Here is a 72,089-nt window from a genome sequence, read left to right as displayed (position 1 = left end):
AACAGTTTTTAATGGTGTTTTTTTTACTTCATCGCAAGTATATTGAACAGATATTGAATCTTGTGTTGAATTTTTATCTAAAGAAATGCTAGACATTAAAATAAACGACAATTGTCTCTTTGAAGACATTAGAAGACTGAATGTATATTTAAATTCTGAAAAATTAATACAATGGGAAAATCAACATGTTGAAATTGATAAAAGATGGGTGGATATTTCCAGCCATTTCAAAAATGAACATATTCCATGTGAACATTTATTTATACTTGTTCAATTTACGTTGTGCTGCCCTGGAACTAATGCAGCAGTTGAAAGAGTTTTTTTTCAATTGCCAATGATTTTTCGACAAGTGAGAAATCGAGATTGAATGTTGATACTCTAGCTGCAGCACTTGCCATAAAATTCAATATGAAGGATATTTCTTGTTCAGATATTTCTAATATATTGTTAGAAGATGATACATTGACAAAAATATTAATTCAATGGAAAAGTACTCATTTAAATAATAATTAACAGGCATGTAAGCATAATTACAATATAAAATGTTGCAAATGTTTTTATTATGCATATATCATATTTTAGTGTATTATTGTTGCAATGAATAAAATATTTCTTTTATTTACGATATATTTTTTCCAATTTATTTGTCCTCCTTTTCATTGTAAAAAAGTTGGTCACCTTATGCTATCCAAACTGAATTTATTAATAACTCTAACTTTAAAATGTATTTTTACTGAATATTGATATCAACCAGTGATGTGCAGTGAGGTTTATGGCTGGTGAGGCACTGACACAGTGGTGGGTTTCAAAAAAATTTAGACTTGTGGACTTCAACTCCCAGAATTCAACCGCCAGGAATGCTCAGTTCCAATTTAAAGCAACAGCATTTGTTTTTCTCCTTTGCACCCTCTACTATGAGGCAGGAGAACTGCGTGTCTCACCTACGTCAGGAATTTTTAGGCTTTTAACCCTTGCTTAACTCTGCTCGAGTGAGCATAAAACGCCTAAAGTCAGACTAGATGAGGCAGCAAGTTCTCCTGCCTCATAGTAGAGGGCGCTTTTTTAGAGGCTTTTTTAAACAGTTAAGCAGAGTCATCCATGGCGAGGCAGCAACTACCTCAGCCTGACCTCAGCTCTCACCTTTTTCCTTTTCCTTTTCTTTTCAAGATGACAGTGGTGAGGCTGTGCCTCCCCTGCCTCACCTGACTGCACGTCACTGATATCAACTGAAGTATTATTCATCTTAAACCCACTTTTGATAAAGTGATGAAACAGACCTCAGCATGGTAGACCAAGTTCTAGTTCAGTGTTGGGCATAAAGTCAGGTGAGTGACTTTGGACAAATCATTCAGTCTTGCCCTAAGAAAAAGATAATTGCAAAATACTATTGAAATGTTGCCTGGACTTGTACAGGTGATCTCCAGGATCACCTGGATAAGTCTTAAAATAGGAAGGATGACAAAAGCATCTCAGAAGAAAATCTTCCCAGTTTTGGGAAGAGTAAAAGTAAAAGAAGGAAAGAGTTATTTTAGTGTTGCAAGATTGATATTAGCCTTACAAGGTAGTCCAGACAAAAAGCACAAATAGGTGTACTATCTCTAACTCTATTGTAAGGTTATATTAACAGAGCCTTGAATGTCTGAATCAACTATCTACCACTTTGATATCTTCATTGTTGATTTTAAGGCTGGATATTCTACTGGTTGTCATTGGTTTGTATTCTTTATATTTAATTTTAATCCAGTTTTTCCCCTGTGCTCTATGCTTTTTGTACTAGGACTTATAGATCTTTTGAATTTTTCAATTACCACAGCAGTGTTATCACCATAGTGTAACCAAAAGTTATTTTGGTTTCTTTCTCTAATTTTAAAATTATGTTCACCTTCTTCCAATCCAGTTTCCCTTAATAAATAGTCAGCATTTTGGGAGAATATGCAGCCATGTCACGTTCCTTCGCCAACCTGGATCGAGTCTGTTTCACCATGGTCTGTCAATACTGTGGTTTCTTGACCTATATATAATTTTCTCATGAGGACAATAAGAGATTCTGGGATTCATTTTCTCCACTTGACATGATCAATACAATCAAAGGCCTTTGTACAATCACTGCAACACATAATGACTTTTTTCTCCTATCCCTGAGATGGCTCTACTATAGAGCTAATGTTTTAATTTGTCACCTGGATTAAAGATATTAATAAATCTTGATGCTATCCAAATGGACTGGAATACAATTTCAGTATTCCCAGCCACCATGGCCAACCACATTTGGTTAGAACAGTTTTATTAATTTACAATTAATATAACATTTTTCTAGTTTTTTTCTAATATATCAATAGTTTCTGGAAGCATAGGAATAAATCATATGAAGAAGTGAAAAGATGAAAAGGAAATCAAAGATTTTTCAAGTTTAATCCTATCCTGTAAACGAAACAGGAATTTAAACTGGAGTGTTCTTATTTGTGATAAAGTATCTATGTCAACTCAAAGAGCACAGGAGTAAAAAAAAATACTGACTAAAAGATCCAATACTTGCCCCAAGGCTAGTACATAACAGCTTATTTAAACAATTCTAAATTTAACTAGCTCACTATAAAGGAAAAACCCAAAGCATAGCATGTCAAACATTTGTCACAAACATTAATTTAAACTACACTAAGGAGTGAACTGTATAAATAGCCTTGCTGACCTACTTTTATATTTCAATACTTGGGGTATATAAAAGTAAACACTAGCTTACAAAATATAGGCCTATTATCTTTTGAGAACCATGTTTTATAAAAGTCTTTTCTGGCTAAGAGTTCATTTTAGAAATGTTTTTCCACTTATATAGTCACTGATGGATCTGCAAAATAAGGCATATATATATATAACTCTTTTAATGCACTGTTTGCCAAAGATAATAATTTTGGAACAATTTTGCTTACAGGCAAAATTACCTTAGGGAACAGTGTTTTTCTTGATCTTGTTTCCCAATTGACAGAATAGACCATCCATTGTTTCTTGAGTACAAGAACAGATGATATTGTCTTCCATACAATTCCTTCCTAACCGAGATGGCATTCTATCTTCTTCACTACTGGTTTGGTAGCAGGAGCGCACACACAGGAGCGCACTCCATGCATGCACACACGCATCCACTGCATGAACCCCGCTCCCTGAACATGTGTGGCAGACACCTGAAGAGCAGCTGACCAACAGGAGACACGCACTCATGCCTAATGGAGCTGGGCTGGAGTGACGGCTGGCATGCCCCCAGAGAGGGCTCTGTGTGCCACTTGTGGCATGCGTGTCACAGTTCTAGTTCATCCAACATCAGGTTATAGAGAACCTGGAGTCCAGAAAACTACATTGTTTTTCCTAGTCTTCTGCCAGTATACTGTGGAAGGCAAGCCTTGCAGTGGCCAACAGAAGGTCTTCTGTCCCTTTTTTTTTCTCCTCTGGGATTTTAAGGAAGCCTGTAGAGTGTTGTGCCGCACATGGTTCCTAATTATAAAAAGAAAATGCTGAATAGCAGAATGTGGATGTGTACATTGTTTTGACAGATTTATGTTTTGCAGGAGAGTAAAAGGAAAGTATTTGCAGCTGAGAGAGTGGGCTTCATAAAATCAGCAGCACAAAGGAGAAGCAGGACCCAGCAGCTTTATCACTCTAGCAGCAATGCTGAGAAGCTACAACCAGTCAGCAGCTGGTAAAGCTCCTTCCTTTTCTCATCTCACCACAGATTGAAAACCTGCCAAGGCAATGCTTAGCAGCAGTTTAGAACAGCAGTTGACAGCAACAGAAACCCACTTCTGGTATAGAGAAACACACATAAGTCCATGGATAGATGTTATTATAGACATAAGATAGCATAGATCTACCAATAGGGGTAATAGGAAATAAGTGACTTTTTTATTGTAATGAAAGTCTTTAGAAAACACAAGGATGCTAAGACCAGTCTTCCCCACTCTGTCTCCACCTCCTTCTTGGACAGGTAATCAACTCACCTATACTGCGCAGTCTGCAGCTGCAGATGGATACTACCAGCCTGCACTCGCTAACCGCCTTATGTGCTGGACATGTCCACCCCCCTTCATTAGGACTTATTGTTTGGGTAGAGTTTATATTGGATGCATGATTAAAAATCAGGCTAGGACTTATTTTCAGGGTAAGTCTTATTTATGGGAAACAGGGTAATTCCTTCATTTTACCTAATGACAAGACCTAGTTTTTTTTCTGCAATAATAATGCCTTTCAATATCAGTAAATGAAAAAGACTGTATTGACACAATAGCTCTGGTGAACAGGTAGATATGTCTGTGTCCTGCTGATGCTTTTGAATTTTAGCTGCCAGCAGCCTAACCAACTGTGAGTTTTCATTCAAAACTTTCCCAATTTGGCTGCCTTTCAAATGTGGAAAACTGCAGGACTTTTCAGCTAGCATGACCTTTAATAATGTTAGCTAGGTAACTCTGTTCACATATCTAGAGAGTGGCCAAGTTGATCATATAAGAGAGTGGCCTTTGCAAGTAGGCAAAGGCTGACGGTTTGGTTATAACGAAGAGCCTATTTCTACTGCAGTATACCAAAGATAAATACCACAGATACTTATCTAGAATCAACTATTGTGAGCAATGGCTATATGAATGATATATGTACTTTGCAATCTGCTAGATTCAAGAGAGACTGCAATCATTAGGAAGTATTCCTGCACCACTGATGTGCTTAATTTTCTATATAATTTATTTCTATTACATTATTGTGTTTCATTGTTCTTCCTTTTATTGCGCAAATTATATTCTCATCAACACATACACAGATATATATATGCTTTTATGTTCTATCTGTAGACATACGGCCTATTATTTATTTAGCCAATCCACACATGCTCCCATTTTTGATGAATGCAGTACTACTATTAAATTCATTTATCAGTCATATGCACTAAAAAGGAGATAGAATAATAGCAATATGGTCTATCAAACCATTCCCCCAAATTACTAAATGCACTGTGCTTTTATTTCATATGAAAGATGATGGGGAAAGGAGGGAGAATCTGGCTGCTTGTTAGACAGCCTGTATCTCTATCTTTTGTCTACTGCTAAATTTTCTAACTTTCAGTATATAATTATTTGTAATGGTTTGTCACAATACATACTGTGATCATCTGCCTAGGAATGCACAGCAGTAGTTTTAGAAACATACCTTTCATGCAGTTAGAAATAATTAAGCTTCCGCACTTTATTTTAAGACATGATTTCAAAGACAGGATCTAATTACACTGTTTTAATTTTATCAAAATTATAGCTAAAATTTACTGTTCTCACTTCTTGTGTTAAATTAGGATGCTCTTTATTCACTGAGGATTATATAATTATCAAATGAATACAAACAAATGTCCAGAATATTATTTACATAACCAACTGTGCTTCTTTTTAAAAATTATAGACAAACAACAATCTCTGTAATAAAGCTGATTGTTTCATTGATTTGTAAAAAAAAAAACATTTGCATATCCCTTCCCATTAAAAAATCCTGGACTAGGTTAGAGTTTTTTTATGTATTCTCTCCAAATAGATATCTTCCTATATCAAGAAATGTAATAGTTGTGACAAATTTATGATTCTTTTGCTTTTGGTTAGTTACAGAACATGCTATAGAACAGCTGGACGTAGCAGAAATCAACTCCCATCTAAGGATTCATTATCCTCCAGTCATTCTCCAACAAAAACTATTGTTTCAATATGGAAACATAGTTTAAAAAATGCAGCTCATGCTTCTTCTTTTTTTGCATTCATTGGGGGTGCTCAGAACTGCCCAAATCTGATTATATTTCTTAATCCACTTAAACCTGGTTTTTCTATCAAGCTTTTTTAAGCCTAATATTGTATTTTAGTTAGATATAGTTGCTCTTATTTTCATTATATGTATACTATTGCTTTGTAACTTGTTTTGACTCCTCTGGAAATAGACAGTATTTTAACTGTGCACCAAATAAATAAATATTAAACGAGCCTAAATCCAGATTTCTATAATTAATTTTTCCAAAACCTCTGAAAATATCTGTTATGGGAGCTTTTAGGTATGTTCAAGTCAATACTTAGGCAGTTTATGAGCTCCAACTGTATCTGGTCCTTTGGCTATCCCTGCCCAGTCCATGTGAGATGAATTTGAAATTAGAAATCAAATATAAAGAAGCAAATTGCAGGGAGTGGGAGAAGAAGCTGAGTCAGGTCCAGTTCTGTGCAGTCACCATGTTCTCCTTCAGTCAGTTGTCAGCCATAAGAGGGCAAGGAGAGAAAACCTTTGAGAAGGGAGTGACCATGTGAAAGCCTTGCAGGTGAGTGGGCAATGAAGCTATTGTTCAGTCCCCCCTAAAAGGTCAGTTTTTCATGAGGCTCCTTGCGAAAATTAATTGCTCACTCCTGCCCAAGTCAGGATGCAAGTGAACTAATATAATAACATCCCTAGGCAACACACATACCCTTCTTTCCCCCCAAATAAGACCAGGTCTTATTTTCTTTTGGGCCCCAAAAGAAAAGGACTTATTTTAGGGGATATTTTTGCCATGTATGGGAAGCCCACTTCTTCTGCTTGCTTGTGGTGGGGCAGGAGGCCACATGGTGCACCAGTGCCACCACCATGAGGTGGGGGAGGTGGAGGTGCCCCATGCCCCATGCCCCGGCTTACCTCAGGGCCCTGAAGCCAGGCCACCAATGTCCCAATACTGCCTCACCTCTCGATGGTGGCTCCAGCAGCACCATCCAGCAAGACCCCACTAGTCTACTTCTGCTTGTTCATGGCCATAATGGAGCAGAGGGCCGAGCAATGTACCAGTGCCATGGCCACGGGCTGAGGCAGGTGTTGGGTGTGGGTGGCCTAGTTATTGGGGCCCTGAGATAACTCAGTGCAGGATGGGGCATCTCTACTCTCCTGCCTCATCCCATGGCTGGGGAACTGCAAGCAACCAGATGGTATGGCCAGGGTCTGGCTGCACAGGCTCTTAAATAGGGCTTATTTTGGAGGTAGGGCTTATATTAGGTAAATATGTAAAAAAAACATGCTAGAGCTTATTTTTGGGATAGGTCTCATTTTTGGGGAAACAGCATACAAGCATTCAGCTCACCCTAACTCTATTCCTCCTCCCTGCTGCTCTACCTCCAAGCTACTGCTCTTCCAACTATTACTCCTTGTGGTCCTACTACTGGAGGAAAGTATCTTTTTCTAGCTACGTTAGGCTGTTTCTAGCTATTTTATTTCTGCACACAAACACACACCTTCTTCCCTATCTTCCACAGGCCAACTCCAATATCCACAGCTGTGTCTCAGCTCTACTTCTGTAACCAATATTGCTCTGCTGGCTGGGAGAAGGCTAAAAGAGGCAGCAAAACAGCAGCACAGTACTTGTTGTTTTCTAGGTAGCCTGCCCTCTCATGTATTAAAACAGCTATTACAATAACATTTTGAAAAACAAGTTGAAGCATAGAAAGTTTATAACTTAGAATATTTTTTATGTTCCACAGTATTGCTTCTTTCAGCTCTTCTGTCTCAGTGCTGACTTTTCATGATCTTGTTCTGCAAAGCCAGCCAACCATTGGGGAAAGTGAAGTACTGGCCTTAGACAATAGATTCTAGTAGATAGTGTTACTAATTATTAATATAGCATGTGCATTTTAATGTTAGAAAAAAAGATAGATATTGTGTTTATGCGATGCTGGTTTGCTCTCTTCAGGAGTAATGAAAAGCAAAGTTCCATGATTGAAGACATGTTCAACTAGCAATCTAGTTCTGTGCACCAATATAACCTGCATTCTGCATCCAGCAATAAAAAGTATTGTGAATTTCCTACTTCAATTACTTAATTACTTAATTAAGATTGGAAGTGTAATTCCTTTTTTGCAGAATCAATGTGAACTTTTGCAATCATCTTTGAGCTGTAATGAGTTTGTTAAAAGTTATACAGGCAATATTATATGTTTTTTCTATTTATTCCAAAGTTAACATCCATTGCAAAACTCCCACTACAACAGTGCCTGGCAAAGGAAGAAAGCAAAACTGGATGTCTTTTTGATCTGAGACTAAGACAATTGTGAAGATCAGGTGAATAAAAGTGGCCTCTTTTGTAAACTGCACTTTAAACATTTTTTACTGGATCATTCTTTAGATGCCATTTCCCAGTGAATCATTCTGAAGAGGAACTGGCAGGATTTTTTACTGAACACAACAAAAAGAGCAATATTATGTGCTCCACTGGGAGCTTAAATACCAATCCATCTGCTGAACACAGAGCCTCATTGAACTAAAGTGCCAAGAGATGAAAGCACTCCAACTGAATCCCTGATAAATCTCTGCCACTTTTTCCTTTCTGAACCTATTGAACTACCCAGATGAGTATCTTAGAGGAATATTTCAAAAACAGATTGTTGTTGTTGTTTACTTTAAAAGCTGACTTTGCTGGAAGGTAAAATTACACATCCTTTGCCATTTTTAAATGTATTGTTAATGCTCTCTAAATGCCATTTGAAGAGGAATTTCAAAGAAGCATAATATATTTAAAACTTCTAACTAAGCAAATATGGTATAATTAAAAGAGCCTATGATTCCAACAACTGAATGCATTGTATGTGAAGAAAAATATAATGATAGCCCATTTTATGATGGCAACTGAAGTATCCTGGCTCAGGTTATTGCTGGAGCTACACCACTGGAAAAAAATCAGTATCAATATATTTTAGATACATAGTTTTCAAGTAGAGAAGATGCCGCACATTCATTTTGAATTATGGTTGGAGGATTAAAGGAAATGGCTGCTGGGATGTCAATGACTTGATAATTTTGCAACAAAGAGGATAGTTTAAATTGGTGAGAATCCAGCTCTGCATTGTTTAAATTGTACAGTATATCGGGCCTGCAATTCAGCTCAGATATCTAGTTCTGATAACACCATCACTGTAATATAAAATCAGCTACTCAGAATCAGTTTAGAAAATACAGTAAAATATGAGATTTTCTAAAACAGATCAAAAGTTTCCCTTATAAGATTTTGACAAAGAATATATCATCAAGACAAAAGGAAGAATTGCCAGAAGCCTTGGAAATTCAAGTCACGAATAAGGTTAAATATTTGGGGATATATTTAACCGCAAGATGCAGTACACTCAAAGAGAACAACTACCATAAACTTAAACAGCAGTTTGCAATTGATCTGATGAAATGGGAAAATCTACGACTATCGATGATAGGAAGAATATCTACAATCAAAATGAATATCTTACCCAGAATCTTATATTTGTTCCAGACAATTCCAATTAGATTAGGAAAAGACTACTTTGACGATTTAAATAAAATAGTGCTGAAATACATCCGGCGGGGGGGGGGGGGAGCAAGAATAAAATTGAAATTGTTACAAGATGCTGTAATAAGAGGAGGATTGGGCCTGCCTAACTGGGAATTATATTATCAGGCAATAAGCTTGATGTGGGTTAATGAGTGGATAACATTAAGGAATTCAAGATTACTGACTGTAGAAGGACATGATTTATTGTTGTAATGGCATGCTTTTTTATGTATAAGGGAACTAAAACGCAGGGGTATTTTAGAAGACACTACTTACGGGAGGCTTTCTATTCAATTGGGAGAAGATCAAAAGGCAACATTACTTAAAAATTCCAGTCTGGCTATCAACTATTGAAGCTTTTTCATATCCAATAATATACAAAAAGGAACAAACAGTTAGATATGGCAAAATACTGAATGCAGAGGATGAACTTAAATCTATGCAAGAATTGGAACAATAAGGAATAAGGATGAATTGGTTTTTGTATGTGCAAATGCAATCTAGATATGACAAAGATCGTAAAATGGAAGGTTTCTATGATAAAATGACTGAGTTAGATAAAACTCTGACAGGTGCTGATGAAAAAATAATTAAAACATTATATGGACACTTACTGGAGGTTAAGATAGAGGAAGAACAAGTTAAAGAACCTATGATAGCTTGGGGGGAAAATTTGGACATGGGATTGAACTAGAGAAGTGGCAGAAATTGTGGTCTCAAAATTATAAAATGACAATGTCAACAGCATACAAGGAAAATTTGTATAAAATGTTTTACAGGTGGCATTTACCCCCAACGAGAATAGCAAGAATGTTCAAGAACAAATCGGAAAAGTATTGGAAATGTTATCAGACACAGGTTCATACTGCCATATGTAGTGAACTTGCACAGAAGCTAAAAGATATTGGACTAAAATTTACATGTGATTGGAGAAAATGATACAAAAACACATAGACTTTAAACCAGATATTTTTTATTGGGAATTATACTGGAAATATATAACAGAGATCTGAAATATTTTATTGTAAATGTCTTAATGGCAGCTAGAATTGTATTTGCAAAAAATTGGAAAAATAAGAAAGCACCAGCGCAGGAGGAAGTCATTCGAAAAATAATGGAATGTGCTGAAATGAGTAAATTGACATTTGAAATTAGAGAACAAGAAGATGAACAATTTTATAAGGTATAGGATTTGTTCTATCAGTGGTTAGATTAAAAAAAACATGGAAATGAAAAATGTTGGATAATTTTTTATACTGTAAGACTAATAGAATGATATAGGTGACAACATAAAGGCATATTATTATTAAATAGACTAAGAATGATGCAATGGAATGTTGGTATATATATGAATCCAATACCTAGAATATTTTGTTTAAAATGAAGGAATGACAATTATAGCTGAACAAATGATGTATAATGATAATGTACCTATGTATATTTGATGGATAATCTGTGACTTTATATACAACTGAAAGTGGTGATGCACAAAAACCTGTGACCAAACAACATGCTATATGTAATTGATATATGTAATTGATGAAGGTTTTATGTTTTATGTTTTGTTTGTCTTTGTCCAAAAATAAAAAACTCTTTAAAAAAAATTCCCCTTATTAGAAATTCTGTTTCTACCATAACAAAAAATGAATCTATTTTTCATAAATGGGTAGTATGATGACAATCTATCTGGTGTTCTGAAGATGACTATTTCTTACATAAGAGATCAATTAGTTATCAGCTATTAGTAGATTTATCTATAAAGCTGTTTTATCCTTTTTTAAATTTTGGCCAAACAAGAAACATTGAAATTTCAGATTTATATTGCCTGAATAATGGCATTCATTAACTTATTTGTTAAGACTGAACTTAATCATAGGAGCCATTAATCATCTTTTCATTTACATACTTTTATGTAAATTAATTTTACTTTACTAGCAACAGCAACAGCACTTAAGGTTTATATAACAGCACCCTCTAAGTAGTTTACCGAGTCAGCACTTTGCCCCAAACAATCTGGGTCCTCATTTTACCTACCTAGGAAGGATGGAAGCAAACCTTGGGCCCATCAAGACCAAGCTCCAAGCTCTAATACTCCAATACTAATAGCTGCAATACTGCATTCTAACCACTGTGTCACCAAGGTTTTTCTAAAATTTTCACGTTCTAAAGAGGATTTATTGTTTATGTTCACTCATGGCATTGATTTCCTTGGTTTCCATTTAACATTGTGTATGAACCCAACCATCGTGATTTCTAAATCCTGGTGTATTCTCATTCTCTCCCTCCCTCCCTCCCTCCCTCCCTCTCTCTCTCTCTCTCTCCCTCCCTCTCCCTCCTTCCGTCCCTCCCTCTCCCTCTCCCTCCCTCCCTCTCTCCCCCTCCCTCACTCTCTCTCACTCATATGTATGCATATCCATATCCATTTTGAACAAATGTAATTTATTCAATAAGTCAGGAATAATGTATTCAATAACTAATTTATTCAATAAACCAGGAATACGATTTAGCACAATATAGAAGCCTACACATTTACTTGAGCAAAGACCATAATGCAATTTGAGTATACAGTATATTACCAAATGGTCTATCTAAATACAGAGTTATTTCTTAAAATACCACTCATCTTATTGCATATTGGCAGAGTTCACACAGCAATAAACATCAGTTTATGCAATGTGCTATGACAAAACTATATAAACAGCAGGAAACCTTACTGCAGTGTGCAAACCAGCTATAGATCTATTTCAAGCTATTTAGCTCTCGGCAGCTAGCCATACCCTTGCTGGAATTCGAACTGGGGCTGTTTTTACATATTAGGCAGGTATATTAACATCTAAGCCACAAGCTCTCTTCCCTTATCAGCTGAGCCAGGGGCTGCCCAAACCCAGCAAGGGTATGGCTAACTGATGAGAGCTAAATAGCTTGAAATAGATCTAGACTAGTCTCCCTTCATTTATTTATCAGCAAAAATGCAACACAATTCATTCCCCTGGCTCAGCTGATAAGGGAGGAGAGCTTGTGGCTTAGAGGTTAATATAATTGCCTAATATGTAAAAGCAGCCCAAGTTCGAATCCCAGCAAGGGTATGGCAAGCTGATGAGAGCTAAATAGCTTGAAATAGATCTCTACTTGTGTCCCTTCATTTATTTATCAGCAAAAATGCAACACAAAATGGTTTGTCTGCCTGAAAAGTTCCTGGAGTGGGGCTGAAAGGTAAAAGGGAAGCAGTATGCTCCCTCCCATATTTGGTCATACCAGGTGCTTTGACAAAAGGAAAACTATCTATCTATCATCTATCTATAATATATTATATTATATTTATTATGCTATGCTATGCCATGCTATGCCATGCCATACCATACTATACTATACTATACTATACTGCATACCCAAGGGACTAAGTTCTCAGCTGGTGCTTGATGTAACTCTGGAGGAGTTTTTTGCCTTCTCTATTATTTTGGAGAAGGGGGTTAAAGTAACTAAAAACCAATACAGAATGATAAATAGCAAGAATGATTTCCCAAACTTACCTGAATAGACAGGAAGTAGTCTGGAATATATTTTTCCAAGCGGTTTGAAAAATGCTCTGAACAAGGCAATTGGGACATAAGAACTGTCTTATTAAATACTGAGAGGAAAACATAGCACGTCTACCAACAAAATAGATAGAAAATAATAATATGCACAGAATTGTTTAAAAAAAGGAAGCTTTGCCAATCCTGAAACTTAATAGAAATGAAGAAGAAACATAGCCATTTCACCAGATAATTTGTTTTTAATCCCCTTCCTGAATTTTACGTAAAGAAGCTAACCACCAATCTGACTGACCACAATCAACACTGGTAAAAGCAAGACATTTGCAGAATTAATTACACACACAGTACATTCTGACACATTTCATTCCTGCTATCTAGCCATAAGAACCTCATTGCTGTCCCATGATAGGTCCTCACCCGTGGTCAGGCTTTCTGGCAGTATGCATGTCATCTATCAAAGTAAGACATGCTTGACTTGCCGAGCAAAAAAAAAAAAAGACTTAATGATAAGACTTATAAATAACTTCTAAGGATCTACTGTGTAAAAAAGTTAGAGAATATCAAAACAATGCACTTTGAGAAGGGCATCCTTTCTCAGACAAGAAGGAACAATAATATAGTAGAAATGTTGATAGCAAAATACAGCCTCAATTGAGTATCATTAATGATCCTTATCATAAGCATTTTTATCAATTCATCTTCATATATCTCATCTTAAAATTCCAGATTTAGTAAGCCATAATGTGAAATATTACAGTTGGGAATATTAGCTACTTTTTCAGTTTATTAGGTTACTTATTGGGGATATAAAATTACTCAAATGTAAACTCTTAATAACTTTTCCATGAGCAATTTAATTTATTACTTTTTCTATAAGTGTACAAACCAAATGCTCATTCATGTCACAATTATTTTCAAGGTATTTGTATTCTGAATGACAATTTTGAGTAGGTTATTTGATTAATCCTTTGCACTAAATCTCTAGTAAATAAAAGACCCCAATTCTTACATTCCACATATTTGTAATGAGGGGAAAATAACATTTTTATTATATAGGCTAAATTATGAAAATTATTTTAAAATAAATAAAATAAGGCCAATTTTGTATAGATTTTCTCCATACTGCTTCTAACCGACAATCATCTCAAATTTAAAGGGAAATGTGTAGAAATCTAGATTTAATTTTGATTATTTGTTTGAATATTTTTTCCTGTTAACTTGCTTGCTAATATTAAGTCTGTTAACTGAGGTTTGCCTAAAATACTTTGCCTGAATACAACAAGTCAGAGAAGACAAATGATAAACAAACCCTAAAGTGTTTTGTTTAGAGTGAATAGTAGATCATCCAAATCAGTGCTAATTTTTTTTTACTAATCATGTTTGGTATTTTTTTTGTTTTGTTTTGTTTTTTGTGGCCTGAATGGTCAAGATACCTATTTGGGAATAACACTGATTTGTTTTACAAAAGTTTCACAATTCAAAGTGAAATAATAAAAGAGAATATTTAAGGGATCGCCACAAAAAATAATAATATTATTGCAAATTGAGTCGTAATCCCTTAAATAAGCACCCGCTAATAAACTAGGGGAGGGGACACGGTGACTCAGTGGCTAAGATGCTGAGCTTGTCAATCAGAAAGGTTGGCAGTTTGGTGGTTCGAATCCCTAGTGCCATGTAACAGTGTGAGCTCCCATTATTTGTCCCAGCCTTTGCTAATCTAGCAGTTTGAAAGCATGTAAAAATTCAAGTAGAAAAATAGGAGCCACTTTTGGTGGGAAGGTAACAGCGTTCCGTGCGCCTTCAGCATTAGTCATGCTGATCACATGACCATGGAGATGTGTTTGGATAGCACTGGGTCTTCAGCTTTGAAACGGAGATGAGCACCGCCCCCTAGAATTGGAAATGACTAGGACATATGTGCGAGGTTAACCTTTACCTTTAATAAACTAGGGTAACAATTGGACCCACTATGTACCTACTTAATATACAAAAAATCCAGTCTGTCAAAATACCTGATAAATTCAAAATGCCTGATGTAGTTGATCTTCACCTTAAAACTATTTTAAAAAAGGTTCTGGCATTACAGTCTTAGGAGAAAGATCAGAACCAGAATTAGGGAAGCACTAATTTCCTTGCCTCTGAATAGAATCCAGACAATATCATTGTTTTACTCATGAAGAGGATGAACTCATCACTGACAGACTGATACTGACAATTCATACCATTCTAGCAGGTATAGGTATTACTGTAATGGACTTCTCTTTCAACAGTACTAAGTTCTTTAAAAAAAACAAGCTAAAGCAGAAATATAAGACAATTTAGAAAAAGTAAGAAAAATCCTAAAAGGTGATCCATGCAGTCCTGGAAGAAAGTATATTATATAAAGTTCTGTGATAAGTTAATTTACTTTAACTGAACAGAAAAATGGGGAAGGTGATATTCAATATACTGAACCATGCAATTGTTCTTTCACAGCAATAACTGCCAGACAAATTTAACTGAATTATTTCCTTAACTTCCAAAGAGAGTTTAGCTTCTGTTTTTTTTTAAGGTAAGGATTTTAATAGAAAGAAAAGAGGGAGGGAGGGTCAGAGAGAGAGAAAGGAAGCAAGCAAGGAAGGAAAAGGAAATAAAAAGTAAGAATACAGTGAAGAAAAGAAATGAAATATATCAAGAAATTACATCCAGCTTTCTTTGCAAGTAAAAATATTTTTGTAACTTTCACCTTATAGTTTATAACCAATAATCATTCCATTTTACATCTGTTTATAGACAAATACATAAAGCATCATTTTTTCAATCTTGCATCAGTAGAAAATTCATTTTTATATGAGAAATAACAACATACCTTATTTTAACCTTGATCAAGTAAATTAACTTTAGATTCCTTCTTTTTATGTCTAATGGTATTAATCTTTAATCTATTGAAATACTGCCAAATTCTTTTTATTTCTTTTCATTTTTTCTCTGTCTCTTCTCACAAGATTCCTCAAGATTTAACAACAACATAAACTTTTTTCCAGGTCACTATTTATTTATGTTTGCATTTTCCTTTTTGATTTTTAAAACATCTCCTGATTTCTTTTGTATATCTAGTGAGATATCCTTTTCCCTAACATACTCATAAGCGATCATTTGTAGATCCATTTTTCATGTCATATCTATCTTGTCAAATAAAAGTCATTTCTTATCTGCTATTTCTTTTATGACATCTTTTGGAAAGAGTATAATTATAGAAGCAAACATTTTTTATATGAACTTCTGATTCCATTCCACTTTCTTCAATATTTTCAATGTTAAAACATTTTGTGCCATTTTATCCATCTAGTTCTTTAACTAAAACCTTTAGTCCCCTCTAGTGTTCAATATTCAAAATAATGTATCTTTATTTTGTTTTATAAAAGTCCAAATTAATGTATTTCCTATGTGAAGAATTCATAAATAAATTTCTAGGATCAAAGTCTTGTTTAGCTTTTTACTGGGTACTTCATTTTTTTAGTTCTTAAAGTTATCATTAAAATTTTATTTCATTGGAGGATTGAATGAAAACCCAGTGTTTTCAGACTTGCTGATTTGAGAGTCCATGGAGTAGCTTAAAAATAATTCAGAAGCAATTTTTAAAATGGAAGTTTGCAAACTTAATATCCTTTAAAACCCACCAATTGCAGTTGCTAGCAAGATTGCTGTTTCTATCATCTCCTAGTCCTCAAAACCCATCATAGACTGTTATCTTGCAGTCTCCTCATAAGGGTCAACTGTTTGGAGTGCATGTAGGCAATCTTCCATCTTCTCCTTGTCTAGATAGATTTTCACAGAGCTGTCTTCAGTCCCTTTTCTTTTTCAGAAGATCTGCCAAAAAGACCTTGTGCAAAGGAACCTAGCAGTTTCTCTGCTGGACTGATTTATCTCAAAAAGTGAAAAATATATAATTTCAACGAGTAAAGCCTTTAATCAAGAAGCAGTGTTATTATACAATGTCTGTCATCCCAAGTTTTGTTTTTATGCATTGAAGTCATTTTTTACTCCTGGTGACTGAGTAACTGACAAAGTGACTTGGTGATTGACCAAGTTCATTCAGTTTTCTTGCCAGCATTATTCCGAAGTAGTTTGTCAGATCTTCTTCTTAGAGGGAATGACTAGCCCAAATACAGCTGGCTTTTGTGACAAAGGCAGGACTAGAACTCACCATCTTCTGGTTTTGGTATGTTTAGCTGCAATACCAAATTGGCTCTCTCTCATTCCTGCAGTGGTAAAATATTAATAATGTCAGCGTTCCAAATATCATCCAGAATTAAATCAGAGTTCAAGACATAACTTTCATTAAAGTTCCAATTTAATAAGACAGACATGTTGGTACATCTGTGGAAAACCGAATCTAAAAGCTTCCTGGGTTTCCATCCATTTGAAAGTTCATGATCTTGTCCCCACAACCACAAGTCCATCATATGGTCCAATCTTCCTCTGCCACGCTGGCATTTCCACCCATCTAGTTCCGGTCAGATGCAGAGGTGCAGAGACAAAGAACGACCTTGGGCTTCTACAAAGGAATGTTCTATTATGATAGCAACAGATTCTACAATTCCACTCCTTACTATCCCCCCTCCCAATTACTACACTAATGAAACAGTATAGTAAAATAATAGAGAGTATGGCAAGCCAAAGATCCTAAAAGGGATACAACTGCAGGCCTGACAAATAGTTTATTATACATTAATGAACAGATACTCCAATTTGGTTAGCCAATCTATCTTCTAATATAATATATATAGTTATGTTTATAACTGAAATACCCAACAAGAAAATAAATAATGAAGCAAAAAAAAAAAGCTTGAATCATGGGGTGGAAAGAATAGAATGATTCACTAAAAATAGTGTCCATCCATACATAGCAACCTGTTTAACAATGATAGTTGTATTATGTAACTCTATGCTATGCAGACTGGTCTGTGAAAACATTAGGATTTAATCATCCATAGTACAGTGATGACTTCATGTTGGAATGGTAATATTCAGAATTTACCAACTCATCTCTTCTCAAATCATATATTTATATTTTATATTTACATTTATATTTATATTTTACTGCTTGATTAGTATGCAACAATTCCGTAAAGGAATTTTAAAAATGGATATAATTTCAAAAACCAGGAAAAAAGAGTCCAGCTTCTACCTACTTTAAAGGAAGGCAATTTTTCAAATATGAAGAACCACTGAAAGTTTTATCTTTGGCTGAATTTATTCTGACTCTTAGAAAAAAGTAGCAAAGAATTGACAAAGATAGGTACATAGAGTTGCTTATCATTTTAAAGTTCTTTTCAATGACACAGACTTTGAGAATAGCAAAATTCATAAGATAAAAACCACGGTCAGTGAATGAAGAGGGACAAAGCACTTTGAAGATGAAGTAGAAATCTGATTTTATAGATCAGAGAATGGTAGCGTTAAAAACCTTATGATTGATTCACATGACATAGGAATTACCCAGTTTTAAAACTTACCCTTTTATAGAGACAATTTCATATACATAACTATGATTTGTAACTATTCCTTATAACTAATAGATTTGTCTATCACAGTCTTTTTGAATACATGAATATGTATCCTTTCTTTACAAATCCTAGTTTTTTAGGAACTTCTTATTGAATGACAGAAGGCCAAATAAAAGTCTATTTCAAGATGGATAGACAGATAATAAAATATTTTATTATGAGAATATAGTTTCCTTTTATCTCTAACAGATGCATTTTACTGTGCTTTTTATTGATACAGTGTTTGAAAAAAGAGGATACCTCCTCTGTTAAAACTAAATTACTACAACACAGTTATCATTTTTCCTCTTTAGAGAGAGAAAGGGGATTGTATTTCCCAAAGTCAGGTTTATTGATTAGCTTCTAAGTACATTATAAAGCTAAAAGATACGTTCACTAACAGCTGCAAAGTCGCTGACTTGTACAGAATATATTTTCACCTTTCATGTGCCCATGCTCAAGGTCACTGAGGCTATTTCTGGTTGAGCTTTAATATCATATTTTTCTGCATGCTGAATTCTAGATATTACAGTATTGATTTACAAAAGAATGACTTTTTTCCACTTGGCTACTTCCTATTCAGAAAAATTTATCTTCTTTGCTCCAGTACTTTTATGGGAATATTTAGTAAGTATAAAATTACTATGTGAGTTTTGGGATGCAACTTTTCCTGCATACTTTTTATTTTCTCCCAATTTTGGGGGCTCTAGGAAAGAAAATGTATTCTTTTTCTGTTGAGAATTCTATTGTACTAAAGTGCCCACATAAAAACAATAATAAAAAGGACAAAAACCTTAGAAAAGCAGTTATGAAATTGATTTATAGTAAGTCAGACTGTTTCACTACTGATCTTATCATGCCAACCTTATTGGAAGAGTTCCTTCAGACTTCCAAATTCAAGTCTTTCTGTTCTGCTCACCTTGCTCTCTGAAATGATTTGACCAGAAACGTCAGAATGGAAACATATGATAAATTAATAAGTTTGACCTTCATTCTGAGGTCAAAGGTTCACAAGAATTGGTCACTTCTCATTTACTGAATTCTATATATTCTTCACTGCCCTTGAAAGCAGCATCCAAAACCTGAATTTGATTCAGAATGCAGCAGCATGAAGAGTTAATAACCAATATACCCAGGTAACACCACCTTTTGCAAACTGCACTGGCTTCCTATAAGCTTCCAAATGCAATTCTAGGTTTTGTTGATAATCATCTACAAAGTAGTTCATGGGATGGGGATGGGTGATTTGTGAGACTATTTTTTTTATTGTAGTTGCTCATCACACAAGATCCACCAGAGTGGAAAAAATACTATTAAGTCATTTTAAATTAATATTATTAAAAGAAGCAAGTACAGAAAGATTATCTACAGGTATTTCTTCAGCTTAAGCAGGTTAGATAAAACAACCTTAACTGACACAAATCCAAAGTTTACATTCTAACCTAGGGGTGTCAAACTCGATTTCACTGAGGGTTGCATCAACGTTGTGTTTAACCTTTGGGAGCCAGGTGGGCATGGCGAAGATCGGCGTGGCCAGCTCAACATCACTCATGTTGAGGGCATCTGTGGTGGCCTGAGTGCTTGGCCAGCAGAAACGGGCTCTTGAGCTCTGTTTTTGGCTGTGACAGCCTCCTGCAACTCTATGCCAGAGAAAATGGAACTTGGGAGGGCCACACACCCTCCTTTTTCACTGGCAGAGGCACTGTGGGCTGGTCCTTTGCTGTTTCCAGGGTGGTCCTGTGGGCCAGATCTAAGCACTTCATGAGCTGGAACTGGCCTGTGGGCCTTGAGTTTGACATCTCTGTTCTAACCCATCTGTGAGTGCCAAGTTAATAAAGATTGATGTAGGCTATGAAGATTTCAAGGCAGCAGTAGACCTACCCAGGTCATTTTATTAGTTTTTCTATATGTAAACTTCTTTAAGGCACAACTTAAGAATTAAAGACCTTATATTTTTGCTACCAACAGCTAAATATTCAGTATAACTGCACCATATTTTTAACAAGCACATCTTGCTAGACTCAAAAGAAAATATTTTTAAAAAGAATTATTGACAAAAAGATTAAAAATGCAACTAAATGTGAATTATGGGGATCCAAATGTAGTTATACTGTAAATACCCAGCCTAAATCAGAGGTGACATAGGGAGAAGTATACAAAATTAGAAGAATAAATCTTAACTCTGAAGATATTTGTAAATTATCTTGTGCTCAGATAATGCTAGATTAGCCTACCCAGACATCATTAATTAATATATTCCTTTACATTAAAAATGTAACATTTTATATTTTAAAACTAAAGAAAAATATAGATATTTTATAGCTAAAGTAAAGTATTTCAACCAAGGGACGTGTGGTCAGGGGAGGCAAGGGAGGCAGAGCCTCACCTCTCTTCATGAAATAATAATATGTTGTTGGCGCTCTCGGATGATGAAGCCACGAAAGCGACTGGGGGAAGGTTCTCGTCGTTCCCCAGTCATTTTCGTGGCTTGGTCATCCAGGAGCGCCGACAACATTTCTGCCTCCGCAGCTCCCGGGCGCGGCTGGACGGATGTAGCCAGAGCGACGCCGAGGCAGTCCAGGCAGACGAAAGAGCGAGTGAGTGAGCGATGGAGGATCAGGCAGCCTGATCCTTGGTCGCTTGCCCGCCGGACTGCCTCGCCACTCTGGCTACCTCCATCCATCCGCACCCGCGAGCTGCGAAGGCAGAAATGTTGTCGGCGCTCCCAGATAACGAAGCCACGAAAGCGACTGGGGAACGATGAGAACCTTCCTGCCTCTGCTGGACTTCGCGCGCTCCTCGTGACTGCAATATACGTCCAGAAGCGGCTTTTGTGGCTAATGGGGTTTGGGCTTCCAGCCCAACAGCCCCTGCCACTTCTGGACATCTATTGCAGTCGCGAGGAGCGTGCAAAGTCCAGCAGAGGAAGGAAGGTTCTTGTCGTTCCCCAGTCACTTTCGAGGACTGCGGAGCGCGAGCCGGCGGAGCACACTCAGGAAGGCGGGGAATGGGATCATGTGTGCTGGAGGCTGAGGCAGCCTCAGCCTCCAGCACACGTGGTCCCATTCCCCGCCTTCCTGATGACGTCACCAGCCTCACCAGCCATAAACCTCACCGCACGTCACTGATTTCAACTGAGTTCAGTTCCTGATCATCTTAAAGATATGCCTGTTTAGTTTTCTAGGCAGCAGTACTTAACTGGATTACAGTTGTTTGTATCTGTCTATCCACAAAATCTAAGAAGTTACCTAGATATTTGTTTAAAATTAATTAAATTAAAATTTCAGTATCCAGTAAAACTTTTCTTATATGTCTGAAAAAGTAAGAAAGCAGAAATCCTAGTTCTGTCATAATTTGGATTGTTAGTTCAAAACTGAAAATAAATTACTGTTGAATCTGGGATAAGAGCACCCCAGACTGTATTCCACCAAAGAACTTCAAAAGTCTTTAATACAAAATAACTGCAGGAAGCTTTATGAATATTAATAGAGCTTAAATACTACATATGTATTTTCTCTTTAGGCATTAATCTTGTGATGTTGTCAGTTGATTACCCACACTATCAGTTACCACAAAATTACATTTTAAATCTAAGCTTGTGTAAACATGACTATGCCCTATACCCACAGTCTGGTGTCAAACTGCAAGCATCTGGGTTTCAGCAGTGTAGACATTTGCCCACCAAAAAAAATGGCAAAGAAAGAACAAATAATAAATTTCCTTTTATTAAACATAAAAACGATAGAAAGAAAAGCAACTGATGTGAATTTAATAATTGGAGCTTTATATTTAATCATTTTGCTATTGTTACAGTATTTTGCTATTTGCATATAATTACAATTCAGGGCAGATGTCTTTTAGTGAAAAGGCGCTGGATCTAGCAGATGCATTTCAACTATGACAATAATTTCACAAATGTTGCCCCTTTGAAAATGTATTTCATCTGGGAGCAATCCTTTCTCTGGATACGTAAGAATTTGCCAAAGGAACTATGTATCTTACAACTTAATAGCCTAACTAAGTGATCCCTGAATCTAAAGGGAGAGGACTCTTAATGGGATTAAATTTTTCCTTCAGATCTCTGCTACATCGGACACTGGTATATAAATTTTCAGAAACCTCAAGAGCAGTTTTTCAGAAGGATATGCTAAAAAGATAGAAGCAGGAAAGTGCTAATGTAAAGAATAAAACTAGTTTGTTGTAGTTAGGACATCTCACTCAAGGCTTCAGATCTTGATAATTTCTGTTAACCATAGTTGAATATTTAAATTATTCTCAAAGATCCAATACCTATTCAGATTCTTCCCAAAGACTATGATCAATGTTACTGTACATGTGAAAATCTACATTTTATTTTCAGATGTTATTTATATTTGCATAAATTAAATGCACTCTGTACATAAAATAATCATTTTTATATTTTTGTATCAAAGATGCAGGTTTTTTCTTTCAAGGACTGCATTCCTTGAAGATCTGCAGAAACAAAAAGTAAAAAACTGAATTCTGTCTTTTTTTTCTTGTCTTTATTCCATCCTCCTTTTTTCATATTACTTTTTCCCCTTCTCTCTGCCCCCTATTCTTCCAATCTACCTACTATACTGCCATGAAAGAGTCTTTTGAAAAAAATAATATTTTGAAGAGAAAGACTTGTAAAGGTTATTTAGTACTGCTTATCTAAAAATTAAAGTTGTAACTGCAAAGCAAGACTTAGACTAGAACAAAAACATTACCAAATTGTCTTGAAACTCTGAGTTCTCTTCAAATTATCTAAATCTTTGACTTACATTAGTCTTTTTCAATCTTTTTTATCTGGGAGAACTTTGACATAATTCTTGCATCTTTAAAAAAATAGTAGACGATATGAGAACTTCACAATGCATAAACAATATTTGTGGAATTCCCAACAACCTTTCCTGGAATCTCAGCTGAGAAAGGCTAACTCATATGGTCTTCAGGTTCTTCCATACAAGGAGTATATTAACAAGACTCATTAACTTTCTCACTTTGAAATCTTTCCAAAATGAAATTTATATGATGAAGCAACTCTGAAAAATTGTATGGCTTTCTATTTCTTATGCCAAATATTCTCATACAGAATAAGTATTATGGATTTTTAAAAAGTCACTTGGTGCTTTTTATAAAATCTATTAATCAAAAGGATCTTAGTAAATGAAAACCAGTTAAGCTATTTCCAAAATTAAGATTAAGAAATGAAGACTAGCAGAACTTTATATCCATAAACTACAGTGCAGGTGTGAGATTGGTAGAAATCCTTGATTTTCAGTTGCTCAACTCGTAAGCTATCAGCCTATCAAGTAGACAAGGCAGGAAATATGTCAAAATAAACTAATTATACTTTATTGTAAAGCTATATTAACAGAACCTTGCAAGTCTGAAAATACAAATCTGCCATGATATCATTTTATAGTCAAATATGTTAGGGATAATTCTATCTCTGCCTACTTTTAAGTTGATGGCTTTTCCCCCTTTAGTCTGTCTAATCATTCTCTAGGAAGCATCTCTCCACTCCTCCTTCCCTGGTCTTCGAAGATCATTCTCACATTACATTACAGAACCTTATTTTCTGCAATTCATTCATGGGGAGCAGTTAAATGGAATTCCAATGGGCGTTCTAATAACCCCTCTTTTATCCAGGGAGACTTGATGCACCAGAAGATGCCATTTGACTACCAATTTTACTGTAATGCCATTCACAATGAACCCTCACCAGACCAAGACTAATTGATCAGGTTTTAAATATCTGTTTATAGGTAAGAGATTAGATATGGGATGAAGATATTATTTGTTGTATTTTATGAGAATGTTAAATTTAGGCTTCTAATGAAGATGGAAATTACTTCTTTATATATTTACCTTCTTTTTCTTTGCTATATTGTTTTTTTTAATCTCTATTTTCTATTTATCTATCAATATTTTCCTTTTTTCCTGCATTTTTTATTATTTTATTATTGTAGTTTTTATCTATTTATTTATATTTGATAAATTATTATTAAAATATATTAAAATTTTCCATAACTTTATAATCTTGCAACATTTAGTGTGTGTGTGTGCGTGTGTGTATTTATTATAATAAGAGAACTTAGTTTCTAATTAAATTAATTAATTTTTATTTAAAAAATATAAAGCTTTTAAATATACAGAATGATATATAATTTGTTTAATGACCATTTTTATAAATTAGCATTATAAATATTTCAAGATACATACATCTCTTTATTCCAAGGTGACTTTTAATATCATCATTATAACTAATATCCTATTCCAAAGAATGTACCAGGGAAAAAATATAAAATTTAGGCCTATTGTTGAAAAAGTAATTTATATAAAAGTGTACTTGATTGGTTGTGGTGTCAAAATGGTAGGCAGGCAATCAAAACCCATTCTTTTTACATTCATGCAATGTCCCAGTATATCTATGGCTTTATAATATTCTAATTCTATTTTTTAAATGATGTTTTATTTGTATTTTCTTTCTTTTTCACTTATTTTCTTTTCATTTTTTTCTTTTTATCTAGTATTTGGATTTTTTCTGTTTTATTTATTTTATTTTATTAGTAGGGATTGCTAACAAAATTCATGCTGTTTAAATTTTTCTGTATAGTTTTCACAACTAAACATACTATTTTTTCAGTGTTAGAACTCCCTCTACTGATAATTAAAAGACAGTGCAGCTTTAAAAAGTGCAAATAGGGCAGAATAGGGCACCTAAAATGGCCCACCATTAGGTATATCCATTCAATAGGTCTGGGTTAATACCAGAATACCTTAAACATCAAGGTTTAAGAAACCACATTTCATCCCTTTAAGTACTGTGTTTTATTCTAAGTAAAATATAATTAATTGTTCAAAAAAGTTGGTTTGCCAGCTATTCTATGAGTTTTTGTGGCAACAAAAGTCATAATTGATAGGTTGTGTCTTATGTATGGGCCACCCTGGTTCCGTGTCAACATACAGATATTCTTCTGAGTTAGGCATGAAATTGGCAAAAATATTTTGAGTTAACCCAGATCTTCTAGAATTGTTCTTCAGAAATGTCAAGCTGTTATACTGATTGTTTGCATCATTAAGTTTCTTTATCTATTTACTAAAACTAAAAACTGCCTGAAGAATGGAGCATTCATCGGGTTTTCTGCAGAAAAGCTGACAAGATTGCCAACATGAGTTTGTATCTGAAAAGGTAAAAATTTAAATGATACCGTTTCAAAGCTACATTTCAAAGTGCATTTGTATTCTCTGAGGATGATTTATTTGAAATAAACTTGCATTTCCTTGAATCTGTGCAAGGCAGTTAGGAAGGGAAAGAAGCTGGATAATTAATCTGACAATAAGATAAAGCATTCCATGGACCTGCACATGAAGGAAAAAAGCAGAGTAGGTCTGGAAATTGATTCTCATAAAATACAAAAGTATGCCCTTGGTTGCTATCTAATATCACCTTACAGGTAGTCCTCAACTTACAACAGTTCATTTATTGACAGTTCTTTGGACTAAATCTCCAACTTGAAAACTTTGTGTAAGGTGAAATAAGCCTCAACAATTTGGATTTCTCCATGTCAATTGATAGCTTAACTTCAAGTGACCCATGTTCTTCTATCAGTAGCTGGCTATCCTGTTTTGTACAACTACAAATTAATTATCAGAATCAAGCAGGGGTGAAATCAACTTACCTTCGCTACCCGTTCACAAATGTGAGCCATGGCAGAGCGTCAAAAACAGGACATGATGACCTCCAAGTGGGTGGGCGGAGCCTCCTGCCACCAGGAACCAGATAGAACCAGATGAATTGCACCACTGCAATCACACCATTATTGCAGAAGGTCTTGTCCTTTCGCCTACAGAGCATTCATAACAGAGCATTCAACTAAATCTCTTACATTCTGATTCAGACAATCATTAAGAAATGGGGGAAGGCATAGAACATGGCATCTCAAACAATCCAATCGAGTGGAATGATTATTACATTCTATGGCTCTTGTTGTCGCCCACCACCCTTCATGATTTTATCAGTCTAGGAAAATTTTCAACCCATATAAAGCAGTGGTTTGATTATGCATGAGCACCTCAACAGAATACATCAATCCCTCTACTCCTAGTATACTTTCAATAATTACAAAATATACTGGGTTACCAAATATGTTTAGGATACTGCCATAATGTTATCATGAAAAGTAACAATGAATTTTGAGCATGTTTACAATATTTTGTAAGACACCACTCAGAACTTGCTGATTTGGGCAGATAAATAAATTGAAAATGAATGAATGAATCAACCAATCAATCAACCAACCAATGAATCATGTAGTATCAAAAAAATGAAAAAAAATATTATATTGCATCCCACTGCAATTGTATAGCTATTTTAAGTAATGTCTACTTAATGCAATTATTTATTTAATTCAAGTAGTCCTTGAATTATGACAGCATTTGTAACCAGAAGTTCCATCACTAAACAATGCAGCCATTAAAAGTAACATCATGTGACCATTTTGTTTATCGGCATCAATTTTGAGAGTGACTGAACCCTATTGGTAATTAACTAAGGAGCCACTCTGATCCAAATCATTCCTGGCTTAATTCATCCATCCCCAAGTTTTATAGCATACTGGCGCTGCCTCTTCTTCAACTCCACCCCCACCCCCCCATCTGCCTACCTCTCCTCCATCATCTCCACCCATTTTGGCTGCCTTGCACTCTGTTGACTCAGTCAGTTTTGCTGGCCTGCACTCACTGGTCCTGCCATCCCTAATAGGCCCATACAAATGAGGCTGCATGTGTCTAAATGAAACCATGAACAATTGGAGAAGGGATAAGGGCATCCAGGCCAGACGTTGAAGATCTAGGAAGCAGGTGTGGTAGGAAGAAGACAATGAAAGTCAGTTGAGAACAGCAAGACTACCAAGGGCAGCAGAGCCAGTAAGCTACTAAGTACAGGGCAGCAAGGCAAGACCAACAAGCTGGTAGGACTAGAGGAGTGTGGGGTAATCAAAAGGATAGAAATGGGGAGAGAGAGAATAAGCAGGTGGGGAAGTTGAATTGCCCTTGAAGCCATAAGTATAGGCAGGTCAAGTGCTTGAACTTTGGGGACTGGGCATAAGTACCATTTGTTCAGTGCTACCATATCTCCAATTTGTCACCTGAACAAATGGCCACAATTTGAACACTATTTGTATATTAAGAAATATTCCAATTATATCCAAATTATATAATCCTGGGAAAATTGAAACAATCAAGATGCAAAGTATACGAATAATGTCTGCAACAGTCTTCGGTATTTCAAGAGATTTAAGATGGCAGCTTCAGAGTTCTGAGGGTTCATGTATCCATGGGTACAGGACATGTGAATTTTTTGAAGGAGCCTGTAGATAAGTTTCTTGTGTTAGCAATAAATAGTGTCAGAAAATGCATCTGTTTATTTCCTCTTGGAATGAAGCGTTTGTGTCAGTATTAAATAAGACTGCCTGTTTCTATGCTATTTCAAATTTTATCCATTGGCAAGACAGCCTGCTAAATAATGGAATAATAACCTGATAAGATTCATTTGCTACTATTCAGTGTGATTGAAGCAGATGAAAGTATATGATTAAATTTCTATATTTTTCTGTGATTAAAATAAAGGCTTCTACAGATGTGCATGTCTACCTCAGGTCCATTTTCAAAACTCCCTAGCTAGGTCACAGCACATAAACCAACCATGTTTCAAGCAATAATAAATAGTACAATAAGTCTCCTTTACTAGATATCTTCATTAAAAGATACCTTTTTTTTAATTGTTGCAAAAATTTTATTGGTTTTAAAATATATAGGGAAGGGTAAAAGGGTGTCCAAGAAAAATTTTTGCAGCTTCCATACTGGTGGCGAGAATCTCCCCTAGAAACTCACAAATTTAACAATCTTAGAACTAAATTATAAAAGAAAGCATCAGAACAAATTTAACCATTATTATCAAACATGTGCTCTACTATTTTTTCTCTGTTACTTTTGTAGTATCAACAATTACAATTATTCCAAATACATTCATTTTTGTGATCTAAGCCTTTTCGATATTGCTTCTTTTTCCCTGCCCCTTGGAAGGGCCTCAGTGCCCCCCACCCCCTCCTTGTCTTGCGTCTTGCTGTCCTTTTCCCTACTCCCACTAAATTCCTCCTCTGGTGGGGAAAGATTCTTTTTACTAAAGGCTTCCGCCTCTTGAATTGTATTAATTCTGATCCTATTTCCCTCCCAGAAGACCATAATCCCCTCTGGTAACAGCCATTTAAACCAGACCCCCATGTTATATAATTTTTTTGATAAGGGGGAAAATTTCCTCCTTCTCTCTCTTATTTTTTTGGGGATCTGTTTAAGAATGGTGACCTGTTCCTCTTTGTATTTCAATGGTCTCTCCCTTTGGGTCGCGAGCACCTCCTCCCTTGTGGATCTCCTGACAAATTTTACATGTACCTCTCTGGGAACATTATGACTTCTGGCATATGCTGAGTTTATCCTATATGCCAGATCCATATCGCACCATAATTGTTTCTTATCTCCCTTAATATAATCTGCTAAAATTGTACTCATAATCTCTTTAAGATCTTCATTTTCTTCCTCTAGCAGGTTCTGGAATCTAAGAAAAAAAGACATTCTTTCAAATTCTATCTTTGTCAGAAAATTTTCTACATCTGCGTTTCCTTTGCGTGTTATTTTAAGCTCCTCCCCCATCTCCGCCGCTGTCTCCTCCAACACCATAATTCTCTGTTTATTCCCAGCAATATGTTCTTTAACGTCTCTGAGCTCTTCTTTAACCTCTGCCATTTCTTTCCTCATTTCATTCTGCCCCTTCATAAGTTCTTTAAACATTTCCGTAACAGATAGTTCCTTTGTGTCCTCTCCAGCCCCTCCTTTCTGCAACAATGAGGTGATCTTAGACTGTTGCATTGTGGGACTGGGGGCAGCAGATGACGGGGCAGAGTGCGCCTTGCCAGTCGGTGGTTTTCTTGCCGCCATTGGTTATGTTCAGAGATACAAATCCTTTCCAGGGAAAATGGTGTCCGGGGATTCCACAGCAGAGCTGGCCTCAGAAGGCAAATAAATGCAGGAAAACCCACAATTCCAATAGAGAGATAATCCAAGAAGTAATTCCACTAAGCAAAGCTCAGAAGAGCCACAGAAAGAGGTGCCAGCTTCCCTTTGAGAGAGTGCAGCCAAAAATCCACTTTTCTTTACTTTCTCTTTGGGAGCAGTTTCAAAGGACAAGTTTCATTCATATGTAGACAAAGGAAGGAGGGCGGGCGCCATCTTGGCCCTCCCTTCCGCAGAGAGAGAAGTCACAAAAAGTTTTTCTTTCCCTGTTTTTTAAAGGCGAGGATCAGCTTTAAAATCATTTCTGGCAATTGTAAAAAGCCATTCTCATTCCCATTCATCCAAGTAACTAATCAGTCATTATTCTCTCTCTCTGAGAGAGTCCTTTCAAATGCCGCTTATTCCGAGGGGGTTGTGTGTAAAGGGACCACCCCCCTCTAATTTCCATTTCAAAAGCCAGAGCACACCAACTCACGCACATCTGTAGCTTTCTTTCAAAGTAAGCAAAGAGCACCAGGTGGAATCCGCGCCTCCAGTCTTCAGCCACGCTTCTCCTTTGATCTGAAACCTCCCAGGACCATCCGGTGAAGAGGCGATGTGATTCCCCCCCCCCACTGCTCCCTGACGCCTAGGTGAAGCTGGGAAAAACACCTCCACTGGCTGCCACCTCTGCCGGGGGTCCCAGCAAGCCGCCTTTCGGCAGGAGACCCCTTGCGAGTCTCCTGTGCTCCTTTCGGAGCCCGCCAAGGGAGCGACCAGCAGACTACAAGTCCGTCACCATTCAGTCCCAGAAGCGGAAGTCAAAAGATACCTGTTTTATACATATTTGTCATGTGTGCTTTAATTTGGATTCCTCAATTGAGAAAGTGTTGGATTCATTGGCCTGATGGAGACTTCCAAGTCTCTGATTGTGTGTTTTGAATTTTGTGGAATTATTTCATAATAATTCCTGGAAATTACATTTTTATATGTTTGTATAAAGTAATGTATGTATAAATGGGTATTGGTATATTCACAAGCTCTTTTGAATTATCTGTATCTTGACCACTTAAACTCTCTGGAAAGAATTTCAAGAATGCATCAACATGCCTTAAAGCAAAATACAGTCATGTATCATTTTCTCCAGTTGTACATAAATATATATGCTACTTTAATAAATCTAATTCGGTTGTTACTATAAGTCTTTCCTTTTATTCAGATTAGAGACAGGCTCTCTCAAAGGGATAAAAAGCTGGAGACCATGCAAATGAAATTCAAGTGAAAATAATTGCTGGAGAACAGAAAATCTAAGTCTCACATTCTATGGATGTGAACTGTAGCAAATTGTATTGATATTAGAAACATAGATCCAACTTCATATTTTACAGTACTGTAAGTGCATCATATGTCTACATAATGACATTATTGGGATCCAATAGCAGGCAAATTTATAAAAGAAGAAAAGAAGCAAGCAGGTGTGACCACAAAGGAGCAACAAGAACACACCCCAAATCTTCAAGCAATATCTTTGCTGTAAGACTGTTCAAAAGAGTAGGAGAGCAAAAGTAAATACATGGAGGACTCATCAAATTTGCAGATGACACCAAGCTAGAGGAATAGCCAGCATTCCAGAAGATAGACATAAGATACAGAAGGATCTTGACAGACTTGAACATTGGGCACTATCTAACAAAATGAAATTCAATGGTGAAAAAAGTAAAGTTCTACATTTAGGCAAGAAAAACAAAATGAACAGGTACAATATATATGGTACCTTGTTCAATACTAATAAATGTGAGAGGGATCTTGAAGTTCTAGTGGACAATCATTTAAATATGAGCCAGCAGTGTGCAGCAGCTGCCAAAAAAGCCAACAAGTCTAGGTTGCATAAACAGAGGGATAGAATCAAGATCACATGAAGTGTTAATATCACTTTATAAGTGGTAAGGCCACACTTGGAATACTACATTCAGTTTTGGTCGCCACGATGTAAAAAAGATGTGGAGACTCTAGAAAGAGTGCAGAGAAGAGCAACAAAGATGATTAGTGGACTGGAGACTAAAACATATGAAGAACGGTTGTAGGAACTGGGTCTGTCTAGTTTAATGAAAAGAAGGACTAGGGGAGACATGATAGCAGTGTTCCAATATCTCAAGGGCTGCCCAAAGAAGAGGGAATAAAACTATTCTCCAAAGCATCTGAGGGTAGGGCGAGAAGCAATGGGTGGAAACTAATCAAGGAGAGAAGCAACTTAGAACTAAGGAGAAATTTCCTGGCAGTTAGAATAATTAATCAGTGGAACAGCTTGCCTCCAGAAGTTGTAAATGCTCCAACATTGGAAGTTTTTTAGAAGATATTGGATAACCATTTATCTGAATTAGTGTAGGGCTCCCTGCCTAAGCAGGGGCCTGGACTAGAAGACCTCCAAGGTCCCTTCCAACTCTGATATTCTATTCTAACTTTTAACCGCTGTTTTCCCTCTTCAGTAACACTGCTTTTCCTTCTTGATGTCAGTTTTGGCCTGAAATAGTTTTTTAAAAACTTGACCATTAAATGTTAATAATTTTACTTTTTAAACAATGAATGATACAAATTTGTCAAAATCATTCAAATAATCTCCTTGTCCTCATATCTCCAAGAGTTAACATGTAATGATTAGAATGCCTTACTAAAATTATAGAGATTCCAGTTTAAGTCCTCAATCATAAAGTATGCTAGGTGATCCTATGTACCAACTATCTCCCAGTGCAATTATCTAGATGATGATTTTTTAAAAAGGATGTTAGTTTATGCTCCTGGGTGGAAAGGGAAGACATAAAGGTAATATTTAAAAAGTGGTTGCTGTATTTAAACTGCAAGACGGAAGTAATTTACTGTCAAGCCAAACAAAATTGTTACATTAATCAGGACTTTCAGTACCAGGGGACAACATAGCTAAGATGTTCATTGAACGGAAAGGGAGTTGAGTCTAATATGGTAAATAGGACTTGATTTCTGTGATCACCTGTGTGTATATGACTTATTTCTTATTTGTAATTAAACAATAAATCTAATTTGTGATGCTCATTATCAGATGCAGGACTGGGTTTCTAGAGCAGGGGTATCAAACTCACATCGTCATGGCGGCATCGTGTATCAGGACTTTTTTCCCCTTTGCAAAACCAGGCAGGGGCAGCGCCAGAATGTGACGCATCCGGCCCATGGACTGCAAGTTTGATGCCTCTGTTCTAGAGTGTCAACATTTTTCTTGTGCCAGACTTCAGGTGAAGTCTGATAATCCCCTACAGGGATGCATGCCTCCGTTGAGGAATATAGGCATCCTACGTTAAATCACTGCTACCTATTTATAGGTGTCTCATAATCTTTGTAACAAATAAGCAACATTCTAAACAGAAAAATGTGTTTTTATCCAAAATTAACAGACTTACTGAACTTATTATCCCCAAACACTAGCACTTTATTACTTCATAAATTTAGCAGACTTCTTCTCCCAGATGGGGGAAAAAAACCTCTACTAATTTCTCTATAAGAAAAATTCAGTCCAATACTTTAGCTCCTCCTTGTGGCAAAACGTTTGGTTAAATAGTATGAAGAAAGAAATCCATCATCCAAATTTAAGAATTTTAGATTGTGTCATCAAACTACATACATGCCTACATATATTTGATTAAAAGTTCATATTGCACAGAATTATAAATACTAAGCACATAAATAAATATGTAGCACACATATATTGTGCACTATAACTCACTATAATTAAATTTTACATTCTGATGGCAAAACTCAGAGCAACAATTATTTCAAAATAATTTTGCTTCTTGTAAAAAGTTTGTTTTTTGCTAATTCTTCAAATGAAAAACAAACCAGGCAACAATTTTTGTTGTTAATTTTTTTATTAAGTACAAATATTCTTTTGGTGTTATTTTACCTTTGCTTTATTGTTCAGTGCAATAATTTTAATTGATTATGCCAGTATATAAACATTGAAATAATAATAAATAAAGTACAAAACCAAATTCTTTATCCTTTAATTGACTAAGAATAAGTGAACAGTTGACCCAGAAAGATTGGGATCCTAGAGCTTGGCTTATATAACAAATTGACGGATTCCATTGTACAAGGAGAGGGGGAAATATATTAAGGAAGAGTCTTGTGAACCATATCGAGAAAACTATAAGGTAAATCAGAAAGGGGAGACAGGCAAAGGAACAAACCTGAGCAGAAAAGTGCAGTACTCATATAGTAATGGAAGAGGAAACAGGATACTCAGAAAACGGCAAAATGGAGACCCATAAATAGTGATATGCCCAATTTCCAGTGTGTCTATTCCAGTGCACAAAATTGCCTTTGAGGATGACTCAGAAGCTACAAATAGTTATAGTCCCTGTACTTTGAGATACAGTCTTTTCCCTCACTGAAATTCACAAGGTTGTTAAAAGCATTTTATTCACCATGTCTCTATCGCATTGTGTTTGCAGCAAGTATCTACTGTACAGCATTGTATTTTTTTATTAAGTACAAATATTCTTTTGGTGTTATTTTACCTTTGCTTTATTGTTCAGTGCAATAATTTTAATTGATTATGCCAGTATATAAACATTGAAATAATAATAAATAAAGTCTGGCTGTAATGAAGACAGCAGAATAAAAGGGAAAGAGCTAGAGAAGTTAACAAAATATAAAGATTTGCAAAAAGAAAGGACAATTGTGTGAAAAGTAAGCCAAGGTGGTGCTAGTAATACTGGGCACCTTGGGTGCAAACCCAAAACAATTGGAGCACAACTTGCATACCATCTGTATTAGCAAATTCACCATCAGTCAATTGCGAAAGGCAGCTTTATTTGGAACAGCTAACATACTATGACGATATCTGTAGCACCATGAAACATCAACATCTACCTATCCCAGCTCCTTAGGAAGGACCTGATAGGCAGACAAAAAATGCCAATCCAATCTGAACATCTTGCTATACAACTGAAATAATAGGTCATAATAGATTAACAAAAAGGCAGCATTAAATAACTGCTACTTTGCATCGCCATCTTGCAGAAGTTGGGGAGAGCTTTTTTAACATGGCTGAGAAAGAAGAAATGCAGTTCCTGACTGATAAATCCACTATGCTAATTCATATCTTTGAGGCAGTGGAGGGTTGCAAATCCTGTTCCAACTGGTATGGTTGGAACGGGGCCAACAGCATTCTCATGGACGTGTGCAGCGCGTGCGCACACACACGAGGCATGCGCATGTGTTCAGGCACCTCTGCGACACTCCACGATGCTCCAGCTGCTCTGTGGAGCATCGTGCAGGCGCTAAATGTGCCATGCATCTGTGCGGAAGTGCAAAAGCCTTTAAACTCCGATAAGGAGCTTGGGCAGGCGGGCGGGCCCTCCAGAGCACCGTACCGGAAAGATATCTGGTTCTCTGGGCTGGCTCCGATACGGGCGTACCGAGGCGTACAGACTGCAACCCACCACTGCTTTGAGGCCAAGTGAATTCTCTTTCACAGTATTAAAGGAGCTGGCAGGAGTAACCTAGAGATTATAATCTTTCAATACTCCTGGGGAAATTTAAAGGAGCCAGAAGATTGGAAAAAACAAATACAATCTCAATATTCAAGAAAGCTATGAGAGAATATTTAAGAAACTGAGATCAGTTGAATTAACATATGTCTTGGGCAAGATATTGATTGTCAAACAACATATTTGGGAGCAATTAGAAAAAGTGCTGCCACTATCAGGAACAAGCATGGATTTGTCAAAAACAAATCACATGAAGCTAACATTCTCTGTGATTGATTTAGAACTGCAGGGGAATGCTGTATATTATAATGTACATTGATCTAGGTAAAGCATTTGACAACATATTTACTAGTATCGGTGTAGAGAAGATGAATGAATGAACATTTTAGTCCAGGATCAGATTAAAACAATCAAATACTATTTGAGAATGCAATAAAATATCATTAAGTCACCTATTTCTGTCATTGGTTTTTTTGGCTTAGGCACAGAATTTAGCTGTTGTATAGATGATTTCAGAATGCTTATCTTTCTAAAAAAAAATCTGAAAAGCTTTTAAAAAAACTATTCATTGGCCTAAAAAGCTGAACTGTCTAGCTATTCATGGTTAAATTAGCTGGGAGCATAATTCCTTGTAAAATCCACACCTCAGGAAGACATATTCCCAGAATCCAATTTTATTAGAGGCTCAGGGTATCTTCTGTGTGAAAAGGATGTCTGATTATATCTACTATTCATGACTGTAATGAGAAGGGCATAGTGATATTTGAAATGAGATGTCTTGTGTGAGTTGTAGTTTCCTTGTTTCATGGAAAAGTTGTTTGGGAGCAGTCTGATTTGTAACTGATTTGTAAAATAGCCCTTTCAAAAATGACGAATCACACTGCAGACTCAAAGCTTTTTGTACATGTATGATGGCATACTTTATCAAAAAGTCCAGAGAAACAAATTTCAATTCCAGTAATATTTAGATTAGCTCATCTTTATTCCAACCTTCCAGGTAATAAAACAACAGCATTCTTAAAGTCACAGTTAGAAAATAGGAACATTATTTATCACAAACCGTCATTGACAAAAGCTGTATATGTACACAACCTTGCCTATCAGCTTAACTGACTTTTTTTTCTTTTAAACATATGGCCTCACTTCCTTTGCTTTTTTCTTCTTAATTGAGACATGTTGGGACCTTACTCAGCTTGGGCTTCAAATCAGCTGACTCGTCCTGTATCTATGTCTCCTCAGTTGAACTATTTTAAAATAGGTCCTGTGGTATAGGCTGAGGTTTGGATGGATCAAGCTATTTTATTACTGAATATAAATATCATGATTAGGTACCAAAAAAAAAATCAGTGTTAACTCCTAGTGGCCATAGAGATGGTTTTTGACTAGGATTATGCCTAACATACCCTGAGGTCTTCCAACTGCACATCTATCACTGCTGTAATTGAGTCCACCCATCTAGATGTTGGACATAATTTTCTTCTTCACAGCATTATTAACTTCTCCACAAAGCTAGGTATTTTCATAATGTTTCAAAATATAATGTTTTTACCTTGAATGAGAATTTTGGATCATTTTCTTGACAATTGATGGTATTCTCAAGAGTCTCCTCCAATATTGAAATACAAAAACATCAATACATTTCCTAACCTGCATCTTCAAAATCCAACTTTTGATTCCATAAATTGTCACAGAGAATACCAAAGGTTACCATTCTCATCTTTTCAAGTATAAGACTTCAATTATCAAATATTTGAATATATTTTCTGAGGCTGCTAGGAGTATTTAGTCTGGTACATTCTCCCAAGTTCTTCAGTCAATCTTCCCAGGAACAATTCTCTGCCCGAATGAAGCAATACAGGAAAATGTAAGTTCTATAACTATAGCACTTCCTCCTTACCTGTGCCCCCAAATATCAGTCTGAATTTTCTTATTTTCATGGGATAAAGAGCCAAAATTGATGATATATTCTATAAGGCTTTATATACTTTTTTTGCTTATTAAGTTTTTGAAACTTCAAATTTGTGTGAAAGCATCAGCACCTCTGATATTCCCATTCCACATGGAACACCAAGGCAAGGTGGAGAAAAAAGGCATTGTCCATTCAAGGTCTGTTATTGTGTGCTTGTTATTGATATTGTAGGAATGAGTCTGGCATTTATCCATTACAAAATTATTCAGAATTAAATCATATGCACCTTGGACTGGGGCAGTCCCTCAAGAAGCTTATAGTACAATTTTTCATATACAAAGGCAAAACAGAGAATAGGAAGTTTCTATTGTACATTTTAATATACAGTTTCTCAGATTAAGAGCAACATCTACTTTCCCAGCATGTGCTGATTTATACTAGACTGAGCAGGTATATTCACTTGCTGAGTAGCAAAGAGCTAGAACTATTGTCTTAAGGACCCTGGGTTTGGCTTCCCAGGTAAATCTCATTAATTTCCAGCTATGGCCTACACAGATTAGAATTTAGGAAAAGCTTCCTTAGGTTGGTGAAAAACTTCAAAGAATGTAAAAGCAAAGACGACCTATGGAAAACTACAAAGAACCAACACTGGATTGAACTAATGGAAATGCAGGTATCTGGGGCTGGCGAAAACTGACAAATATGGAAATCTTTGAATAGACTGGTATAACAAGATCCAGAGATACTCTGAACAAATGGCGCTATTCGATGGCTTTTGTCCTTTGCAATTCTGATACTTGAAGACAATATAAACCTTTTATGTCCTGATCAATGCACACTTGAGGACCTCGCGGCTTTGTTTGCTTGGTTTTAGGGCAACATTTGTTTAACTTGTTCATATTTTAATCTTGTATTTTATATTTTCAGTTTTAATTCATACAGTATGCCTTATTTTAACTGTGATGCTTCTGACATAAATAAACAAAAAAAAATGACAAATGACACAAAGTAACAAATCAATTCCTTTGATTTTTCCCTAGCAGTATTTTTTTTAACATTGATAGGATTGAAAGATATATTGGATTAAAAAGGTTAATACTTCAATAAAAATACATATTTACATGATAAGAAATCTGGGGAAAGGGAGTGAAAAGAGGGAAGAAGGTAATTTTAAACAACTTAATATAGTAAGCATGTATTAAATAAAAATGCGTGAGTGATTGCATACATCGAAGATGTATATTTTCCCAAAAATATCTTAATGGAATTATAATTACTTAATTAAAATGTGATAATTGATATTTTTAGAAATAAAATTGTGTTACTTTTTTCTAGATTTTATCTATGAATATTACACTTCTTTTGATATCCCACTGAGAAGGGGAATCATCACCATACTGCACTGTATTTTTGTTTCAATCTTTTTTTGCTACAAATATTTCTTCAAATTTAACATAATATGAAATGTAATAAAAATAAGAAATAGAGAAATAAGAAATGTCAAAGTTTAGGATTCATTTTAATTTATATAAAATGGGGAAGGAGGAAAACACTTCCTTAAATAATCTCCACTAATTGTATTTTTCAAAACTCAGATGCTAATGAGTTGATAGATATTGAAAAAAAATTAGCAGCTGCAGTTTATCCCACTATGTTGTTCAGTAATGACAATGTTATACCACATTAGCAATTGTGACATGAATAAAAAGAAGCCCATAGGATTAGCAAGCAACAGCTGACTTTAGTGAAATGTAGGTCATGCTTTGTTTTCTCAGAACTGAGTAATAAATTTCCAGGTAAGTGCTCTCCTGTGCCCACATATACTATGAGCATTATTTCAGCCACACTCAATGATCTGCATTCTTGTACCACTGTAACCCTTTTCTGAATTGGCATTGAGACTTTAATTTTACTACATTGTTTCACAAGCTTTTAAAGAGCATTAACTTGTCTTACAGTGTAGGTTTCCTCTTTTTCTCTTATCACCAACATTGCTATTTCTTTGCATCTTGGTTGCCTTTTATTTAACAATAGCAGCAATTCTGAAAGATGAGTACAATGAGATATTTAGTAAGCTTTCAAATGAAATATTTTGCCACTTCAGATAAAGAAGAAAAACATCTTTTGAACCAAACCTAGTACTTTCTGCCTAGTACCTAGTACCTTCTGCCACAATAAACAGGCTTTGTGAGAAATAAAAAAAGAAATTGAAATATACCTTTCAATTATTCCTCAGGACAATCCTTTTTAAAATGCTTAAATTATTTTCTTCTATTTAATGTTGGAATGAAGAGTTTGCTTTTAAAAATTGCTGACCACATGAACGTGTATCTATGCACATAAAAATGAATAATATCTGAAAAACTATCCATGAATTATATTATACACAAAAGCTGTCAAAATATGTCACTTTGTTATGACAAAGGATGTGTGTATTATTTATTGCAATTGTTGAAATATGACAAGGGTGCAGAGGAATTTCCAAATATCTTTAAAGGAAAACAAAATTTAAATGATATTGTTTCAAAAGCTAAACCAGCATCAGTAAATAATAAGGAAAACAGTTTTGCTTTTTTTTTAAACTATCTTTCCAAACAAATTTATGCCAGGCAGGAAATGAGTACATTAAAAGCTTTAATGATCCTATCTTCGTTTTAAATCCTGTTTTTCATTTGATAGGTACAACTATAAAAATGTATCTCTGAATTCAAAACAAAGTCTTCTATTGAGGAGGATGAAGTAGGTAAATACGACCAAATGCTTTTGAAATTGCTCAGAAGGACACTTATCTTCTATTGATAGAATATGTTTATTTAGGAATTCTATGTAGGGATTAAGGAAGATTATCTCCATACAGATATGCAGCAAACATTACCTAGACAAAAGAAAGCATTTTTTTAAAGTCCAGAGCTCAACGGTAACATTGGGGGGGAAATGAAGACCGCATTAGCTGTTTTGGCAGCTGAAGAACATTGCTGGCTCATATTTAAGTGATGGTCCACTAGGACTTCAAGATCCCTCTAGCAGTTATACTATTGAGCCAGTTAATATCTCTTCTGTACCTGTGCATTTGTGTTTTCTTGCCCAAATGTAGAACCCTACTTTTCTCACCATTGAATTTTATTTTGTTAGTTACAGCCCACTGTTCCAATCTGTCAAGATCTTTCTATAAACTAAAATAGTACGGTAGAATGTACAGCACTTGCAAGATAGGCAATTTCACTAAAAGTAGTTTTAGGTTTCCTGTGAAGTTGATTTCTTAAATATTAGAAAATAATATGCTCAAAAATACAGAAAAATATTTTTTAAATCATGTACAAGAGAAAAAACAAAAACCAGAGAAACTAACTTGAGACTAACTTTGCAGTTTTTGTATAAATCATGCTACATACTTTTATTTCAGAGGCAGATTTCTCCCGGTTCGACCTGGATTGGGTAAACCGGTAGTGGCAGCAGTGGGAGGCTCTGCCCACCCACCAGGAGGCTTCTGTGCATGTGCAGAATTGTCACACATGCACGAAACATGTGTGCACGGGTGAACCGGTAGTAAAATAAAATGGAAACCCATCACTGTTCTATTTACTTTTTGATAATAGGTACATTTGTTAGATAATGTTATATTTAAATATTTTAGGTTAGGGCTTATTTTCAGGGGAGGGCTTATTTTAGCATATGCACTCAAAAGCCCAATTGGGCTTATTACTTGGGGAGGTCTTTTTTGGGGGGAAATAGGCACAACAGAAGTTTAACAAATTCAGACAAAAATGGTTTTCATATACGCAATACTTTAGATAGCATGGCAGGGTGGTGCCAATAAGAGAAAAATTAAATGGAAAGTAGTAACTGCAGTACCAATAATTGCCAATTATTAATAAATACTTTAGTTGCTGACAATACTATTTCCATGAATTACTTCATTCTAACAACTCCTTATGACAATCTAATCAGCTTTACATTATCTGTGGTTTTATATTCAGACATATTTAGACTAGCCTCTTGGAAGCCATTTCTAGTTGCTCCTATTGATTTCAGTTAATCTATGGATCCATTTCAAATTATGTATATAGTTAAGGAAAATCCTGTTAAAGTAATAGCAATTATTATACCAGGATGACAACTGATTCATGAAATCACAGCTATAATTATAAAAAATATTATAAAAACAATAAACATAAATTAATTTTGTAGCTAGATAGCATCTTCATTACAACCAATTAGATTAGCACAAAATGCAATAATGTCATTTTGTTAATTCAGTAAAGGTATTATCTTATACCATTAACTCTTATACACTGGATTCCAAAAAGTTATCTAAAATGAAGGAAAAAAGAAATAATGAATGAAAAATTGTACTGATCAGAGTAAAGCTTTTTCTATTTAAATATCCTGTTTTCCACAATTCAAGAGCAATTGTGTTATATTTCTGTCTGTTTGTAGTTACCATACTCATGCCATATCACAATGCAGTTTCAGCATCTACATGTTTTTATGTGCTCTTTTCTCACCATACTTATATTCAGCTCAAGTAACAAAATAACATTTTATGATAGCCTATTACAAACAAATTGAAGTAATTACAAAATAAAATGTAAATTATCACTCTTAAGCAAAATGTAAGCATTCAAATCTTGATTAAGATGAAGCATCTTTACATTGCAATTGAATATTAAAATACATCAACCAATAATGCAGGAACTTATTCTGCTAAAATAATATTTATAATCATTTTTAAAATTCATATGTTAAGCATCTTTAAGAATAGCAGCAGTATTCGTCTGTATGGTAATGAAATAGCTTTAAAACTCAATTAGCTACAAATGTTAGAAGACTGGTACCTGCTCTTCAAAGTTAGTTCTAGAATATATCATCATTGGCGGGGCCTCTATATGGCCCATTGTTGGCCAGCAGAATGCTATTGGTGGCTAGGGAGGCTGAAAACCAGCCGCATAGGAGCTTCGGGAGGCCTTCACACATCCTGTTTTTGCTGGCTGAGTGCTGTTGGAGGCCATGGAGGGCAAAAGTGAATTGGGGAGACCACACCATATTGGCTGGTAAAATGCTGCAGGAGGCATCCATCCCATCTCCCCGCTCCAAAAATGCTTTGTTTAGAACTTGCTATTTAATGCAAGTTAAATTGCAACTTCAGAATGCTTTCTATGTTCTATGTTATACACAAAATTTTGAAGCTCTAAACAAGGCATTAATTATAATGTTTATAGTGAACATTGAGTCCAGAGGTCGGTTCCTACAAGTTCTCACCGGCTCGGTAGAAACAGTTCATCAAATCTACCAAACCGGTTAGAAGAGGTTCCACTGGTGGACCTGGAAATAAGTTCTGGAATGCCTGCCCCAGCCCTGTCACTCGCTCGCTCACCTCCGCCCATCTGGAAGCTGCTCCATTGCTTGCTCCCCCTACCTGTCCACACTATCCTAGCCCCAACTGTTAGATCAGGCAATGAGAAGATGGACAATGGCTTAACGCAACATCAGCTCTTTATTTAGACAGACAAGTATGTACGATCCAGCAACTGTTTGGTCTGATAGCTCTCCTTTTATAGCTGTCAGATCTCTTAACCAATCAGATTAAACCTCTGTTCCCACCGGAACAGAGGACCAGAGTAGAAACTATGGTAGCTAGTGTTAATATCTAACACCCCTCCCCTCTTGGTTGGGATGTTCCTATTGGTCACATAGTCTTTGAGGTAGGCGAGTCTTTGTTTTGCTCTACCAGACCTGCGCAGTTCATTTGGAACCGGTTCTTCAGGCAGGTCGGACAGACCTGTCTGCTCTCCAGCTCCACTCTGGGAACCTGCTGGAACTTACCCCAGGCCGCGGCTGGAGTTCTCTGGTTTTGCTCGCTTGGAGCTCGCTGTGGGCCTGCAACAAACCCAGATAGGTTTTCCAGTACCTGTGGGTTTGAGCTGGCTGTGAAGGAGTGAATGTTTGCTCCTTTTGGGTAGGGCCTTGGCTGCTTTGTTTTGGAATTTCGTCTGGTGCTCTAAGATTGGAGTGGGAGAGGCGACAACAGAGTTGGTCAATATGCCTCCTCCAATTTCTACCATCCTCTAGCTCTAATAGATAAGTGTGAGGCCCGATGATGCCTTTCACCATAGCAGGAATCCACAGAGTTCCTCCAGCGTAGTTGTGGGAGTATATTGAATCCCCTACGCTAAAGTTCTGAATCTTGCTTGTGGAGTCTGGGGGTGATGTGGCAGAGTAGTTTGGTGCAGCCCGGTGGTTCCCAAAGTGGGCGCTACTGCCCCTTGGGGTGGTGAGATGGCTTAGGGGAGCGGTAAGAGGCAAGGGGGGTGGCAGAGGGGTGGTAAGAGGCAAGGGGGGAGGCAAAGGAGTGCTGGAGGTGGCTTCCTCTAGCGAGCTATTCAGAATAACTTTGCTCACTCACCCCCGCCCATCCAGAAGCTGCTCGATCGCTCACTTCCCCTGCCCATCTGCACTATGCTAGCCCTGCCCACTCACTGATTGGCTGGCTCACCAATCGCCCCGCCCACCTCTAAGAGCCCTATCTAAACCCAGTTATCTTTTTTTCTGCTTGGCTTTCTATAGATAGGGCTCTTAGAGGTGGGCGGGACGATTGGTGAGCCAGCCAATCAGTGAGTGCAGGGCTAGCATACTGCGGACAGGTGGAGGGAGGGTGTGATCAAAGGGAGGCCACTTCGCCTCCCTTCACTCCCACTTTGTCTTGATGAGGTCGCTGCAGCTGCGGGCGCAGATGGACGGAGGTAGCCAGAGCAACGGGGAAGCTCGGGTGGCGGGCGAGCGAGCGAGCTGCCTGATCCTCCATTGCTCACCCGCTCGCCCACCCGGGCCACTCTGGCTACCTCCGTCTGTCCGTGCCCGGAAGCTGCAGCGACCTCATCAAGACAAAGTAGGAGGCGAAGGGGCCTCGGTGCCCTGCCTGATCCTACTTCGCTCGCTCACTATTTTGCCTGCATGGGGTGCCTCGGCAGAAGCCCTTTGCTGGCGGCCAGACTCCCCTCCCCGGGGCGACAGCCCATCCATGCTCACCGTCCCAGTAATGCTGCGGACCCTTGGCCTGCGAAGAGAGGGAGGGAGTAAGATTGAAGGGTGAGGGAGAGCAGCAGGGGCTCTGCATTCCACCCCCCCACCAGAGCCTTCCCAGAGGAGGTGGGGCTGGGGAATGTGGGGCGGGGAGGTGCTGTCTGGGGTGGGACTAGATGACCCCTGTGGGTACCAACCAGCCCTTCTGACTCTGGAGACCAGAAGCAAGCAAGCACACACACACACACACACACACACACACACACACATATACACACACACAGCAAAAGTGTCTGGTTTTGAATATAATCCTCCCTAGTGCTTGGGGAAAAAATAAGAGGAACATTTGGATATACATTTTGAATTAACTTGGGAAGAAAATTGCTAAAATCGCTTTTAGCTGTGTTCTGCATTAAGAATTCACGCAATAGCATTTCTTGTTGAATTAGCAGAGTAATATTTACAACAGCCAGCTAAGATAGTTTTATCTGTCTTATAATGTGCGTGGGTAGAGGACTTAGGCGTAAGTGCAATGTTTGCCTGTGATTATGTAATAAATTCACAGCTTATACATTTGAATTAGATGTTATTCAATTCATGTTTAACCTATACTTGATATACTTGTATTCAATACATAAGGTGTTAATTGTGTCAATGGAAGAGATAGAAAACTGCATTAGTGATATATATGCCAATGCGTTGATTTGTACTAAAAATGTTTAGTTTAAAGAGGTTATAAGGAATCACAAATATGAGTGTGGAAAATGTAACGTAGTTGTGGATGACCCTTTGCATGAGTTGTATTGGGAAAAATAAAAAATCATCATCATCATCATCATCATCATCATCATAATTAAAAAAATAATGATTCCCCAAAGAGGTAAAAGGCTACATTTTGCTAGAGTTATTCTTTGCTTCCAAACTGTTGAGGAGGGGGATTGGACTCCATTGTCTATATTTCCCTTTCCATCCCCATGGTTCTTTAGTGAAAATTATAACCCAAGAACATATAGATCTGTTAAAATGTTCCCATTCTCACTTTCCATATTGGGAATCCCTAGGTACCATGCAATAATCTCATCAAATAATTCAAGCAAATGTTGGTGACATTGAGCTGAAGCCAAAGTTCAAGAAATCGTACCAAGAGTTTTGGTTACAGAAAGAAATTTCTGATCGCTATCCTGCACTATGGACAGTGGTTAAGAAGCTCCTTGTTGCATTTCCAACATCATATTTGGTGGAACATGGCTTCATTGTGGTCTCCAAGCAAAGAAAATGACTCCAGATTACTGAATGTGGTGATTTAAGACTCCTGCTAAGAGACTTAAAACCAGACATTGGGAAACTGATATCACTTCATCAAGCCCATCCATCACATTAAGAATTTACTGAACAGTGAAGTAGTTACTAAATTTTGCTAAGTTTACTAAGTTACTAGTTACTAAGGTTCTTGATAAATGACTATCAGACTTTGAAAACCTGGTATCGCTGGATCATGTTCAACAATTTTGTTGAATTAACTAACTACAAAGGTTTTTAAATTGGATTTTGAATAAATGTGCAATTAATTGTTACAGTTTTGAATTTTACTGTTACTATCTTTATTCCTTCATGCAAACCACCCAGTCACAGGACTCCCCCAGCCACGCCCATCAAGCCACGCCCACAGAACCGGTCGTAAAAAAATTTGAATTCCACCACTGGGTGGGGGGCACAGAGGATCAGTTTGTAACACCAAGGGAGCGGTGGACTGAAAAAGTTTGGGAACCACTGGTGTAGCCGGTCTAAGTGGGACCTTAGACGGCGACCAATGAGAAACTCAGAGGGGCTTCTCCCAGTGGTGGCTCTTGATGTAATATGTTGGATTAGTAAATAGTGATCAACCCATGTTTGCCAATCACCCGGGCCCATTCTGGCCAGGACCTCTTTAGCTGATCGCACCATTCTCTCCGCCTGACCATTGGAAGCCGGGTGGAATGGCGCGACCAGGGCATGCTGAATTACCTGGCTAGCTAAGTAGGCCTCGTATTGCATGGCCGTGAATTGGGGCCCATTGTTTGAGACCAAGACGTCGGGCAGGCCGTGCATGGAGAAAAGTCTCTGTAGCACCTTGATGACCGCCTCTGCCGTGGTAGAGGTCATCAGGGCTACCTCTAACCATTTCAAATATGCGTCAACAACTATGAGGAATGTTTGGCCATCAACAGGGCCTGCAAAGTCAATGTGCACCCTAGATCAGGGTGCCTGAGGGCGCTCCCATTCCTTAGTGGGTGCCTCTAGGGGAGCTGGTCTGAATTCCTGGCACGGAGTGCAGGTAGCCACCCACTCTTCTACCTCCCTGTCCATGTTAGGCCACCAGACGTAGCTCCTAGCCAAGGATTTCATCCTGACAATGCCAGGATGCCCCAGATGTAATGCCTCCAATACTGCCTTTCGCAGTTTGCTTAGAACGACCACCCGGTCCCCCCCCACAGTAAACAGCCCTTGATTACCGACAACTCATCGTGTTTAGTAAAAAACATTTTAAATTCGGCCCCAACAGGCCCCTTGGGCCACCCACTCCACACTCAGTTCAGAATCTGCTTAATAGTAGAGTCTTTAGCAGAAAAACGGGCAACGTCATTGGACAAGACAGGTCCAGAGTCCAGGCAGTCAGTAAGTAGGACCAGGGTCTCAGGAGTGGGGTCAGCCTGCAGTTCAGGTAGGGGACAGCGGCTCAAGGCGCCAGCATGTCCCAATGTGGAACCAGGGTGGTGAATTAGTTTGTAGGAGTACGCAACCAGGAAAACAGACCACCTGGTCATGTGCGCCCACCTCTTTTATTTCTTCATTTATTAAATTTATATGCCTCCTGCCTCGTGGTCATCACGAACTCCTCATCAGGACCTTCCACAATGACCGGTCTCAGAATTACATCTCCACAATGTCAAATTTTATTTATTGTGTATAGAATATTTTTAATGGTTTTATTTTAATTTATTGTGTATAGAATATTTTTAATGGTTTTGTTTTAATTTATTATGTATAAAATATTTTTAATGATTTCATTTTAATTTATTGTGTGTAGAATATCTTTTTTAAAATTATTTTTAGGGAATTTTTATTTATTTATTGTTTATAGAATGTTTAGTACAAGAAATGTTATTCCTTTTTGCAAATGTTTTATTTGTGATGCAATATGTTGCTTTTAAGTGTACAGGTTGGTGCATGGTTTATGTGTCTCAAAGTGGCTGCTTTTCTATGGGCAGGCCAGGTTGGTGCAAGGCAGCTTTGCCAGATTTTGTGTGTTTCTGTATGATACTTGGTTGTTTAGATAATTGTGAGGTGGTTGCTGGTTCTGTGAACTTCCTGGCACTGTCCTTTATAATTTCCCACAATGCCTTGATGGTTTTCATTCCAGTGGCTTTGCCTTTCCTGTTCTTAGGATTAGGGGAAAAAACTGGTTTCAACTGCAATCTTTTGGGGGGAAATTGTTTTTTTGTGTGTGTGTGTGTTTTCCTGGCACTGTCATAGTTTGTGAATGTGGGTGTGTAATGTCCCGCAGTTATCTACACATTAATAATGATCATACTAATAATATTTCCTTATACATTTTAGTGACCTTTCTTACATAATTGTTTTCTTTCATACTTTTAGATTTCTAATTGCTGTTTCTGTTAGTTAGCAATTGATAAAACAAATCCCACGTGAAAAAGTATTTGAAGCCTTCTTGATTTTAATTGTCATTTTATTCATTCCTGCACATTCTAATACTTATTCATTTTCATATCTTTGTTTTTTCCACTGTTGTGTAAACACAATTTCAGCAGATGTTAACATGTGTAAAATTAAATATGTATTGTATTCCCTTTGAAATACAAGTAGTAAGTAGTAAGCTACTTACCTTCTGTAAGTAGCTCTTTTATTGTTTTGTGTACTTATTTTAATCTTATTTAAGTAGTAAGTGCAGAAAATAATAAATTTCCTTTTTTATATCTTCTTTTTGTAGATCATCCATTGGGGCAAAGAATTCAGTGACATCATCTTGGCCACTCCCATCTGGTCACATGACTGCTAAGCCACTCCCACCCGGTCACATGGCTGGCAAGCCACTCCCACCCGGTCACATGGCTGGCAAGCCACTCCCACTCAATCACATGGCCAGCAAGCCACTCCCACAAAGCAGGCCACACCTACAGAAGATGTTCCAAAAATTTTTGAAACCCACCAGATTGAGTCCTATTTAACAACATCCATAGTAAAGCAAAGTCTTACACTTAGGGCAAAAAAAAAAAACCCAAACCCAAAAGTTCAGGTACAGAACGGGTGAAACCTCACTCAATAACAATAATTGTGAGAGGAATCTTGGAATCCTAGTGGGCAATCGCTTAAATATGAGCCAGTAGTATACAGCAATCCTAGGTTGCATTAACAGAGGGATAGGATTAAGATTATGTGAAGTATAGTACTGTTTCACAAAGCCTTAATAAGACCACACTTAGATTGCTGTATCTGGTTTTGGTCACCCTATTATAAGAAAAACTCTCGAAAGTGTGCAGAGAAGAGCAACAAAGATGATTAGGACCTGGAAGCTAAAACATACGAAGAATGGTTGAAGGAACTGTGTATGGCTAGTTTACTGGGGGGAAAAGACCGGGGTGATATGATAGCATTGTTTTAATATCTAAGGAGCTGCCATAAAGAACCTATTTTCCAAAGCACCTGAAGATAAGACAAGAAGCAATGGATGAAAACTAATCAAATAGAGATCCAACCTAGAACTAAGGAGAAATTTCCTGAGAATGAAACCAGTGGCACAGTTTGCCTTCAGAAGTTGTGGGAGCTCCATCACTGGAGGTTTTTAAGAAGAGACTGGACAAGCATTTGTCTGGAATTGTATAGGCCAGACTCTCCTGCATGAGCAGGGGATTGGACTAGAAGATCTACAAGGTCCTTTCCAACTCTGTTATTCTGTTCTGCTCTGCTCCTTAATCCAGAAGAAACACTGAAACCACGGAATTACTATACTAGAAGCTCTCCTATTGACTCTTATTGCTTGCAACTGCCACATGAATAGCCAACAAGTCTCAGCATATCAAACACATCTTTGTTTCCATTACCCAGTCTCTGCCTTTACCAAAAAAATGTTTTTTAAAAAACTGGGAATGTGGACCTTGTTTAACAGCATAGTTTAGTTCTAGAGGAGTGTAAACAGGCTGATCATAAATCACAGAGGCACTTACTGATGTAATTGCTTGTTAAGTCATAAATCTCATTCCATGTTCCATCTTCATTGCAGAGGGCCAGGCAATTGCAATTGCTGTGTCAAGCCAAGAATCAGTGTGTAATTTAAACAAAATGGCCAGATTCAAGTACAAGATGGTAGCTGATTTTGGGTTCAGTTCAACTGCTTTACAATACAATGAATTTCAGATACAAGCAAAGAAGTTTAGGGCTGTCACAAAAGTTGTTTTTAATATTCAATGTTCCTTCGATCCCCAGCCAGGAATCCTTGAAACTGAACAGACCTGATTTACTAGAATCAGGCATTGTAAAATCTCCTATTTATAACACATAAAATCAGAAACTAACCAAGAAATAGTTTTTTTTAAAGTGTCAACATTATCAGGACAAACCTGTATGTTCCTTCTGTTGGAGACAGAAGCCAAGAAGAACCTAACAGCTCTATTTGTAACAAATGGATTCTGATTCTGTAGGCTGCTTAGTGTAAATCCTGTAATGACTTGCAAAGAGTCATTTCTTTACCTTGCAGACTTCTGATTCTTTTGATAGCATTTAAAGGGCAAAGAGGCTTGTTTTCACTGTCATGTACAAATCATATATATCAGTGGCAATTGACAGTGTTGAATCCACTTTCTCAACTAATTTTGGACTTAGGTTCCTTGGCTTCTGAGGTTCTTTTAGTTCTTCTATATATTTATCCTGATGATGTGTACAGCTGAGCCTTAATAGATGGTAGCAATTTGTAGATTATTTGTCCACAATGATTAGCTCAACTTCAATTACTATGAATGTATTACAACTTCAGTTACCAATAGTCTCCATTCAAATTAATTGCAGTTTTGGAACTTGTCCTTCAGAGACATATCAGATACAGATATGATTTGCTCCATCTCTGTAAATCTTTACTAATTTTTATATTCATATTTTAAATTTGAAATAATCTGAAATGAGTGTTCAATGCAATAAATAATCCCTAGTATTTACCATGACTGCCCATTCATCTTCATTTACCTTACAGGTATGTTAATGTTTGATCACATATATTATGAAATATGATGTAATTTTTTATTTTGGAATAAAGCACATTTTATTTAAAAAAACAGAAATAAAAAAATAATCAAGATTTTCTGTAGAATATACAGAAGTTTCAAAATTTTACTTCAAATACTATAATGCATGATATAGTAAATTAAATATTAGAAGGTAGCTTATTAAAATGTTATGATTCCATGTCTATTACTGCATGACACAAATAATTGTTTATAAAACTGTTCAAGTTATATTTCCTGGGTTCCATCTATTGGATTAAAGATTTCTGAGTGAATGTTGACACTAAACTGAGCAGCCTACAATGATTGTATCCTTTGTGATACATGGTGCTTTAAGATGTTTTGCTAATCTCACACAACTCTGTGGAGCACCTTGAGATGGAAATTTCTACCCAATTACTTCAGTAATGCAGTTAAGTATGTATTTAACTTTATGATGAACCTCATAAATTTTGGGGAAAGTTAGATACTAGGAGTAACTTACAAGAGTAAGTTTAAAATAAACAATCAGCTGGAACCCAATTTGGATTCTTATTGCAATCATATATATCATTTTCCTTAATAATTTGATATTGAAATTTACAGTTATCCTACATAATTCCTTCTTATTGTTTTTACCTTATACAGAATTGCTTTTAACATGCAATACAGCTACATTATTTAATTATGAGATATTATATAACCTAATAATCAAGCTCAGAAATGTCTGTTTTGCTCCAAAATATTCACAAATGTTCCTGTAGCACTAGGAAATTCAATACAACTCTAGAAAAATTAATGGCAGTAATACAAAATTGTATTCTGAGTAAATGAATCTTAAGCAAAATAAACTAGAATTGTTGAGATGAAAACAGATTAGACCATATAAATATTTGAAATATCCTTGGAAACCTCTGCATATTTCATCACTGTGGTAACTGAAAAGTTACATGAAATTATGTCACTGCAAGGGATATCCAGGCTCAATTCCAAAATGAATAAGCAGCATTTCACAGACCTAAGATATTCTGGTGCTTCATCACATACATTTAAATCTTTCCATTTTCTCTTTGTCAGAAACTCCAAAACTACACAGAATATAGAAATCTGGCAACACAATCATGGAAAAAATATTGCCAGAGGATTGGAAAAGAGCCAATGTGGTTCCAATCTTTTGATTCTACTTCTATACATATTTCACATTTAAATGAAAAATATTTATTTGAATTTATTAGCTACCAAATTTTAATGACTTCTGTTCTACTTTGTGGTATATTACAGTATCCTACCTCCAAATAGTATTCTATGCAAAAAGTATTTCAGCATGTGAGAGGAAAAAGTCATAAAAATTATTATTGTCAAAGGAAATTTAATATATCAGTTTCTTTAATATAGTGCAATGGTGGGCAACCTTTTTTTTCAACTGAGCCAAATCTCGCCAAAACCATGATTGAAATTTACTTTGAGAGCCACCTTTTTAAAACCGAAAATACATAGGATGGTACACTGTTTTTAGTTTCAATAAGTTTTTATTGAGAATATTCTGCATGCAAGTATCCACATAGGTCGGGAGGATACAAATAACACAACTAATAAAACAAAAACTTTAGAACGATATTATTTATCGATAACGTTAAATTCTGTAAAATTTGCCTTACAATGTAGAGAAAATTACATCCTGACATTGACTGACAAAGTCACAACCACTAATGTGAACATTGGCCTTGCATTTCTTTGGATAGTTTGAGTAAGTCAGGTTTGTATGTTGTTGTTTTTAATTTCATCTCTCTCTCCCACTTTCTTTCTTTTTTTCTTTTTCTTTCTCTCTCTCTCTCTGGCTCTTTGTCTCTCTCTCCCTCCCTCCCCCATTTCTGTCACTCTGTGTGTGTGTGTTGTGTGTGTCTGTCTCTCACTCACTCTGTGTGTGTGTGTGTCTGTCTCTGTCTCTCCCTCTGTCTCTCTCCCCTCCCTTCCTCTCTCTCTGTCACTCTGTGTATGTGGGTGTGTCTGTCTCTCACTCATTCACTTAATCACTCACTCTGTGTGTGTCTCTCTGTCTGTCTATCTTTCTCTCCCTCCCTCCCCCTCTCTGTCTCTCTCTGTCTGTGTGTGTGTGTGTGTGTCTGTCTGTCTGTCAGTCTCTCTCTGATTCCCTCCCTCACTCCCTCTCTCTGTTCCTCTCTCTGTCTGTCTTTCTCACTCTCTCTCTCTCACACACACACTGTGGTCACCTTGTTGAGTGTTCCAATCACATTTGAAACACTCAACAACTGGCCTGCATTTATGGTATTTTGCAGCATTCTGCAGTCATAGGACCAAAATTGGTTGTCACTCGCCGGGGCTTTTGCAGAAGCTTCCCTCCGAAGCCCGAGAGGAGGGAGGGGAGCGGGCACCCGGCACACAGAAGAGCCGCATTAAAGGGTGTAAAGAGCCGCATGTGGCTCCCGAGCCGCGGGTTGCCCACCACTGATATAGTGCATTACAAATTGTAAGTTCTAACCTGCAATTTTTTGTTGCATGTTCTCTTCCTTCCTTCTAAAATCCATCACCAATATCATTGAATATTTGCTTTTCTCAAATTCTTTAAAGTATATTTTCAGGATCATTTACTTCAGTAGAAGAACTTAATAGTGCAGATACAAATCAACATTGATATTCTGATTTACTGTATCTACTATTAAGCATGCTGAATTCCTATTTATTTCTATGATTTACAGTAAAACACTGCTCATGTCAATTTAGAAATTATTCTCACTGAGTTTTGTTATGCGTCCTTTTTTACTAATGATGTTTGTGTGCTTATCCGTAACTTAGTTTTCTGAGTAGTTACAATAGAAACATAAACACACAAAATCACAAAATGTAAGGGTTGAGAGATAATAACCAAGGGTTTATTTGCAAAAGATTGTAATTAAAATCAAAATATAAATTTTACAATCTAAAGATAAAATACAGAAGGAAAAATAAACTAGCCAAAACTAAACATGTATTAAACATTTATTACTGATACATATTAAGGGAGTTGGACTTGGAAAAAGAGTCCACTTAGAAGAAGAGACATCAATAGCCTGCTCTATGCTGATGACACTATGCTGAATTAAAAATGCAAAGATTCTGCAGGCATTAGTAATAAAAATTCAGGGGCACAAGGGAAAATGGCACTAAATATAAATAACACTAAATCAATAATAATAAAAAGAAACCCAGCTTTATCATTGATAATAGCCACATAGATGGTGGATAATTTCTGTCTCTTAGGAACAACCACCAACAATAAAGGAACAAGCAGTCAAGAAAGACACTGCAGACTAGCTCTTGGTAAACTGTCACAAGACTATAGAAAAGATATTCAAATGTTGTGATGTGTCTACAAATATCAGAACACTCTAAGCAATAATATTCCGAGTGACATTCTCTGGAAGTGAAAGTTGGATTTTAAAGAAGCAGGACAGGAAGTGTGTGAGTGAGTGAGTGAGTGTGTGTGTGTGTATGTGTGTGTGTATGTGTGTGTGACAAATTGTCATGGAAAAATTTATGTTGTTGTTAAGACTCAAGACTGATTTTATGTCACACCATTCATCTATCCATCCATCCATTCATATCTAAAAGGTTAAAACAATCTAATATCTAAATAAGCATAAAATTATTCCTTTAATTCCTAATCACAAAGATGTGGCCAAGTGATAGGGACCTCAAATGGTTAGAGCGCAGAAAAAGGAACCAGCAAACGGACAGCTTCTTGGTATTCCTACGCAGACAAGGAAAAGTATTCACAAAGAAAAGCACCCATATGTGCCCACATAGCAGCTCCCCATGAGAATAGTATTATGAGTATCATGAGTATTATGGGTATTATGAATCAGAGCCTTCACATGTTCACTGGGTTCTCATATCTTCTCTTAACCATTTATAAAAAGTATGTGTGTGTGTAAAGTACCTTCAGAAAGGCAAGTTTATAACACGATGAGTCTCCTTCAATCCTTGCTGAAATAAATTTTATGCAACTTTTTAAAAATTAAAATATATTTATTTTGAAGTAAACAGCAAACAAAGGATTGCAACAATGATTTTGGAAAGTTATAAACAATTAAGTGGCCAGAGGTGAAATAAGGCTTTGAAATTAATTATAAGAATCCTTGTCTATGGAGATTCTCAGTCATCCAGGTCATAGTGTCCCAAAGGTGCTTTTTCAAGAAGCAGTTGGATTATCTTGTGTTTCCTTGAATCTTCCTTGTGGATTGAATTTTATTTTTTAAAAGTATGAAGAACTTAAAATTATAAGAAACTTTCCCATGGTAAAATGTTGTCAATTACAGTAAAACATAAGAACAGATTTGGTACATTGGACTCTAGAGAACCAGGGGGGGGGGGGAGAGAAGAGACCCATCAATACAGAATGGAACAAAATATTCTTAACTGTGGAAGACTTCAAGGATATTTGGGAACAATGGACTCCAGCCACATCTATATTTATTTTATATTTATATTATGTATATTTACTGTTTTTAATATGACTGTACACCGCCCCGAGTCCCTTCTGGGAGAGGGGAGATCTAGAAATCAAATAAAAGTTAAAGTTAAAGTTAAGTTCAAAGTTACTCTTCTAAATATAAAGCTGAGTTATTCACTCAAGGCTAAAATATGTATTGTAGGAAGTTATCACCTAGCCCTCTCCCAGAAAAATGAAATATCCTAGGAAATATTGATAAGGCAGAATATTATATTTTCCTGGATGTGAAAAAAGAGAGAAACACATTTTAAAAAACTAAGTAAATTCCTGCGGCTTCCAGCCCATCCCCACTTTGTCAATGGGCCATTAAGAAGGCCAAGCTAATCCACTTTACATAATAAAGAGTTCTCCTCTTCAACTCCAGGGTGATGGGATGAAGGTATGATAATATAAGCCTTTACTCAACTGACCACATGGCAGCTGAACTCAATCAAACCTGAATTCAAAACTCACCCTAGAGGGTTGCCCCTGCATGGGCCCATGGAAGTCTGGCAACCAATCAGAATACAGTTCTTACACAGGAACAGGAAACAGATAGGTGGGGCAGAACAGATTATAAAAATCCCTGCAAGCCCTTCTTCACCCCGGCTCTCCTTCTCTTCTCTTCCCTTCTCTTCTTCTCCACCAACATTGAAGCATGTGATCACTTTTTCTGTTCAGGACTCAAGCCATGCGGTCCTGTCCACCATTAAAACCATCTTTCCAAGCAGCCTCCATGTCTCCAGTGTCTTTTTCCCCACTTGGAGCCGAACCCAGAAGGACATTTCTTCCAACAGTATAATAGTAGACTTTTGCTTACTAGGTCTAAATGACAATAATACAATAATACAATAATACAATAATACAATAATACAATAGTAGAGTTGGAAGGGACCTTGGAGGTCTTCTAGTCCAACCCCCTGCCTAGGCAGGAAACCCTATACCGTTTCAGACAAATAGCTATCCAACATCTTCTTAAAGACTTCCAGTGTTGGGGCATTCACAACTTCTGGAGGCAAGCTGTTCCACTGATTAATTGTTCTCACTGTCAGGAAATTTCTCCTCAGTTCTAAGTTGCTTCTCTCCTTGATTAGTTTCCACCCATTGCTTCTTGTTCTACCCTCAGGTGCTTTGGAGAATAGTTTGACTCCCTCTTCTTTGTGGCAACCTCTGAGATATTGGAATAATGCTATCATGTCTCCCCTAGTCCTTCTTTCTCTTAAGCTAAACATACCCAGTTCCTGCAACCGTTCTTCATATGTTTTAGTCTCCAGTCCCCTAATCATCTTTGTTGCTCTTCTCTGCACTCTTTCTAGAGTCTCCACATCTTTTTTACATCGTGGCGACCAGAACTGAATGCAGTATTCCAAGTGTGGCCTTACCAAGGCATTATAAAGTGGTATTAACACTTCACGTGATCTTGATTCTATCCCTCTATTTATGCAGCCTAGAACTGTGTTGGCTTTTTTGGCAGCTGCTGCACACTGCTGGCTCATATTTAAATGGTTGTCTACTAGGACTCCAAGATCCCTTTCACAGTTACTACTACACAGTTACAAGTCTTTAAAAATCTGTTTACAGATTGTTCAAGTACCATAGAAGGTAATCAATTACTAACATTATTCATTCTTGTCTTAATTAATGAGACGTCATTTTTTTTATATCTTTTTTTCTTTTTTGGACTTTTTCTTGCTTCTTTTTATATACTTATTTAGTTTGGGATTTTTATCTTTGTACTTGTAAACTATAATTTAAAGTGTTATAAAATAAAATGGCAAAGTGAATTATTCTGCAAATTATTCTATAAAATCCATTTTGTAAGTATATTTAATCTTGCAATGTTAAAAGATGTTTAGAATTTTAACTCCAACACAGCTAGATAACAGTAGTTCCTGATAATGTGTAAATCTTTTTATCCTGTATAACTCGAATACTTTTTTTTTATTTTGGGGCTTAGGATACACTTGGTAGGAGACCGAGATTTTAATATAATCCTGAGAGAAATAATGTAATAGTCTGATTATTTTGGTAAATATCCAAAATGTGTGCTGGGATATATGTTGAAGATCAGAATGTGAGTTGTATGGAAAGTAATGAAGACCATCACACTGTAATTGATTTATACTGTCCTAGGATTTGAAGAAAAATAGGATTTAATGGACTATTAATTACTTTTGGCTTTAAATTATTTTTATACAAAACTCATCAAAAGGCTGAGATATTTCCCTGGTCAATAAGAAATCAAGTTGGCCAGTGCAACATCTTGTCATGAAATTATATGCTTGAAATAGAAATAGCAATCTAAGTGATCGGTTTAATACTTGCATAAATTATCTTGTTTCAATAGGAACACGTTCATGTAAAATATGTCATGCTGCTAGGCAAATGAAAACATTTAATATGTAATAGTTAAGCCATATATTTAAATGATAATAAATCTAATATTATGATTTATAGCAAATATAATGCTTTGTTTCAATAATAAATTTGTACACTCTAGTAAAGAGATGTCAGCTTAATTGTTTATTTGTAGTAGTTGATAACTTACTTACAATTCTGACTAACTGGGTTTCAAATAAATAATTACCAACATTAATTACTACAACAGAGAAAAACAACAACAAAAATGCACATTCAAAGGCAGAGGCAAATAATTTTCTCTCTTATCTGTTTCAGCCATCCTTGATTCTTTTTTGGTAGAAGATAAGTTCTTTTTCATCACTTAGTCTTACTTGAAAAAATTTTTATGGCAGTTCTTGCATTAGAGAATGAAACTGCTGTTTTAACAAAAAGATGGCACTCAAGAACAGTATTTTCTATATCAGAGTCACAGCAATTAGCTATTACAAAAAGTTCTATGTCAGTATTAGCTACTACTTCATCTAAAACAATATTATTTGTATTAATTGCCACCTGCATTCTGAGTTTCTAGAAGACATATTTATGAAAGACAATATTTTTCAACCTTTTGTGGGACATATCTGAACAAGAGAAGAACCCTAACTGGTCTTAAAACTACTCAGGGCTTAGTACCAGTATTATTCCCAATTCAAGTCTGAGCCTGATGCTGAAGCCAACGAAGAACACCAGACATGAGGTGCAGGTTTTGTTTCCTTTTATTTTTTTTCCTTTTTGAGCTTCAGCAAAAGGGGCCCGAGCCAGCAAAATACTAGGATCCAGAACAAAGGATGCAACAAGCTTTTATACAGTTTTTCAAGGTGGGATAAAGAAACATTGTCTAACAGGCACTCTGAAAGTTATTTATAGAGTCCTCTATTGGCTCCATGCCGTCCCTATTTCTAAATCTTAACTAATAACACTTCAAAACATATCTAACAAGTATTCCATTGGCTCTAGTTCAACCCTATTCCTAAAAGTTAATAGGCATCCTACATGACTTAATGCAGGCCTTCTATTGGCTCTGTCTTAGCCCTATTCCTTATCTTAGCAATATGTCTTGTATGTGCCTGACCATCAGCTCTTGTTTTCTACATGTAAAGAGGCTCCAAATGTCCACACTTCCTTTTCCTTTATCTTTGTTACACAGGCCTTGCAAATACACATATCCTCCCTTTCTTCTGAGTTCATGCCATAACCTTGCATTTTTATAGCAAATGGCCCATCATCGGGTAAAAAAAAATTAAAAAATCTGTTCAACCAGATTCCTTTAGTGGTAGTACTATAAACAGTTGTTACTGCACTTTTGCAACTAAAAGCAGCTCCAAGCAAGCATAAAGATAATATCAGATAGAAGAGATTCAAGTAACTAAGACACAAGGTGTTAATAGAACAGAATTCTTCACTGAATGGTATTTTTCCAGTTATAATCACACTGGTTATTCTTTTATTAATCATATTTAAGCTGCTCTGGGAAACATTTTTGCTTTAAAATCAATATTTGCTTTCATCAAACGTAGTGGCTGATACATACCGGTACATGTTATATGAATTACTTTTGTGAACCATACTCCATTCTATTTGAAGTTTCAACAAATGAGAATTATGGTTCATTTTTAAGTCTTTCTATGTTACCATAATCACTTCTACTGATGTTTGGGTATGGTTGCTTTATTACAAATACATTTTGCATTTTAATCCACTCACACAGAGCATTGCTACAAAAACACTGAAAGCAGATTGCCTAATGGGCTTAAAAATGGGAGCCAAGTTTAAAAAGATTGCTTTTGATGAAGCCTTATCTTAAAGCACAGCTCAGTTTATTCCAATTAGAGCTATTATCTTATAAACTAGGCTGAACGGTCACTAACCAATTTAGCTCAGACAGCAGGAAACATCACTTCATAAAAAACAGGAGCTCAACCTTCGATTTCAAAGCACAATGCTATTAAATTCTCCTCATGATTTTAAATTATTTTCTTTTTGTTTCCTATGCAAATTTCAGACTTTTAAATCTTAGATTTAAAGCAACTAAAATCACTATATTTCAATACATATATCCCACTAAAATATAAGTATCAAAACACTAAATGATTTTTTTCAGGATTTCCTTTCAGTAAATTATTCAGCCTCATTTAAAATGGCTAAACTATTAGCTTGTAAAATTCCACATGTGCAGTGTTGTTTTTAATAGAAAACTAATGTTAAAAGGCAAGCTTGGCTGCAGAAAGTGTTAATGAACCAGCATTTGAGTGGGAGAAGCAGAGTAGCAGGAACAGAGGCCAGAGAAGATAAGGAAATCCTTAACAAGAGAGGCATCAAGTTGTAAAAACAGCAACAGATATCAGTGACTTCTTTCTTAGTCTCAGCCAGTTTCTGCTGCAAGCATAAAATGTTATTGAAAAGGTTAGTGTCAGGTTGTTACAAACTTTAATCATACAACTAATAAACAGCACTGGGAAAATAAAGAAGGAAAATAGAAGCTCTCTCTTGTGCTGCAAATATCTGTCTAATACTGAAAAAACAAAAGTAGTGGACAACACCCTGTCTCATTCACAAATGTTGAGGTTTTTGCTAAGTCCTTGACTTACGACCGGCCGCAAGTCTTCAACTTATGACTGACAGCCAGCAACAAGCTCAGCCGCACCTGATTGGCTAAAGCGCGGCTGGCTGAGCACGGGCTGTCTAAGCAATTCTATTGGTCGCCTTGCTTGACAGCTCCAATATAAAAAGCTCTCAAGCAGGCAAGGTGCTGAATTTGTCTGTACATAGTTAGTTGTTGAATAAATATAGCTGTTCTCTTACCTCAGCTGCCTCATGCTTCTTCTGTTAATACCAAACTTAACACTGGTGACGAAGGTGAGATGCTGAAGGTTCAAGCCTGAACAGTCTTGAAATCAATTAATTTCCTTCCCATCTACCAACCAACAATTTTTTACCTCAGCTCAGCTCTGAAACAACCATGGCTTCGCTGCCACCCTTTGCACCCTTCGGGACCGCTGGCGAGTCCTGGGCTGGCTTCTTGGAGCATTTTGAGTGCTTCCTCATCGCTAACAATAACCATCAATTACCATCGGACTGCAAATGCAGGGTTTTTTTGAGCTCGTGCAGTCCTGAGATGTTTAATTCAGCCAGGACTCTCGCTTCGCCTTTGGCCATATATGAGCTCAACTGGGACACTCTTATTAGCAAACTGAGGAACCACTATGCCCCAATGCCATCCAGAATAGCCCGCTGATACACCTTCAGGCAGTGCGTACAGAAGGACACTGAGACTGTAAGCCAATTCTTACAGTCTCTCCATACAGCGGCTATTCAGTGCGAATTTGTCGACCTCGACGATTCTTTGGTCGAACAATTTGTCTGTGGGGTTCACGGTCTATGCCTGAAGCAAAGATTGCTCGCCCGGGTGGACATCACCCTACAACAGGCAGGGGAGGAAGCCAGAGCTGCCGAGCTCTCTGAGCAATCCACAGCCGAGATGCACCGCCACCAGTTATCGCTTGCTCCTCCCCAGAGAACCTGCCTCATCAATGAGCTGGTTCCCCTGGAGGAGGACCAGGTAGACCACCTCCGAGCTCTACCCAGAAAGCTGCCACCTCAATAGGCTAGCCGTGAAGCTTCTAGCACCTCTTTGGGCTGCAGGGGCAACCATGCCCACTCCGCTTGTCCCTTTAAGGCCGCTATTTGCCACCGGTGCATGAAGAAGGGCCACCTCGCCCAAGTATGCCGTGCCATCCTGCCACCTGTGCCTCAGCCAGAGTACTGGCACCGCTTCAGCCCTTTCGGTCAGCCACCACCATCGCGCCAACAACAACAAAGCTACTTGCAGCCACGGAAGGATGACTGCCACACCGTCTCCAAGCATCCACTGGATGCCCCTGCAGTGTCGGTCAGCAAAGCGTCGGCTGACTCCAAGAAGATCTCCTTGTCTCTTCTGGTCGAAGGGTCACCCTGCACCATGGAGGTTGACTTGGGATCCTCCCGCACCCTCCTCTCCTGGACTGCACTGACCAAGCTGTGCCTTGCTGTCTCCTGTGACCAACTGACGCCGCTAGATACAACCCTAAAAGACTACCAGGGGACTCAAATTCCCACCCTGGGTAGTTACTCTGTGTGGGTTGACTACGGGGAGTTCCACGGAAAAGTCCCCATCTTGGTGGTAGGGAAGCCATTGCCCTCCCTCCTGGGGCTCAACTGGTTCCCCTCTCTGGGCCTGTCCCTATTGGGGGTGCATCAAACCTCGGCCGCTTCCCCTACCATGGAGGACATCATTGCTGACTTCACTGACATCTTCGACGGTAAGCTGGGGTAATTCAAGGGTTATCCCTATATCTTTGAATTTGGACCCCCAGGTTGCCCCAATCAGGCTCAAGGCTCACAGGGTGCCTTTTACCTTGAGGCCAAAGGTCGATGCCGAGATAGACAAGTTGTTGGCGCAGGGAGTCTTGGAGCCCATCGACCACACTAAATGTGAGACCCCTATAGTGGTCTCTGTTAAGGCCGATGAGTCTATTAGGATCTGCGCTGACTATAAGTCGACCATCAACATCGGCCTCCAGGCAAACCCCTATCCAGTCCCTGTCGTACAGCACGTGCTCCATTCTTTGGGACAGGGCTGCATATTTGCCAAACTGGACATGGTGCAGGCCTACCAGCAGCTCCCGGTGGATGACGAGGCCGCTACTGCCCAGACCATCATCACCCACTGAAGGGGCTTTCTGCTGCCATCAGCTTCAATTCAACGTATCCGTTGCCCCGGGGATCTTCCAAAGCGTTTGCTCCAGGGGCTCCCAGGCGTCGTACCTTACTTTGATGACGTCCTGATTGCTGCCCGCAGTCGTTCAGGACTCATTGAAGTTCTTTGGAAGGTCCTCTAGCATTTAGGGGTGCGGGATTAAAATTAAAGTGCAGCAAATGTTCATTTGCTGTGCCAAGGGTGGAGTTCCTGGGTTTCTTAATTGATGCCTAGGGCATCCATCCCACCCCTTCCAAAGTCGCTGCCATCTGGAACGCCCCCATGCCCGCCTCTAAGGCGGAGCTGCAGGTGTTCCTCGGCCTAGAGAGTTGCCCCTACATGGCACCATGGGAGTCTGACAACCAATCAGAATACAAGCTCAATATCAACGGCCAGAGAGGGCATAAAACCAGGGACTCAGCATCTCAGTCCTGCCTTCTCTTCTCTTCTCCACCAACATTGAAGCATGTGATCACCTTTTCTGTTCAGGACTCAAGCCATGTGGTCCTGTCCACCATTAAAACCATCTTTCCAAGCAGCCTCCATGTTTCCAGTGTCTTTTTCCCCACTTGGAACCGAACCCAGAAGGACATTTCTTCCAACACAGTCAACCACCAAACGATGACAGTATGCAGAACATGTAAACCAAAAAAAAAAAAGTTTCATTATTTGAAAAAATTGAATATATAATGTAAGGTATTTCTTCTTTCAGAATTTCGTCCCTCAACTGAACACAGGTCTTTTGCAAATTGTCAAGAGTTGTATTGTCAAAATTCTCCATCATTGCTTAATGGGATGCCTGCAAAATGAAGACCAAATGGATGGATCCGATGAAACAAGCATTCTTAAAAGCTTGTCTTCAAATATCTAGATCTCAAATTGTATGACTGATTATTAATATTTCAGACAAAATGAGTAAATTGTATTTCACAAGGGATACCCTGAATGAAGTCAATGCCTTTATAAAAAGCATTGAAAAGGCAAAGGATCCAATGTTATTAATGACAAGAATATGTGATGAGACACCTATATCTTTAAAGAGGCTGATATGTCAAAATGTAACAAATATTGATTACAAGAACATGTTAATGTAAAAATTGTGTTTCTAATAAAAACTGCATACTGAAGAATTTTGAAGCCTGTTGTTATTTTTGATTGGTACATTTAGAATTTTCTGGAAGGGCATCATGGTAGGAGGGAGGGGGGTTGGGTTTGGGGGGGTATTGGTTATGCAAAAAACAAATTTTATGGCGTGGTTTCAGGACCGCCAATAGGTTTGTATGAATAAGGTCTATGTCAAGGCCATTGGGTTGGGGGTGACATAGCTGATTGAAGCTGATAAAAAGGTGGTGGACAATTAACCACAGACACCATGCATGGCTGACCATAGAAGAAGACAACTCCAGAATGGCAGGGGCTAATGTAAGTGCTTCTATAAGTATTTGAAATATAGATTGTCATATATATAATGTTGTATATATAAATGTATACCTTTAAATATGTGTGCTGGTTTTGTTGTATTCAGGTCTTAAACATGTGTGTATATATGCATATGTACATATGTACATATGTGCATATGTGCATATGTACATATATGCATATGTACATATGTACATATGTACATATGTACATATGTACATATACACATATACACATATGTACATATGTACATATATACATATGTACATATGTACATATATACATATATACATATATACATATATACATATATACATATATACATATATACATATATACATATATACATATATACATATATACATATATACATATATACATATACATACACACACAAACAGAGAGACGTGTGTGTGTGTGTGTGTGTGTGTGTAATATACAGCTGTTATATCCTACATTTTGTAACAGATTCGCAATGTATGAAAGCATGTGAAGATATTATTTTTCTTTTTCATGGAATTGTCAGCGTTCCAGTATCATGCAGAATTAAATCAGAGTCCGAGGCAAAACTTTCCTTAAAGTTCCAATTTAATAAGGCAGAGACATCTTAGCACATCTGTGGAATACCAACTCTGATTTATTTCCTGAAATTCCACCCAGTTGAAAGTTCATAATCTTATGCCACTCCCATAAATCCATCACATGGTCCAATCTTCTTCGACCCCGACAACTCCACCCCGCTGGTTCCTGTCAGGTGTCAAGGTGCGGAGACAAAAGATGACCTTGGCTTCTAGAAAAGAATGACAACAACACATTCCACAATTCTACTCCTTTCTATTCCCCCCTCCCAATTACTACACTAATGAAACAGCATAGGAAAATAATAGAAAGTGTGGCAGGCCAAAGATCCTAAAAGGGAATATAATTGCAGGCCTGACAGGAATTTTATAGGGCGTGGAGGGCTTTTTGTGGATCAGCATAGATTCTATTATGTTTAAATTATTCTTTCAGATTGTGAGGAAGATGAGGTATTTGCAACTTTCATAATGCCCTCAGATTCACAATGGAATTTATATAGGAATGCAAACCAGTTACAAGGAGTGGAATTAGAATGTATCTTAATTAATTTACAGACATAACTAATGTTTAATTGGTATTATTTGTTAGGACTTGTGATGAAAGGTTATCATAAAAAATGAATGTGTAAGGAGGGGAGGGGCGGTCAGGTTTCAAACTATAAGCATTTTAGTATATTACGGGGATATCTATCATTTCTGTAGCAAGAAGTACAACTATATGAATCGATGTTTCTTTTAGATTGGAGTGATCATAATGATGAATTGTTTGCTGCATTAATGCAGCCCTCGGAATCTCGATAGGTTTCCTATAACAGGGACCATGGAAAGGCTACATTTCATGGAACGCAAGAAAACGAATTAGAAGGTGTGTTATTTATTTTACAAGTATAAACATTGTTTAAAAGATGTAAGGTGTTAGAGATTGCAATAAATAGATGTCCCTAACAACAATATTTGTGGATGGGATTATGAGTAGTGCTATGTTCAGTAGTATTTATTGTAATAAATGTGAGAAAACGTGTACACTCATTGCTGTACATTCCTTTTAGAATGGTGGAATAGACAGATGCATGTGAAATTTCCAAGCTGCAGTACTTCCCTGCATGTGCAATTGGGAGGTAACCCGCAAGCAAGAAAGCCACATGTTCCTGTAGAGGAACAACTGCCAGATATGGAGCAGGGGCAGACCACAACACAAGTCTCTAAAGAAATGGATATGCAAGGTGGGTTCTGTTATTCAGATATAGGCATTAGGAAAAAAGCAGTAATTACGAATTTCCATGCAGTTTTCAATATGTTCTTTGTAGAATAATAAGTAAGAATACTAACCTAACCGCTAATTATGAACCTACAGAAAGTGATAGTAAACAGTTCTCTGCAGATGTACCAAGGCCACAAAGTGTTAGACAGAGTATTGTACCACAGAAGACCTCCTCATGCCATGCACAGGATGTACAAGGACAGGAACTTGAACCCCAGCCCTCCACATTTCGTGGAATACAAGGTTAATTAAAATGAAAAAAGTATTAGTAAATAGGGGTGTTTGTATTCATTAAACAGTAACAGATCTTCAATATGTCTTTTTTAAATTTATGTAGAATCTGTTTGTAAAAAGTCAAAAATGGGGGTTGGCACGGTCACAAACAACGACAATACCAGTGAAGAGGATAATATGTCAGCAACCCAATCAGCAGAGGAACAGGGACCCTTGGAAGATTCTGACATGCTAAGTACAACAGAGGTCCCACATGTGTATCTCAAAAACATTCAAGCATGGCATAGACACATGGAGAATTTCAGGGTGACAGAATACTATGAACGTTATAGATTTGTAAATATGGAACATGTTCAATCATTCACACAAGCTATAGATATTATTCATAATGAGATACAGAACCTTTTGAATTGTATTTCAAGGGAAATAAGGCCCAATGATTTTGTACAATTGCAGATGGATGCTGAGGAATTAGGTAGACCTCTATTTAGTGTTAGAAGACCTCTGGAGGATTTAAATGCTGACCAATTCCTTAGTTATGTAGAGAATTTATTACAAAGCAATGTTGAACTTTTGTGGAGGAATTCTTTGGAACTTACAGTCACTATTGTGAAGAACCACGAGGGGAGTGGCCTTATGAAATTAGGAACAGTTCTATTCAGTAAAATTTTGGAGAAGAAAAGACAGCACCTGATTGATTTCAATGTGGAGGGGATGTTCTTGTGTTTTTCAGGCAGCCTGCTGACATTGTTAGATAACGGGGCTTCTACTAAACAAGAAATTATTACCAGAGCCGTGAGCCTACATAACACTCTCGGTATTTCTACAGATCACAGAATTGATTTTTCACAGATACACTTATTTGAGGACTACTTCGGTATAACTGTAAAGGTTGTGTTTTATCATGAAGGGAGTTGGAGTTTTTTTGTAACAGGGGGGGAGGGCTGTCCCTGGAAATAAGAGTGGAGTTTATGCTGTTACACAACAGTCATTACTATGGTGTAAAAAACATACAAGGCTTCATGGGCATACGTTACTTCTGCAAGCTGTGTCACACAGCATGTTATCACAAATGTAGACATGATTGTCAATATTTTTGTCGAGCCTGAACGGGTTCAAAATACCGCGAATTGACAGGCGGGAGGGTGAGATGCCATATGTGCAAATTGCTTTGCAGGTTTAAGCCATGTCTAGAAATGCATGAATGGTTGGCTTTGGAAAGAAAAATTATTTGTGAGGCTAACGCATTTTGTTCCTGGTGTGGTAGCTATGTGCCTGCCCCACATGATGAATATAAGCAGTGTGATACCAAAGTAGATAGCTTGGCAGATCACTTATGTTTTCTGAAAAGGATTTCTAAGCCGAATATTGGTAACAGATACATTGTATATGATTTTGAATGTTGTCAAGAAACAGAACACACATACCAAATTATGTGTACGCTATGGACATGCTGGATGCCAGGGATGTTAGGAAGTTGGAATGGTATGGTGATAAGTGTCTGGAGGAATTTGTGAAAACGTTTGTGCAGCCTAAGTTTAGAGGTTCCACATTCATAGCACACAACTCCAAGAGTTATGATGGTTACCTAATCCTCAGGCCGTTGATTCGTGAAAAGGTGAAGGTACAACTCTTAACTCAGGAAGGTAAACTGTTATGCATAACCCTGCCTATCTTTCAAAGAAGTTTAATCGACAGCCTTTCTTCTTTAAATAAGCTCAGTAAAATGCCCAAAGCTATGGGTTTTCAAGGCTCCAAGGATTATTTTCCTCATTTCTTCAACACTGCTGAGAACTAAGATTATGTTGGAACTTTGCCAGAAACCAAGAATTATAGTCCTGACACCATAATGCCTGGTGAAAGAGAGGAATTTGAGAAATGGCATGCTGCTAATAAAGATACAGCATTTAACCTCAAAAAAGATCTTGCATATTACTGCGAACAAGATGTAAAAATATTACAGAAGGCTTGCAATAGGTTTAGGGAACAAGTTATGGAAATGACAGTAGATAATTTTTCACAAGGAGGGGAGGAGATATTCTTGAAGAGAGAGAAACTCGCTGCATTGACCCTTTCCTGTATGTAACATTAGCATCTATTTGTATGGCACAGTATTTATTCATGTTTTTGAAGAAGGATACCATAGCACTAGCCCCTCCGGACAATTACCAGAAGAGCAAGAAAAGCTTTTCTGCTTGCTCTGCTTGATGTATATAGAACATACTGAGGGGGTCAACATCCAACATGCTCTGCAAGGGGGTGAAAAGCAAGTAGTTATTTACTTTTTGGATGGTTTTGCTGTCATAAACGGGGTCCCCATAGCATATGGCTGTTTTTTTCACAGCTGCCCTATATGCTACAGATCCCAGGACTTCAATAGTCTGCTTGATTCAACCTATGGCATGTTGCATTCTTGCACTAGGGCTAGAGAAGATTACCTACATAGTTTAGGTTTTGTGGTATGAAGCATCTGGGAACATGAATGGAATGACCTGTTCAAGGGTATGGGGGTTTGAAGCGATTTCTAACAGATAGTAAAGTCTCAACGCCCTTGAATCCCAGAGATGCCTTTTTTGGGGGTAGAACAAATGCCACATGCTTGTACTATAAACCAAAGCCGGGGAAACAAATCTTATATTATGATTTTACAAGTTTATATCCCTTTGTGAACAAGAACAAGGTGTACCAAAACTTTGGGGATATAAAACAGTATTTTGGATTTGCAAAAGTTAAAGTGTACACGCTGAGGGGTCTATACTTTCCAGTACTGCCACATAAGTTAGGGAGGGGGGATTAATGTTTAGTTTGTGTGCAACCTGTACAGAAAAGTAACAAGTCATGGAGTGCCTCCACAATGATAAAGAAAGAGCCCTAACTGGCATCTGGTGTACTGTAGAATTGAATATGGCTGTGGAGAAAGGCTACAGAATTGCAGAGATCTACAAAGTTTGGCATTTTGAAAGAAAGAAAGAAAAAACTTGTTTTCAGGCTATATTAACATGCATCTCTGTCGAAAACAAGAGGCTAGTGGGTATCCCGATTGGTGCAAAACAGAGGAAGATAAAGAGTGTTATGTTCGGGATTATGAAAAAAAGGAGGGGGTCTGCTTACTCAGGGAACATATTGAAGTCAAAGACAGTGCCTTCTCACAGATTGCTAAACTCATTGTGGGGTAAATTTGGCCAGAGTACCAATCAGATGACAACCTCAGTGGTGACAGAGCCTGAGGAATTATTTAAGTATCTTTTTGTTCCCTATTATGAAGTGTCCTCCTGTGAATTTGTAGATAATGAAGCAGCCGTTGTAACATGGAAAACCATCAAAAACCAACCTACTAAGTCAACTTATACAAATGTGTTCATTGCCAGTTTTACAACTGCTTATGCACGGCTAGAATTATACAGATTATTGGATCGCTTGGGGGACAGATGTCTCTATCACGATACCAATTCTGTCATTTTTATTAGCAGAGAGGGGCGTAGTCACCTTCATTAGGTGATTATTTAGGGCAGTTGACGAGTGAGATTCCTCCAAACACTTCAATCAATGAGTTTATGGCAGTTGGTCCAAAGACCTACGGGTATGCTTTGTCAAACGGGGCAACTGTGTTAAAGGTGAAGGGCCTAACGCTAAATAGTGTCAACTGTGTTAAGGTTAACTTTGAAAGCCTAAAAGATCTGATTGATGAGTATTGCCTAACAGGAATGAGGAAAAGAAAGAGATTCAAGTACAGCAGCCTCGAATTGTTAGGATTGAGAAGCAGTGGGCTTGGAAACACAGATGTTCAGGAAAACTCTAAAAGTTCTCTATAATAAAAGGGTGCTCAATACAGAGGATATATTGTACGCTATCTTACGGCTATTAAGTATGATGAAAAGCAGTGAACAGTTTGTACATCCTTTCTTATGTTTTATAAGTGGATCTTCCAATTCTGGAAAATCTTATTTTATAAAACAAATATTAGAACATGGTGAACATGTATTATCTGAAATGCCTCAAAACATTATATGGTTTTACAACTGTTGGCAACCTCTGTACAAAGAATTGCTTAATAAATTTAATAATATTACATTTATGGAAGGTCTTCCTGACTCTTTTGAAGATACTGACTTGTTTCCACCAAATCAAACCAATTTAGCAGTGGTAGATGATCTCATGGCCTCTGCTGGTGAAAGTGATCTTAGCATTATTCTCATACTTCAAAACCTGTTTTTTTCAAGGTAAAAAATGAGAACAATAACTCTAAATGCAAAATATTTGATGTTATTCTGATGCCCCTATGACCAGATCCAAGTGGTCACCCTGGCATGCCAAATGTATCCGTCTAACATGAGGGTTTTTTTTAGAAGTGTTCCAAGACGCCACTAGCAAGCCCCACGGGTATCTTTTAGGTTTAGGCTTATTGGACTTATATGCCGCCCTTCTCCCTAAAGAACTCAGGGTGGCGTACAACATAAAACCACATATTACAAAAGTTAAAAGAAAGATTAAATAGAATATCCCCAAAAAAAACAAAAAGACATTTACAATGAGATTTAGAAATTAAATTAACAATTAACAATTAAAATTAATAATTTATTTTATTCAGGCCAGGCCGGCTTGCTAGAAAAGCCAACTTTTTAGGGCTTGCCAGAAGGACTGGAGGTTGGGAATTATGTGAAGCTCCAGGGGCAGCTCATTTCAAAGGGGAGGTGCTCCCTCAGAGAAGGCTCTCCCCCTGTGGGTCGCCAGCCGACACTGCCTAGCCAACGGCAGCCTGAGAAGGCCAACACTGTGGGATCGTACTGGATGGTGGGAGGCTACTGGTGGCAGTAGGTGGTCTCGCAAATACCCTGGGCCTAAGCCATGGACCACTTTAAAGATTATAATTAACACCTTGAATCGCACCTAGAAAACCACCAGCAACCAATGCAGGCCGCCTAAAAGGGATGTAACATGGGAGCACCTAGGTTTCCCATGACAACCCATGCAACTGCATTCTGGACCAGCTGACGCCTCCGAGTGCTCTTCAAGGGTAGCCCCATGTAGAGAGTGTTACATTAGTCCAGGCAAGAAAGGACGAGGGCGTGAGTGACTGTGCACAGGGCATCCCGATCCAGGAAGGGGCGCAACTGGTGTACTAGGAGAACCTGATAAAAGGCCCCCCTGGTCACGGCCGCCAGGTGTTCTTCTAAACTAAGCCGCGTATCCAGGAGGACTCCCAGATTGCGGGCCCTTAGTTGATCTGTCTGCCATACTCCAGAAAACTTTAGGCTGAGAACTGGCTCTATCCACCTGATTGTTTCACTATCAAAAAGAAGGGTAAAAAGTAACCGCTGTAACGGGAAAGCTCCCAGTTCATACAGGATGTCCGAGGGGTGCACAGAAATTGGGGAATTTAAAAAATCTTAGTAAAGGCCAGCCCAAAACAGAGAAAGGCCATCTTATGCAATGCTAATAATGACTTAGTAGGGACCATTGCTGAAATAGCTCTGAACATTTTAAAAGGTAACCTGCCTCTGAAGTCTTCACAATACCAAAATTTAAAGAGAAAGAAAGACTGTATTAAAAAGCTGAGTGATAGTAAGCTTTCCCTGAAAAAGAAGAAACAGGTTATTCTTCAGTCACATGGTTTTATAGCCCCATTATTGGGGGCTGCTATACCATTGCTGACTAATCTATTAGTCTAGTAAATATGGAACACACAGAGAGTATTTGGTGTCAAGGCATCAGATGGAGCAGTTACATGGACAGGCGGCTACAATAGGCACTACTGCTGTTAGCCGATTGGATGATGATATGAGAACCATTCTTCAGATAACGGATATAAATGAAAATGACAAGATAAAACTATACAACTCCGTGTTGCAGAGATTTCTAAGGCTGACTAGACAAATTGACTCTGAGGACGACATTCTGAAGCTTATTTAATCTCCAGAAGTGTTTCAACAAAACACTGTTGTACCAGATCCTGCACCACCACTGTCGACTATGGATCCAACAACACAGGAGATATTAGAGGGGGTGAGCATGCATTACAAGAAAAATGCTTCTCTTTTGTTGAACAAAATGAAACAGCATCAAGACATTTTGGAGTGGGATAATTACGGAACCATTTTATACAAGGGTACAAGGGTTCCTGGTACTAACATTGTAGACCTGGTCAAAAGGGCTTCTCAACACCATTCGTGTACTGCAAAATATTATCCTAAGGATTGGAATGAGTTTGTGTCAGCTTTGGCAGAAATGAATGTTCCAACGGTCTTGCTAGGTTCTAACGCTGTTAAAGAGCAGCTTGAAAAGCTGAAAGAGGCAGGCACTTTTAAGGTTGTAAGTTCTACAAAATCACCCTCTGCTATGTCTGCACCTGGTGCGGGGTCTATCCTAAAAATGTTCTAAATTTTAGTGACTGGCTCCATTTGTGAATAAATAAAACACTGTAAAATATGCAATACTTTTAATGTTTTGTGTTTATGTTATAATGTACCATACATGTTTGCATACAATGGTATTGGTTACATGTCCCGGTACTTCTTCTAGACTTCATATTTACTACAAACTGTTTCACCATTTGATTGTTTTTGACATCTTTTTCAGAGTATAGCTTTAAAATATCTTTGTAAGGTAATCCTCTCATGCAGTTAATTAGATAAAACAAATAATGCTGTTCACATGAGTCACAAAATTGCATAATGAATTTGAGTTTACTTTTTAGTGCAAGGATTGTGGTCACTGACAGAAACAGTCCCGTGACATTTTGCTTAAAAACTGCTTCACTCAACAATTGAGATTCCAGTCCCAATCATGGACATTAAGTCAACCATTATCTGAACATTTTTAATGTTTTCATAATTCAT

This window comes from Natrix helvetica (genome assembly GCF_964273705.1).
Source record: "Natrix helvetica genome assembly, chromosome: Z".
Classification (NCBI taxonomy): domain Eukaryota; kingdom Metazoa; phylum Chordata; class Lepidosauria; order Squamata; family Natricidae; genus Natrix; species Natrix helvetica.
The sequence above is the reverse complement of the archived record's forward strand: the minus strand, read 5'-3'. Positions refer to the sequence as shown.